The sequence below is a fragment of the Lactuca sativa genome, chromosome 2 (assembly GCF_002870075.4).
Source record: "Lactuca sativa cultivar Salinas chromosome 2, Lsat_Salinas_v11, whole genome shotgun sequence".
Lineage (NCBI taxonomy): Eukaryota > Viridiplantae > Streptophyta > Magnoliopsida > Asterales > Asteraceae > Lactuca > Lactuca sativa.
Genome location: NC_056624.2, coordinates 218,374,224 through 218,446,312, shown reverse-complemented (window position 1 = coordinate 218,446,312; position 72,089 = coordinate 218,374,224). Strand labels below are relative to the sequence as shown.

General features: G+C 38.2%; 2 protein-coding genes and 1 long non-coding RNA gene across 3 annotated transcripts in view; 1 reads left to right on the top strand and 2 right to left on the bottom strand.

Annotated features, from left to right (window-relative positions):
* Positions 1-42,538: 42,538 nt before the first annotated feature.
* Positions 42,539-44,096, bottom strand: LOC122196552 (uncharacterized). Its single transcript, XR_006188579.2, has 2 exons — positions 43,101-44,096; positions 42,539-42,984 (listed from the first exon to the last, which is right to left on the bottom strand). It is a non-coding gene; the product is annotated as an uncharacterized LOC122196552 (long non-coding RNA).
* A 2,331-nt stretch (positions 44,097-46,427) lies between these two features.
* Positions 46,428-57,159, top strand: LOC111901360 (uncharacterized). The gene is made up of 7 exons (XM_023897219.1): positions 46,428-46,574; positions 46,678-46,903; positions 47,058-47,151; positions 47,229-47,356; positions 47,432-47,460; positions 56,795-56,872; positions 56,986-57,159. The coding sequence occupies exons 1-7, from the start codon at positions 46,428-46,430 to the stop codon at positions 57,157-57,159; spliced, it is 876 nt and encodes a 291-aa protein (XP_023752987.1).
* A 14,790-nt stretch (positions 57,160-71,949) lies between these two features.
* LOC111901323 (aquaporin PIP1-1) overlaps positions 71,950-72,089 on the bottom strand; it is a 1,395-nt gene continuing 1,255 nt past the window's right edge. The window contains exon 4 of the mRNA XM_023897179.3: positions 71,950-72,089. This exon is cut by the window's right edge and continues 166 nt beyond it. The gene's annotated coding sequence lies outside the window, so the exon portion shown is untranslated.

The window sequence follows — 72,089 nt, the reverse complement described above, 5'->3', positions numbered from 1 at the left end:
TGATTTTTTGGCACAAAAAAACCTCAAAGACAAGTTGTGACCAAACCTCCAATCGCATAAAGGCTCTATGCGATCACATGGAACATATTTCCGATAGCATGTTGTGCCTAAGATGTAACACCGAAAAATTTTAAATTTATTTTATTCATTTTTATTTCATAAAAATGCACATTATCCTATATAAACACTTTTTATTTAAAAATCATCAACAAGGTTTTCAGGACATTATGAAATTCCAGGATCTGTATTCATCACTCTTTTCTCTTGTGTGTGTACAATCGAGCCGCCGCCTTCCAGCGATTCTGAAGAACCTGAAACACATAACACATAACACGGTAAGCACGAAGCTTTGTGAGTTCCCCAAAATACCACAAACAACACATTCGCCACTCAAGGCTACAATATGACCCTACGGTCAGTGTGTCTCAGCGGAACCCTCCAGTTCCATATCGTTGGACCCTACGGTCCGGTCTGTATCGTTAGACCCTCCGGTCCGGTCTATATCGTTGGACCCTCCGGTCCGGTCTATAAACTCCGCATAGCATAAATCACAAAGACATGACGCATAGCATATCACATATAACATAATACTCAATGTGAGCACATAAGACCCTCCGGTCACACATAAATACCACTCAAAGTAACGTATAGTGAGAAGACTCACCTCGGGTAATTCTCGAAAAGTCTCGAACTCGAAATACCGATCTAGCCACCGCCTAATCACATAAATAAATAACTCTAAATCAACAGTGGCTCTCAAAGGCTAGACAAGTCTCGTACTATGCTTCCCAGAAGGGTAAAAGACCATTCTACCCCTCCCCTGGCCGAATAGTCCACTGGTTGACCAAACCCTAAAAGTCAACGGAAGTCAACGGTCCAACTTTGACCAGACTCGTCGAGTTAGACAAGGACTCGGCGAGTCCACACGCGTAATCAGATTCCTCACAAGGTCTCACTCGACTCACTGAGTCACCCACCCAACTCGTCGGGTCTCAACAGATCACGAAACTCGGGTAAACTTGATCCGACTCGTCGAGTCCTCCTATGGACTCGGCGAGTCTCCTCCATGACCAAACTCATCTGACCTTCTGAGGTCAGATCTGCTTCACCAACTTGTAGATCTATCCTTCTAGCACCCACAAATCACGTAAAGGTCCAAACTTTACGTCCATGCATCATGATTAGAGCCATAAATGAAGAAATAGCCATCTAAATGGAAAACTAGGCTCAAACTCTTTATGTGACTGCATAAATCTGAATATAAGGGACTCTCTGGACCTCCCATGGTCCAGATCTAAGGCTTATTCCACATTGGGACCTCAAACATTTCATAAACCTCTAAAGAGAATTGTTAAGAAACCCTAGATTCATGAAATCAACATCAAACAGGAGAAATGGTCTGATTTGTTACCTCAAAGTGAAGCTCCAGGCTTCATAACTTCAGTACATCAACCCCCTCTGATCCCTCTTGCTAGAATCTCATCTTCTCTTTAGAAATGACACACCAAAATGCTCAAGATGGCTCTTCTTTACTCTCTAAGCTCTCAAGGATGATTTAGGGTTTCTCCAGGGTAAGGATAGCCGCAATTGAAGACCCTAAGGCTCTTTAAATAGGTCCCCAACCCGGACAATTAGGGTTTTCCTCCACAGCGCCGACTCGGCGAGTCCAATGCTCGACTCGTCGAGTCCATTCATTTAAACACGTCACCTGATCGCGCCCCTACTCGACGAGTTAATCCACCAACTCGTCGAGTCCCTTCGATTAAATCAAAATATATAAATAATATAATACATACCCAAGAATCTGGATGTTACAATTCTCCCCCACTTGAATTAGATTCCATCCTCGAAATCGCTCCTTGACCCCACATAATTAGAATCCAATAACCCGTAAGATACCACCGTAGGATCTCATACCACACCAATATCACTAAAGAGGACACCTCCCGTACGAATTATCCTCATGCCACCTTCTACCAGAATCATCAACTCTGACAACTCATTGTTCCTCTGATTCTTCCTAACGAAAACCATCGATCGGCTATCGATCATCCATACCACTCGCACCACGTGCTCCTCATCCCGCTCAAAGGAGCGAAAGGATCACGCTACATAGGGAACCCATCCCCTGCACTATCATCGAAATCTCATCTGAACAAAGACTCTCAAAACCTTGCCTTCGAACTCAGGGAAATGTTTATGTTTAATCAGAATCATCTACTGACGTATAGCAATCTCAAGCCTCAACTTTCTACCAGATCTCCCTTTCCAACCCTGAGCACCAAGTTACCCACGACTTTCACTATTGAACCTCCCAAGAAGATCCATGCATGACCCACCACTTCCTTCTCACAACAAGTGTTTCAACCCATGGTGACACACAAGTCACCAATTCTCGCTATCCCCAGCGAACACTAAAATCCACACTCGAATATCAGCTCACTCCTGACACTTGACATCTAAGGCTCAAGAATTTTGTGCAACTCACTGCACTATCCCATTCAAACACTGAACCTCTGGTCTCAATTCCAGATGACAACTAACTTTTCAGAAAAGTACTCATTCTCTGAATCTGAAACCTCATATCGCCTTCCCGGCATACTACTAAAATCAAACTCATCTCAAGAGTTTGATTAATCCCCGGGTTGGACCACTCGCCCCAAGAACCACTCATTTCGAGACTGATGAGTCGCAACCCACACTTAACTCACTCATCTACAACAACCACGATTCCATCCAATATAAACACTCCCGACAAATGAGATAACCACAATCTCGTCCCTGATTTAACCATCAGGCTCCTATACCTCATATATTTGGGCTACCCAAGCCAAACAACCTTTCCGTGTTATGCTCTGATCATAGAATAGTTTATCCCAACATTCTCTTATTGACTAGAGAGTACTACCACCCTCGCAGTATCTCAACCCTTCCTTGATTAGTGCATGCTACGGCTCCCCGTGGCATCACTACAACCTCTCTCTGATCCGTGAGTACTACGGCTCCCCGTAGCATCACCCCAACCTCTCTGATCCATGAATACTACGACTTCCCGTAGCATCACCCTAACCTCTCTGATCCGTGAATACTACGGCTCCCCGTAGCATCACTACAACCTCTGCTCTATTCCACTGAACTGCGGCTCCCCGCAGTCTTACCTTACCAGCCGTTACCTCTTCATAATCTCATTTTCACGTAGATGCCACACCGCGATCATGAACTTATGCCCTATGGACCGGCCATGCGTAGGTGCATACGCCTACTCAAGCTATGCACTGCTATTTCTGACAACATCCGAACACAACTTTCCCTGCTACAAACCACATTCCCGAATAATCTCACCTGATCTCATTTAGCCATAGGGTTCTCACCGGAACCATACTCACTTGATACCCACTATCTGCCTCCGACTCACAATTCCAAAATAATTCGAACTTAATGACAGCATATTCCGATACTTCAGGACACCATCACAACATCCCATGATGCCTTATCTCAATCACTGATCTCACACTCACAGCATCATACACGGATACTGCCTCCCTTCATTAGAATCTCGAAATCGATCTTCATCTTGCAACACTTGCAACCTTGAAGTATTCCGTTTCCAAATTGAACACAGGACATCGCCATTAACCTGTAACTCGACTACAAGGACCCGGAAATTCACCCATTGCCGATCGCTACTCTTATCTTACCATCTTACTCATACCGTCTCCAAAGTTAACTAACAGACCAATTGTTGCTTTTCCTGGTGAGGAGATCACATTCTGAACATATACCTATCAACCTCTGCTGCCGCTCTCTGAACTCAAGGACTTAACTGTCTCGTCTTGTTTTACACACTGAAATTCTGACCTGAACAACCTCTCTGACCAACGGCCACCTGCCATAGAATCACTCATTCCTTCCTGATCATGCACGACAGGCATCATCTCACTTGCACCTCACCCTATCCACCAATTTAGCCCTGAACCCATGAATCTGCCACATAATCACTATAACTAGTCCTCTAACTGCCTCTGCACAATTCTCAAATCCCTTCAGCAATTACCTGGTTCTCCCCCACTTAGGGTTCGAACCATCGCCAATTGGCGCACTTTCAATCCATCCACAGACTGCTTCCATTTATAACATCACATCTATTTTCTGATTGAGCTACGCAAGGCTTGATGATCTCCCCGATTAGAAACCTAGCAATACCAAATACTCCAAATCACAGACGAAGCCCTCATAACTTCTCCTCATGACTTCCTTTAATCATTCAGGACCTCATAATGCCCCATAACTGGACATCCCAACTGCCCCGATTCACCCAAGACTCTCCGTTTCCACCGTTGGCTCTATGGTACAAGAAATACTTCACCACAGACAAACCGCTCAAACACCCTGAAAAGATCACCACCAGTACTACTCCACGACCTCCAATTTCTGGAACCAGAAACTCGATAGCTCGTTCCCCTTCTCAAGAACGGAAACCACGTAACTCTCGTCATAGAAGGTGATGGCTCATCCATCAGCCGATGGCTTGACTCGAACCCCACTTCTTCAACAACATCATCCCACTTATCCTTAAGTCGTGCAGTTTCCACTGGCACCTCAGAAATAAAACCTCTTAAAATGAATCCCATTTCTCTTTCAAGCATACTCCCTCGAACTCATTTAAATTGGCCTCATGCCACATACTCTCTCATATCTGATCTCGGTATAATCAAGCTAATGGCATAACTGGTAGGACCAGTAACACTAATCATCGCAGCCATGGTACTCGAACCATGTTGCTATCTCTCTGCCTGCTATAAATCATGGTACTTGAACCATGAAATCACTTCCCAACCTGCGTCCAAGCATGGTACTCAAACCATACAATCCCCTTTTATCTGCCACTGATCATGGTACTCCAACCATACGATCCCTCTCATCTGCTTCTGATCATGGTACTCAAACCATACGATCCCTCTCATCTGCTACTGATCATGGTACTCAAACCATACGATCCCTCTCATCTGCTACTTAGAATCCCAGGAACTTTCCATGTATCGAGTATGGGTTCTGTGCTTTCAGTAGTACGGGCCCATACTACCTGCCACATCTACCCATACTTTCCACATGAATCATCCCAGATCTCCTAAGTAGCTGCTCAACCTCCTCACTTACAAATTCCGCCCTGCTGGCCGCTCTTCCTGCGAATACTCTCCATTATACGCCTACTCATCTAACAAAGATCACTTCCCAGGCTCTTCCTAGGTTGCCACACCTTCCTGCCATCAGCTGCTGAAGAACTCCTAGTGATGTCAGCCGTCTACCTCCTGAATATCGTCATATTCACTTAGTAGCCTACTCCCATCACCGAGAATTCCACAAAGCACGAAGCAAGCAACATTCGGGCATCGAATAGTCCCTTATCGACATGTATCACCACTTTAGGTTACAACTTCGCTTGCTACACTCGTAATCAAAGACGTCACCGAGCTCAAGCAACTCCACCCCTCGCGGGTATCCGACTACCTTCTTAGAAGGCTCCTCAAATGCTCATCTAGGTATCTCTCCTAAATTACTCCTCTGCTCAAATCCTTCTCAAAATAGGATACCAGCTGGATACTTAAAATCCGCACATACACAAAAGCAATTCACAGATAACAGTAACTCCTAGGCTAAGGCATCACAAATCAGGTCACACTAGCGATAAAATATGAAATACCTAGCCTACTCTCTAGCATATATAACATTCCACATATTACTCATAACACACAATGTAAGGGTATTTTTGCGAAATCACCGTTTGGGCGTTGGCTGATTGTACACACAGCTCGTTATCTCTTTCTCTTATAAATTCTCTTACTCATTTTCTGAAAACCCATTTCTTTTGAAAACCTTTTTCTCAATCCTCAGTTTGAGTCTGGACATAACCGAAGGTGTATCCGAATCCCTTAAACCAAGGCTTTGATACCAACTTGTAACACCGAAAAATTTTAAATTTATTTTATTCATTTTTATTTCATAAAAATGCACATTATCCTATATAAACACTTTTTATTTAAAAATCATCAACAAGGTTTTCAGGACATAATGAAATTCCAGTATCTGTATTCCTCACTCTTTTCTCTTGTGTGTGTACAATCGAGCCGCCGCCTTCCAACGATTCTGAAGAACCTGAAACACATAACACATAACACGGTAAGCACGAAGCTTTGTGAGTTCCCCAAAATACCACATACAACACATACGCCACTCAAGGCTACAATATGACCCTCCGGCCGGTGTGTCTCAGCGGAACCCTCCAGTTCTGTATCGTTGGACCCTACGGTCTGGTCTGTATCGTTGGACCCTCCGGTCCGGTCTATATCGTTGGACCCTCCGGTCCGGTCTATAAACTCCGCATAGCATAAATCACAAAGACACGATGCATATCATATCACATATAACATAATACTCAATGTAAGCACATAAGACCCTCCGGTCACACATAACTACCACTCAAGGTAACGTATAGTGAGAAGACTCACCTCGGGTAATTATCGAAAAGTCTCAAACTCGAAATACCGATCTAGCCGCCGCCTAATCACATAAATAAATAACTCTAAATCAGCAGTGACTCTCAAAGGCTAGACAAGTCTTGTACTATGCTTCCCAGAAGGGTAAAAGACCATTCTACCCCTCCCCTGGCCCAATAGTCCACTGGTTGACTAAACCCTAAAAGTCAACGGAAGTCAACGGTCCAACTTTGACCAGACTCGTCGAGTCAGACAATGACTCGGCGAGTCCACACGCGTAATCAGATTCCTCACAAGGTCTCACTCGACTCACTGAGTCACTCACCCAACCCGTCGGGTCTTAACTGATAACGAAACTCGGGTAAACTCGATCCGACTCGTAGAGTCCTCCTATGGACTCGGCGAGTCTCCTCCATGACCAAACTCATCTGACCTTCTGAGGTCAGATCTGCTTCACCAACTTGTAGATCTATCCTTCTAGCACCCACAAATCACGTAAAGGTCCAAACTTTACGTCCATGCATCATGATTAGAGCCATAAATGAAGAAATAGCCATCTAAATGGAAACCTAGGATCAAACTCTCTATGTGAATGCATAAATCTGAACATAAGGGACTCTCTGGACCTCCCATGGTCCAGATCTAAGGCTTACTCCACATTGGGACCTCAAACATTCCATAAACCTCTAAAGAGAATGGTTAAGAAACCCTAGATTCGTGAAATCAACATCAAACAGGAGAAATGGTCTGATTTGTTACCTCAAAGTGAAGCTCCAGGCTTCATAACCTCGGTACATCAACCCCCTCTGGTCCCTCTTGCTAGAATCTCATCTTCTTTTTAGAAATGACACACAAAAATGCTCAAGATGGCTCTTCTTTACTCTCTAAGCTCTCAATGATGATTTAGGGTTTCTCCAGGGTAAGGATAGCCGCAATTGAAGACCCTAAGGCTCTTTAAATAGGTCCCAAATCCGGACAATTAGGGTTTTCCTCCACAGCGCCGACTCGTCGAGTCCATTCATTTAAACGCGTCACCTGATCGTGCCCCTACTCGACGAGTTAATCCACCAACTCGCCGACTCCCTTCGATTAAATCAAAATATATAAATAATATAATACATACCCAAGAATCTGGATGTTACATAAGACGTCCATAATTTCGTCTACTTTTCAGATCATTTTGAATCGCGTCAATTGGAGTTACAGTTCATAAGATATGGTCAAAATACTGATAGGGGTTCAAAGCTGCCAACAACATCCTTTAACTTTAGATTGCAAATTCTATCTTTGTGTGATCAATTCGATCGAATGTTTCTTGACCAAAGCATCTTGCTAACATTCTTCATAATCCTTCATACGTCCCAAGCTCCATTTTAAGCTCCAAACATGCATCCAACTGCTTCTAAAGCACTATTCCATTTGAACTATCTTAAATTGACATAAAAACATGATCAGTACGGGAATTCTAACAAAATACATGAGTTGAACATTATTCTAACAAAATACATGAGTTGAACATTATTTAAATAAATGACATGCAAATGTACAAAATATGATGCTAAAATGATAATAAAAACTACCCTATAAGATGCATAAAATGGTATCTAACAGAAAGTTAAGGAGCAATTCAGATCTTATGTAATCTTACTGATCGACTACAAATTGCATTTAAACTCTAATACACTTAAAACGTCCTTAAGACTAAAATATCTAGACAAGTGTATGTCACCAACCCTTTTAACTTACATTACGTCACTATTGGGGATAGTCACAGACGTATAATCACCTTTGGTTTTAACATTTTCTAACCAATTTTCATGGTGTGTAACATGATCACTAGCCCCAAAATCTGTAATCCAAGAATTATTAGTTTTAGTGATTTTACCTGTCATGTTGGCGGTGGGAGCAAGCCTTTTGCTATTTTTGGTGACTTTATTGGCCCGTAACAGTTTGAGAAAGACTTCATAATCATCTTTTGATATCCCCATCATAGTTCCATTATCGACAATTGGAGTGGCAACTATTAGGTGCATTTTATGCACCTATTTTGCACGTCTATTTTGTCATCTCATTGTATTTTAATTCATAACTCTTGAATTTAGTTAACTATTTGGGCACTTGGATATTTTATTCGGAATACACAGTACTTTACTATTCTTGGTTTATTTTATAGGCATTATGGAGGCTGGAGCACTGGAGGCGAGCAAGGAACATGGAGCTTGGAGCATTGGATCATGGAGAGAATATTGACCAGGCGTGTCACTGAAAAGAACTTGAAGAAATAGCTCAAATCGTTGCATTTCATCATTGGAAAGGACTACGTTTGAAGCATGGTCCGTGTTCCACCGAAACGGGTCATGTTTTTCCTCTTTATCTTATATTTGAGTAACATGACTTGGAGTGAAGCCACATCAAAGATGGAGTAAAGATTAAAAACTTATTAGTGCTTTTTTTTGTTTTTTTTTTTTTTTTTTTGTAAAAAGCTTGGCCTTGCTAAAAACACATGGTCCAAACACATGGCCATGCTAAAAATACATGGTCAAAACACATGGCTATGCTAAAAACGCATGGCCTTGAGTTAGGATCTTGAGTAGTTACTAAAATAGAGGAAATCAACAATTTTCATCAGAGACGGTTTGAGGGAACAAGTTCTGGTGATTTTGCTAATCATTGAAAACACTTTTGAATTCCATTTGTAACAATTAAACACTTTCATTCCTATTTTTTTGTTGGTTGATTTGTTCTTAGCCATGTCTGGCTAAGAAACCCTGATTTCTAGTTTTAGTGATTATGTTATTGTTTAAACTAAAATCCTTGAATTTGATTTGTGTTTGATTGGCCACTTATATGAATTGGCTTCTTGTGTAGTTAATTAAGTTGTGGGGCACCTAACCATTCTATAAAGTTAATGATTGTTAACAAACAATAGGTTTTCTTATTGTAGAATATAAATCACATATGTTCACACTCCGAATGTAAGTGAAGAAATGAACGTTATTGAGAAGCTTGTTCAAAACTTAATGTTGTTTTTCAATACAATCTAAGAGCGTGTTTATGTTGAATTAGTGAATCTAGGTCTAGTCAAAGATATTATTTTGGTTAGATAATTTGACAGGTGAGATATATTAGAGCGTGTTAATATCTTTAGTACCAACATAGAATATAAATCATGAATTACTTGAAGTCATAATCAAGTTACATTATAACATTAAGAACTAGAACTAGAACCATTCCAACAAACTGTTTACAAGTTTATTTTATTTTCTGCATGTTCTCATAGTATGTTGTTATTTCGTTATTAAAATTTTTCAAACAAAACCCCCTTTGTGATCAAAGTACCTTGCACAAAGAGGTATAGACTGACTGTCTCGTGTCTCTATGGTTCGACCCTGCTTGCCTTGTATTACTTTTTAGTACATTAAAGAAGTGTATTTGAAGTCTAATGTACCCATATTATTTGTTGGTTTTAATACACCTAACAAATTGGGGCCATTGCCAGGGACAGGGTGATACTAATTGTTTATGCCTAGATCCTTTCGTATAGGTACACCATTTCCATTTGACACAAAGATAGAGAATACTGCAAAGAGGTTACAGAAGCAAGCCAAGTTTCGTTAGAGGTAACCGGGTTCTATGACTTCTTCCTCATCCACTCTTACGGTTGTTAACATGTGGGAGGACATACCCCTCTAAAGTGTATCAGAAACTGAAACATAAATTCTCTCACCCACCCATAGTATCCCAGACTTCATACCCATAGAAACCTCAATTCCTACTTCGACTATGGAAGACCAAGGAGGAAATGTAGGAAATAATAATAACAACCATGGTCCACAAAACCCACCCAATCATACCCTTCTATTAGGGTGCAAAGCCATGCTTAGATGTGGATTGCTTAGGCTTACTCTCTTGTATGTGTAAATGGGTTGAGTCTTTTCCTATATATAGGAAGTGAGTGGCTCCCATTATGTAATCTTGTAATGAACCATTCGGAGAGCATTAGTTTTAGAGAGAGAATTGAGAAAATCCATTTGTACTCTTTCTAAATCAAACTAATTACAGATTGAAAAGATTTATTTACTCCATGTGTTCATGAATTGTATGATGATTAACTAGATCTTTCATCTTCCACATTGTCATAATAATCAACACCACTACAATTGGTATCAAAGCTCATAATTCACACTACAATTGGTATCAGAGCTTATAATTCTCACTACATTTGGTATCAAAAGCTTTGGTTGGATTTGAATAACGAAAGCGAAGGCTTGGAATTGAGCTTTAGATGACGATGAAACTTGATTGATTTTGGTTTCGAAGGATTGGAATTGATGGAAACTTGGGTCGATTGACGAACAGGTGGGTGACGATGATGTTTATATGCGAAGACTATTGATGATTAACGCACAGTTGTTGTTGATTTTGGAAAAATACCAATAACGAAAGGATTTGACTGAGAATAGATGGTCGATGCATTTGGAATCAATAGTTTGCGAATGCACTGAATAACGAACTCAGATGTCCGTTCATTGGGTGTTAAAAATGTTCGTTTGTTGCTTGAGGATGAATTCGACAGTCGAAGCTTGAATGATGATTGCTAAAGAAGACATGTGATTTGGAACTCGATGGTTTAAGGACAAATCATAGATGGTCTAGTAACGAAGGCTTGGTCAATAACGAGTTTCAAAGGGTAGGCTGTTGCTTCGATTAACGGATGGTCGATGGGTATGTAAAAGCAAAGTCGACTAGGTCAAGAAGAATGGTTAGATAGTCGAAGGGTTGATTACAACTTGTGTTGATGTTGGTTTGTATCGACTGGTAAGTTTGGTTGTTTGATATCAAATCTATTTTGGATTGAACAACGAAGTACCGTATGTTAATAACGAAGTACTGTATGTTGATTTCGATGATTTTGGGAAGCCCTGTATTAGCAAAGAGGTGATTAAGTGACTAAATGGTCAAGAAGTTATTCAGCGATTCGCATGACTTCGTTTTCATTATTGCTCTGACTAATTAAGAAGGCACCTCGTTGACAAGCTCTTGAACCTAAAAGCGAAGCATGAATAGTGCTTCGTTACCTGGTCAACGTAGTGAAGAAGAAGAATATGAAACTTTCGATTTTGATCCCTACACTTTTGTCGAAGTGGCAGAAATAGTCCAACTTCGACATCGGTGTAACGAATTGTGAAGAAAGCTGAAGTTTCTCTTTTAGCCCTTGTAGTTTCGAAATTTTGGCAGAAAATACCCAACTTCGAAAATAGGCTAACAAAGCTGAGAAATTGAAGAATTTACAAGTTTAGTCCCTGCAGTTTAATGTAAATTTACACTTTATGCCCAGTTTCGCAAATGGGGTAGAGTTTCACATCTTAAGCTATTTTTGGGGCAATAGGTCCCTGCAGAATTTAGAAAGTGACAGTTTTTACCTGGATTTTGGAACATCTTGCAACTCTAACCCAAAAGTCGAAAATTTTCACAAATTGGAAAATTTTCAAGGATTTTTTTGTGATTTTTTCCATTCAAGTTTTTCGGTGTTCCATTTTGGCATGCATCAAGGGGGAGTTATGTGAATATTAATCCTCAGGCGCTTCTCACCCTTAATGGGTTTTATAATCATTTTTTGATTATAAAAAGGGGAGAATGAAGAGTGGGTATTCGAAGCTTCATGTATTCATTTGCGGATTTGAAGATCAGTATCATGTCGAGGGGGAGTTTGGTCTTGATCGCGCGAGCTCGTTGGAAATTGAAGTCGGGACATCCAATCCTAACTTTGAGGGGGGAGAATGTTAGGGTGCAAAGTTTTTCTTGGATGTGGAGTGTTTAGGCTTACCCTTTTGTATGTGTAAATGGGTTGAGTCTTTTCTTATAAATAGGAAGTGAGTGACTCCCATTATGTAAGATCTTATAATGAACCATATGGAGAGCATTCGTTTTAGAGAGAGAATTTAGCAAACCCATTTGTACTCTTTATAAATCAAACTAATGAGAGCTTGAAAAGATTTATTTACTCCATGTGTTCATGATTTGTATGATGAGTCACTAGATCTTTCATATTTCGCATTATCATAATCAACATCACTACAATAGGTATCAGAGCTCATAATTCACACTACACCTTCGCCAATGGGCAAGGCAAAAGGTTACACAACAACTTCTTTGCACCACCTATCCAACAACCACAAACCTTGAACTAAAATTTGGCCTCATCCAGTTACTCCCAACATTTAGAGACCTAGAAAATGAAGATCCCTAAAAATTCCTCACTGAATTCCATGTTGTGTGTGTGTGTGTTGACATGAAACCACACAATGTAATGGAGGATCAAATCAAGCTTAGGGAATTCCCCTTTGCGGTGCAAGATAGAGCTAAAGACTGGATTTATGATCTCCCACTAGGTATGGTCAATACATGGGTAGATCTTGCATGCCTCTTATTAGATAAACTAATTCCTAGAAATGAAAGCCTCAACCCTAAGAAGATGAATAATCAGGATCAAACAACACAAGAGAGAAGCCTTTCAAACATATTGGGAAAGGTTTAAAAAGCTTTGTGTTGTATGACATTAATGAATATCAAATCCTCTAATACTTCATTTAAGGCATGAGTCCTTGGGAGATAAGACTTCTTAATGCCTCAAGTGAAGGGTCTTTAACTCTTCTAAACCCCCACCGAGGTTCATCATCTTATCAAGATCATGGCGGAAGATTTAAAGCATACGAGTCAAGATGAAGATTGGTACACAATGCACCCTAGGGTGTCAAAGAAGTGAGTACTACACACATATAAGATCAATTATGCAAGCTTACAAAGGTGGTTATGATGCTTTCCAAATACAAATGTGTGCAACCCACACCCCGCCATTGTAGTATTTGCACTTAGCTGGGCCACCCAACTGATATATGCTCTCAATTTCAAGAAGAAGAACACGAAGAAGCAAATGCTATGGGAGGTTATTCTGGGTATAATCAAAAAACTTATGATTAGTCCTGAGGCAATCAAGGGTGGAAGAATCATCAAGGCATGTGTTATCAACAAAGACAACCACCTCCATACAAAGAAAGACCATTATTTCAACCTCATAATTTTTAGCCAAGGTAGCCACAACAACCACCTCAACATGTGGGTTCATGAAGTATGTCTTTGGAAGGCATGGTCAATAGTATTGCCACTATCATTCAAAGTATTCTTTTCTTTAAAAACATTCTTACTTTCAAAGCATTCGTTCAAACATTCTTTTCAAAATCATTTAACACTTTCATTTAAAAAAAAATGATATATCAAACCTTTGCATTTCATTATCATAAAATCATTTTTCCATGTACCCCAAAGTGGAAAAATGCCAACACATACACACCTAGTTCTCCAATGAAGATTAGCTAGTTCTCATCTAGTTCCTTTGCTTAGAGCAACACTTCTCAAACACCACATATATAACATAAAGGTGAAGGTCAACAAAATGACCAAAATACCCTTCTAATATTTTTAACATTTAGATATTCCCCATAAGCTTGTTTACTTCCTATTAGCTTATAAATAAAGTTTGAGGGCAATCAATGGTTGTTTACTAGGTTTTTCACAAAAAATGATACACTTAACAAAACCTTTGACACATACCGTGTTAAAGGGACACACCCCCATGTCATGAATGACATGCCCACGTGTCATTTTGACACACCCCCTGTAAAAACTTCAGGTCACCATTTTGCGTAGAATTATGCTAAAAGCTTTGTAACTTGTTTTCTATACCTCCAATGGCTACCAAAATTCTCCACAAGGTTATTATGGACATAATAAGGACTATCAACTTCTCAAATACTCAATTAACCCTTATCCTTAAGATGATTTAATCATTAAGACCTTTATCACAATGTTAAGTTCTTAATGCTTACAAACACTAAAATGAAAGGTTTAAGAGCTCGAGTTGATCAAGATAACTCTTTAAGCAATATGAATTATTCCCAAATCATTTAATACATCATTAAGTGTTATAGATTACATAAAATCACCACCAATCTCTATGTAGGTACATGATCTACTATGGAATCCACAATTCCATTCTATGTTTTCCAATTTGCCCTTTGGGCCAAAACAATCACTAGGGATAGAAGTTCACTAGAAAACCTTCATGTTTATGTTCCAATATCATATCTGGAGTGTCAACTCATATCCATGAACGACATTCACTTATAATAAGTGAATCATCATATAGTTATCCATAAATTTCCTAAAATTCCCTTATGACCACAAATTGCATGGATTCATCCAATACTCAATCAACACTTAGTATTTTGAATCCAAATCATTCTAATAGAATCCATTCATGGTTATGAACTTCATTTGCTCAAGAATCGCTTAAGTACATAGGATTCCATTGTTGTCATTATATTGTCCCCAAATCCATTTCAATTCAAGCTTATACATGATTCTACCATCATGGATGAGTTTGATTTATCCAATTAGATTTATTGTTGTCCAAACATCATATAGGTCATAAAATCAAATCCTATTTCATCATTAATTGCAATATCCCCAATTTGGTATCTTAGGGTTCATGTAGTTTTTTACCCAAATCATGAAATCCATCAATTAGATGATTCGATTGAGATTAGTGTTGGGTTTTGTGTACTATAACACTCGTATGGTGCACATACAACCCTAAAAGCTTTGGATCTAAGTTTTCTCTAGTTATACATGCAATTAAATTTCCAAAGCATGAAGGCTACAACTAGCATACAATTTTGACATATAAATCATAAAGTTAAGTTAGAAGAGTACCTCTATATTGTAGCTTGTAGTTTTGGCCTTTCAAGAGCTTAGAACCTCAAGTGTGATGCCTCAAATGGTTCACAAACACCATGAACAAAGGAGGACTTTGAGAGAGAGAGAGGCTAGACACTCTAAAATCGGTTATGATTCTCTTAGAATACTTAGGTGTACCGATTTTTGGCTAAGGGTAACATTTATATAGTGTAGGATTCCAAGGGTCATGGATAAACGCTAATCCATACACTTAGGTTATGATCCATATCTCATGTGGGCTAACTCTTCATGGATACTTACATAAACTTAGCCCATCAAGGATCAATAGCTCAAACAATATATATGTCACTGATTTACATAACCAGTCCTCGTTAATTTAATTAGTCTCTTTTGATCACTAAATTAAATATCGATCAATAATAATTAAATATTATGATTTCTCAATTAATATATTATACTTATAATATATTAGTAAATCATAAATAGCCTCTTTCTCAAATATCCATCCTATCATATTCTTCTGGTGAAGGCAACCCAAATGGACCATGCTACTCTCGGGTCAAGTACATACCATTTTTAGTTATGGGCTTAGATACCTAATCCAACAATTAGAACCATGGAATCCAATAAAGGGAGGTTAGGAAAGAAAACCCTAACTAAAATTGCTCATTAAATTCGACATTGGGATTTATCCACTTCATAAATTCGAATTTCTAGATTGAATGGGAAAGAAATTATACCTTGCAAGCCTTGATTCCTACTCTTCTTCGCTTATTTTCTTAATTCCTTACTTGGATCGAACCTTATATGGAGAAAGGATAACACTTGAATTGGGTTATGTTTCCTTTTATCCCTTTTTATTTCAAAATATTGCAATTTGGTCCTTGGGGTAGTACGCAGGGTGTACCATTGGGTATGCTTAGTGTACTAGTTTAGAAGCTAGTATGTAGGGCGAACCATATGGTACACTTAGCGTACTATAGAGGCGTGATCGCGGATCTGATGCCTCGTATGCCAAGCGTATGAGGGGTATGCTGGGCATACGAGGGGGTTAATAAAACCTTAGTTTTAGGATGTTGCACCCTATTTAAGCTCCTTAAGTTCATAGGGTTGGTCTCTTTATCAGCCTTCATTGTCCTAAAACCCTAACCTCGAACCCTAATAGCATCTTTGGGTGTTTTTGAGCCTTGGTCTTGATTTTGGTGGTTTAAGCTCCTTGAAGTGAAAGAAGAAGAAGTTGGTGGACTCATTCTTTGGAAGGAAGCTTAGATATCCAGATTTAGCTCCATTTCTTGGTGACTTTTTTAGGTATAAAGTCCGAACCTTGATCCTTGTATGATTAGATCTCTTCATGTAATTGTTTTTATGATTTTGGTCCCTTTTGGATTAGTTTGATGAGTTAAGTCGTATGTGGGGCTTATCCTTTTAGATTTGGGTGTATTATGAGTTTCTTAAGCTTAAAGGTGCAAACTTTATGGTGTTTATGGTCACATGAATGCATTAAGTCATCTATTAAGTCCTTTTAAGGTGTAAGAGCCTCATTAAGCCATGCATGCATGTAAATTTGGCAACTTTACATGATAAACCGTCTTAGGAAGTCAAATATGAGTTTGGATTGGGGTCTTAATCGATTAAAAGCTGGAAAAAGTGAAGGTTTGCTAAAATGGGGGAGTACATTGGGCGTACAAGCAGGTACGCTTAGCATACAAGCCCTAAAGCGAGTACGATGTGCGTACGTGTTGAGTACACCCCACATACTCGACAACTTAGGCTTCATACATAAGGGCTTCTCAGTGTTGGGCTAGGTTAGGTTTGTGATGTCTTGTGCCTTGTTGGGCCATCAAGATTCTCTTGTTGGGCTGTTGGAATTTTATTGGACTCCTTGTCTATAGGCTCATGAAAGGGATTTGGGCCCAATTTGGAAAATTAGGCCATATTGGGCTTTGAGTGATTATTATGGAATTTGGGCATTGGTAATTTGCTTTAGGCTAAGTTATTGAAAGGGTTAAAATGTCTTTTACCCTAGTTTGGACACTCAGTGTAGGTTAAGATCCGATTATTGATTGGATAATTATTTTGTGGTTGGTAGCACGGGGATTTTAGCAGGCTAACAACCAGAGATTCTTTTTGCAAGATTCAACAGTGCGAGGTGAGTTTCCTCAATGTGTTTGGCGGGTCAAAGGCACCAATGTTGGCCCATAGTTTGTTATGTACGGTGCTAGATGTCTGTGTGACTCTTGCATGTGTATGTGTTTGTATTCTTACTGGGCGGGCCCGATGGTTATTTTGTATGCTAGTATATGGTTATGCGTTTATGATTTATATGTGGGTAAGGCCCATTATGCGAGTTTGGGTGGGGCCCATTATTCTTAGTGGGCAAGACCCAATGATTATATAGTATGCTATTATCTTTGTGATTTCCGCATGTGTTTGTATGTTTTTATGATTCTATGTTTTACTGGGCGGGGCCCGATGACTGACAGATATGTATACCAAGCAGGGTTCAATTCCAGGTGGGGCGCAATGACAGGGTGGGGACCATTATGTGTTATTCTATGTATGTACGGTATGTGCTATTTTAGGGAACTCACTAATCTTTGTGCTTACATTTTTCATTTTATGTTTCAGGTACTTTTATTTTTAAAAGGAAGAGTTTGGGATGATGGTAGAGCACACACCACTCGATTACGCATTCTGTGATTTACTCTGATAATGATGATGTATTGCTAAAACTTTAATTACCCTGGTTTTATAAAAATTATATGATTTACTGTTTTATTAATTTAAAAATGAAAATTTTTGGGTCTTCTTTTTGAGACATTACAAGTTGGTATCCGAGCTTTGGTTTGAGGGATTAGAACATACTCTCGGGTGTGTCTGAACTCAAACTGAGGATTTGGTAAAGTTTTTTTTCAAAAAAAAAAATTTATTTTTAAGAAAAGAGTTTAGTAAGATAATAAAGGGTATGGTGCATGCAATCAGCCGAACTCAAGTAAGTTTCTCCCAAAATACCCATACATGTTATCTAATATGATTTGAGTTATGAATCTATGAATCACATGCTAGTTAGGGCTAAGGATATGCTCATTGTTTGCGTGATAGAGTGCTAGGAAAGATGCCCTGTATGCCTATTGTATGAGCTGCTAGACTTGCATGTTAGTTTTGATTAGTCAACGACAGATTGGCCAGATATGTGTTGCCTTGTAGCCTAGGAAGCATGGGATGCTTGTTTGGGTATAATTTGTATATGTAAGGCAATCGACAACGAGAGTGGAAGTTCCTAACACGAGTTGTAGTATGTGGGATTGGATATTCTTTGATTAATATATGGATTGAAGTGCTACTGCATGAATGTTTCTTGCTTTTTGCTTTGTGGAACTCTTAGGTGATGGGAGTTAGCTACTAAGTGAATATGTAATGTCACATGTGACAAACGTTGAATAATCTCATATTGATGGATTTGAATCTATTGTGTAGCTCTTGTCTGAGTCTAATCGTTGTAGGGATGAGTCTGTTACTCGAATGGGTTATCTAAGCTTTGTTGCATGTGATTGTGTTCATGAGGTGGGTAACTGGCATTATGCTTTGTTGCATGTTACACTAAGCTTTGTTGCATGTTACTCTATTGTGTAGCTCTTGTCTGAGTTTAATCGTTGTAGGGATGAGTATGTTACTCGAATGGGTTATCTAAGCTTTGTTGCATGTGATTGTGTTCATGAGGTGGGTAACTAGCATTATGGGGAGTTTTTCAACAACTGATGGCAGGGTGAGGTCGGGAACCTAAGAAAGCCTAGGAAGTGCTTTGGTGGGTTTAGTTGCACTGTTTAACGATCATTTGGAGTATCAGTTCGAGAAGGTGACTTAGAGGATTTGGGATGATTCTTGAGGAAAGTATGGACAGGTGTGGAAGGTAGTATTGGGCCCATACTACTGAAAGCACAGGATCTATACACGAATCGCGGAAAGTTTCGAAGAATCTAGGGAGCCTTAGGGATGAGGATTCTTGGTCATGTTTTGATCTATTGCATGTTGTTTTTATGTATGGTGATGAGCTCTCGGGAAGGAGGTTTAGTTTCGAGTTTAGGCCCAGGTGTAGGTACTTGCAACAACCCGAAGTTCGTACCATTATTTGTAATCCTTTTCGTAACCCATTTCGATAATATATTCGCCGTTTTCAATTTCGTTTCCGTTTACGCAATTAAATTAAGTCATTAATTTGAGATTATTATTATGACTTAATGGGTGTCCCAACGCATTTAGAACTCATTTTAACACCCCATTCTAGTAATCGGAAAATTTTTAGAATTAACCATATCGGGTTACGGCAACTTGATCGGGTGTGACCAAAAGCCCCGTATAACGTCGTTATCGAGTAGAACTTCGCCGTGTCCAAATCTTGAACACTACTTAAAGAGGTTTAAGCTTCCATTTGAATCTTTTGTCCTCTCTCACTACTCTCTCTCTAACCTCTCTCCTCAACCAAAGATCTAAGTCCAAAAACGTTGAGTTAAGGCTTCAAATCTTTAAGGTAACTTCCTTAACTCATAGTATAGCCTCATTAACCTTCAAATTCGTGTTTAAACTTTGGAAAAGGACCATCTTCATGATTTTACGGCCCTGGAACATGCTTGGGCCATAAACTCAAATAAAGTGGGTTTTTATGCCTTAAAACCCCTCCAAACCAACTTTGGGACTTAGATATGACTATATGGCCTACCATTCTAGACTTAGAACACCTTAAACATGATTTTTGAGAAGTAAACATGAGTTTACTGCCCAAGAACATGCTTGGGCCGTAAACTCATCATTCATGGAGAGTAAACTCATTTTCAAGTGTTTAGAAGCCATGTAAACACACCATTAGCCTTGAAATAAATCCTAGAACCAACCAAAATCAATTTAGGGACCTTAAACATAATAAAAACTCTTCATTTGAGAGTTTACGGCCATAACTCCCCAAGAATAAGTTCTAGGGCCGTAAACTCATACACCTAGGTCAAATGGTGCCCAAAATTCATCCTAAGGCTTGTAAAAATTGTTTGAACCACACGTGATTAGTCTAAGGCCATTAAATCATCCATTTAAGAAGGGTATAGGAGCTTACGGCCGTAAACTCCATGTTTAGGGCTGTAAACTCCCTTTGATGGTGTTCTTGGTGATTTAATCCACTTCCATGCCTTAGATAAAATCATACAAACCCTTCCCAAGTGTTATTGAACCATTTAGCACCATAAAACCTACGCACCATAAGTTCACGGCCGTGAACTCATGTGATTATGGTCTTAGGGCCATAAACTCTTCTAAGAGTTTACTCTTGAAGAGTAAACTCCATTCCTAAGCCATACATGTCCATAAATGCCACTCGGGTCACTCCAAACACTTAATTTGAAGTGTTTTCGCTCATTGGAGTGTATTATCATATCTAATTGGTGTTTTAAAGTCTAATTAGATACATTTGTATACCATTTCATATTACATAGGAATCCCGCGTGTAATCAAGCCCCGAACCAACGTTTAGCATCTAAACAGTCGCGTTTTCTCGTCTGGTGAGTTCATACCCCTACCCTTTTTCAATGTTTTTCACTGTTTTCAGGGGGAATACAAGCAAAGTACAAGGAATACTTGTACTCAAAACTGTTTTATATGTGTTGTGTTTCATATTATATATGCTTTTAACACTGATAGTCATAGCAGATAACTGTTTGAAAATGCAAAACACGTAAACATATTATTTGTGAAACATGTTATAAAATGTTGTATTTTATATTTTCACAAATGGTTTTTCACATTATATCAGTTAAAGCATGATATTCGAACCTTGAACATAAAATTTAGTACACTGTTTTTGATGGGTTTTAGCCATAAGAACTTTCCTATGTGCGCATGCAAAACCCTAATGCTTGGATCTAGGCTTTCTACTAAACATGCTTTTGAATCCAAGACTTCTAATGACTAATTAGGCTAAATAACAACATTGAAACAGATCTAGAATCATACCTTTGAGTTCCTTGTTGATCTTGAGGTCTTGGAGCTTCTAGAGTCACAAGTGTCACTCCTCTAATGGCTTACAAACACCAATAGCAATAAGAATGATTTAGGAGAGAGGAGAGGGGAGGAATTCGACCAGAGGTTCCTTGCTTTTTGGTCAAGTGTCGAATTCCATCAGCCATAGGGTCTATTTATACTTGTAGACTCCTTAAGGGTTACAACCTAAACCCTAATTGGATAATCTTCTCTTAAGGCTATCCAAATCCATTCCTAAGATAATCATATGGACGATTTTAGCTATCCTAAACCTCTTAGAATTCGTCCATACCATATCCAAATGGATTTACAGTCTAAAGCTTAACTATCAAACAATTGACACTTTATACCCCTTTATTTAATTAATCTCTTTAAGTCACCAAATTAATTCTAATTAATTCTATGACTTATATTAATCAAATAACAATATATTATTCATTATATTATTCACATAATATATTAATAATATTTACTCTCTCTTAATAAATCATCCTATCAAGTTGCTATGGTGAAGGCAACCCAAAAGGACCATGCACAACCGGATCAAATACTTGCCTAATATAGTTGCAGCCTTAGACACTATTCCAACAGTCTCCCACTTGGATAAGTCTAGTAACTATACAAGTACAATTCGGTTTGCAATCATAGCTCTCAAAGACGCTGTCAACTCTGATCTAATCAATCTTGTCCTTTAGATAAGGGAACGTACAGTCCTCTGTTAGATATCATGCTGACAATCCTATGGAATGGTTAGTCATGCATTTAGGTTTCTCGATCTCTGATTTATTTGACATAGAACTTAATCGAACACATCAATTCAGTTCTGACCGGGCCCGGCACATAAGTCAAATCAAATCATCGAGCGGCCGAGATATCGCTTTTACCTTCTTAGATAAAATTTACAGATAAACTTCGACTTATATGCATTTACTTATTCATTAACCAACTATACACAACAATACGTTTTATAACACCAAGTTACTGATGCGTTTTCGTATTATCAATGTACAATCAATTAACAAATAATAAACCATATATCTAGGTTTTAAGACTATATGATATTATCGTCTTGCGATCACCTTTTATATCGTATTCCATAAGGTGATTCCAGCAAGCGCGGGTTTATTCCAATGCTCAAAACTAGTTCATAAGCACTCATGAACGTTGCAGCAATCCTTTGCTATGTCTAACACCATTTAGACACTCTACACACCAATTCATGACAATCTTCTTTCATATCTACTCCCAACATATGAACGATTGTGGACCATTTGAATAATTCGATTATTCCTAATAAACTCAATTATTCTGGAAGTCAAAACATGTAAAGTGAAACAATAGCTAAACAATTAACATAAGATAGTATCATTACTCATAAATAAAACTCCTTTATTTAATCATCAAATGTCAATTACATTTATCTATTACACGTTTCTAATACTATCTAATCTATGCTAATATCATCCTTCAGCCCAATACTCCTAGCATGCTGCAAGTGCTTAACCCTACTCAGCCCCTTCGTAAGCTGATCTGCTGGGTTATCTTCTGATTATATCCTCTTCACTACGAGTTGTCCTTCTTCTACACGATGTCTGATGAAGTGATATTTTCTGTCGATATGTCTTGATCTACCATGATCCCTCGGTTCCTTGGTTAAGGCAACCGCACCTTCGTTATCACAGAAAATCTCCATGGGCTCCTTTATGGCAGGTACGACTCCAAGATCACCGATGAAGTTCTTTAGCCATATTGCCTCCTTCGACGATTCGCTCGCTGCAATGTACTCTGATTTGCACGTTGAATCAGCTACGGTCTCTTGCTTGGAACTCTTCCAGGTCACTGCTCCTCCATTTAGGGTAAAGACCCAGCCCGACTGCGAACGGTAGTTGTCCCTGTCGGTCTGAAAACTGGCGTCACTATACCCTCGCACCTTCAAGTCATCACTCCCTCCGAGGACTAAGAACCATTCCTTTGTCCTCCGAAGGTACTTAAGGATATTCTTCACCGCAATCCAATGTGCTTTGCCAGGATTCCCTTGATATCTGCTAACCATGCTCAAAGCGAAGGCTACATCAGGGCGAGTACAAGTCATAGCGTACATGATTGAGCCAACTGCGGAAGCGTATGGTACTCGGCTCATTTCTGCTATCTCAGCTTTGGTACTCGGACTTTGAGTCTTACTCAACTTGGCATTACTTTGTATTGGTAATTCTCCCTTATTTGAGTTTTCCATACTAAAACGTTTCAGTACCTTCTCCAAGTAAGTGTTCTGACTAAGTCCAATTAGTCTCTTACTTCTTTCTCTCACTATCCTTATTCCCAAAATGTAAGAAGCTTCTCCGAGGTCCTTCATAGCGAAGCACTTCCCGAGCCAGGACTTAACTTCCTGCAGAGTCGGGATGTCGTTTCCTATGAGCAATATGTCATCAACATATAGGACGAGAAAGCTTACTATACTCCCACTGGCTTTGACATATACACAAGACTCGTCTTCGCTTCGTACAAATCCAAACTCTTTGACTTTCTCATCGAAGCAAAGATTCCATCTGCGAGACGCTTGCTTAAGTCCATAAATGGACTTCTCAAGCTTACACACTCTATTCGGATGCTTCGGATCCACAAACCCCTCGGGCTGAGCCATGTAAACATCCTCAGCCAACTTCCCATTAAGAAAAGCGGTCTTGACATCCATTTGCCAAATCTCATAATCATGAAATGCGGCAATAGCTAGCATCACTCTAATAGATTTAATCTTCGCAACTGGTGAGAAGGTCTCATCATAGTCAACTCCAGGAGTTTGAGTAAAGCCCTTCGCAACCAATCGCGCTTTATATGTGTGCACATTTCCATCCACGTCGTTCTTCTTCTTGAAGATCCATTTGCACCCAACGGTCTTACGTCCGGGTACATAATCAACCAAATTCCAAACTTGGTTATCATACATGGATTGGATCTCGCTATCAATTGCCTCTTTCCATTTTGCAGACTCCGGGCCTGCCATGGCTTCTTTATAGCTATTAGGTTCATCAAGGTTTACTAGTGTACCATCACTAATATACGTGTCCCCTTCGGTAGTAATATGAAAACCATAAAACTGGGGTAGAACTCTAACTCTATCGGAACGTCTAAGAGGTAAGGATTCGTCAATCGGTTCAACCGGAGTTTCCTCCTCGGGTTGAGTGCCAGCGGTAGAGGTTCCTTCATCTATCGACTCTTGAATCTCTTCAAGCTCAATTTGCCTCCCACTGTCTCCTTGGCTTATGAGTTCTCGCTCTCGGAAAACTCCTCTCCTCGCAACGAAGACAACATTGTCCTTCGGTCTATAGAAGAGGTATCCAAAGGATGTCTGCGGGTAGCCGATGAAAATACATCGCTCACTTCGAGGTTCAAGCTTGTCGTGAGTATCTCGTCTTACGAAAGCCTCGCAACCCCAAACCTTGATATGTGCCAACGAGGGAGCTTTCCCTGTCCACATCTCGTGAGGTGTTTTGGCAACCTTCTTAGTAGGGACTCGGTTAAGGATATGGGCGGCAGTCTCTAAGGCATACCCCCAAAAGGAGATTGGTAGCGAAGCATGACTCATCATGGAGCGAACCATATCCAATAAGGTTCGATTACGCCTTTCTGCCACACCATTCAACTGTGGTGTCCTAGGAGGCGTCAATTGTGAAACTATTCCACACTCCTTGAGATAATCGTGGAATTCAAGACTTAGGTACTCTCCTCCTCGATCGGATCGAAGCATCTTGATTTTCCTGCCCAATTGATTCTCCACTTCATTCTTGAACTCTTTGAACTTTTCAAAGGTGTCTGACTTTTGCTTGATTAAGTAGATATACCCATATCTACTATAGTCATCGGTAAAAGTCACATAGAAGCGGTTCCCATCCTTCGTGGTTGATCTAAACGGTCCACACACATCGGTATGTATTAGGTCCAATAGACCCTCGCCCCTTTCACATGTACTCGTGAAGGGAGACTTAGTCATCTTTCCAAGCAAACAAGACTCGCATGTGTCATCTTCCCTAAGGTCGAATGACTCCAACACTCCATCCTTTTGGAGTTGGGCTATGCGTTTCTTGTTGACATGTCCAAGACGACAATGCCACAAGGATGCTTTATCCATACTAGTGGAAGAATCAATATTCAAAACATCATTTCCTAAGTTATCAACAATCATAACGGTTTCATATATTCCATTACATGGTATAGCTTCAAAGTAAAAGACACCATTTAGATAAGCCAAAATAGAACCATTCTCATTATTAAAAGAAAATCTAAATCCCTGTCTATACAAACCATGAAATGAAATGATGTTTCTTGCCATTTCTGGCGAATAGCAACAATTGTTCAAATCTAAAACTAAACTATTCCTAAGCACTAAGGAATACACTCCAATCTTGGTCACAGGCGACGATCTTCTGTTCCCCATGATTAGATTGATCCTTCCTTGCTCCACATCCCTACTTCTTCTTAGTCCCTGCACATTAGAACAAATGTGGTAACCACAACCGGTATCAAGAACCCAAGAAATAGCATGATTAGAATGGTTAGATTTGATTGTATATATACCTGCGAAAGATGGCTTGATCTTTCCTTCTTTGATTGCTTGCAGGTAATCCGGGCAGCTTCTCTTCCAATGTCCTATCTTGTGGCAGTGGTGGCACTCTGCCTCCTTCGGGTTAGAGCAGAGCTTAGCGGGATCAACTTTGGTCCCACTAGAAGAGGCACCATCTCGGGCTTTCACCTTGCGATAGTTCTTCGATGAAGCTTTCCTCTTCCTTCCCTTCCCTTGTCCAATAGCCAATACAGGAGCAGCGGGCGGATTGGGAGTGTGTGCAACAGACTTGTCCTTGAAGTTGCTCTCAGCAACCCTCAAGAGACCTTGGAGCTTGCTTAGGGTGACCTCTTCTTTGTTCATGTGGTAGGTCATCCTAAATTGGTTGTACATCGGAGGCAAAGAGTGAAGCACCATGTCGATCGCCAAGTCCTCACCGAAGTCAACATTTAACTTGCGAAGGCGGTCGACATACCTTTGCATCTTTTGCAAGTGCACGGTAAGAGATTCTCCATGACCCATCTTCGCGGAAATCATGTTAGTGAAAATCTCGTACCTCTCTTGTCTCGCGTTTTGGTGGTACCTCTCCAATAAGTCTTGATGCATCTCGTATGGGTACATGTCCTCGTAGGACTTTTGGAATTCGGAGTTCATGGTGGCGATCATGATGCAATGTACCTTCGTTGCATCTCGCTCATGAGTTTCAAAGGCGGTGATTTCGGCGGGAGTAGAAATTTCGGGGTTGATTTTCTCGAGCTTCTCATCGAGGACATACTCCTTATCCTCATAGCGAGCAATGGTGCGAATGTATCTTATCCATTCGCTAAAGTTCGTTCCATCGAAGGTGACCTTTTGGCAAAGGCTCATCAACGTGAAAGAACTAGCAGCAGCGTTGTTTGCGTTCGACATCTACAATTAGAAAAAGGACAAAGATAGATTAGAATAAGAATCCCTAATTATCACCCAATAAGAAAATTAGGGCTAGGATCCAACAATAACATTTACATATTAGAAAAGGGATGCCGTAATCTAACATGCAAATAAATTGAAGGTAAGTGAATGACGATTCACTAATTTCCATCACAAAAACCTAAACTATTAGTCCTAAGTGTTTTTGAGAATTCCTAGGTTCGGATGAGATTCATTGAAACTATTCAATGGCATGTTTAAATCTCGATATGCCCCTCTCGTTTGTGACTGGGATGCCGAGGATCACAAAGCGGGTGTGAATTACCACGCAAATTCACATGGTGCCTTCATTGTAACAATCACCTACTCGATGTGCCGGTAAACCACACACGCTCCATCGAACTATGATAAACAATGAATCACCCTTTGCCACCTTCGCTTAGAACCAATTAGTGTGCCAGTAAACCACACACGCTCCACTAACATCTTAGCAAGGTGCAAAGTGTAATTTCATGGGATTACATCAATTCACTTTTCCTAAAGTAACTAGGATTGGGAAATTTTAAAAATATGTGTAGTTACTTTATATTTCTTATTATACTTTTAATGAGAGAATGAGGTTGCCCTATCCTACCCGTTCGGCTAACGACCCTCCACCAATCAAGCAAGCGGTGGGTGTGAGTGTACACCCATTAAGCGCCATTTTATAGGCTGCAACCTTATACCCACCTTATAGATCGGCTTCGTGAATGAGGCCTACTAACGTTAAGACTAACATTTAGTTATACATATATATATTATTCTAGTAATATCATATTTGTATAGGGTTGTATTTTAAAACTTTTAAAATCTAGGGTTTGAAATTTAAGTTGTCTAAATTAAAACTTTTAATCACAAAAGTAAATATCAAAACATGAGGGTAGGTTTGAAACATTTAAAACATGGAGGATCAAATAACAAATAATTCCAATTAACAATTAATATCCTAATTATCTATATTTGATTTATTCAAGATTTCTTTGAAAGATAATTACCAAAATAGTTAAATAATTAATTAATTATCATATAAGGAAATTAAATATTTAATTAGTTGATAAATATCCTTTTCTAGATCAAGATAATAGTCATATATATCATAAAATCGGATTTAGGTTGATCTATTATGATTAAGGTAAGTTTCCATAAGATAAACACAAAGAAATCCCGAATCTGGTCATTCCTGACGCCTGGACTCGCCGAGTGCACAAGGGGACTCGCCGAGTTAGGCCTACTCGCCGAGTCCACCTTGGGACTCGCCGAGTCAGTGACTCAGAAACCAAAAAATCGAATTTTACAGGTTTGTTTCAGTTAATCAATCAACAATTTAAAGAAAACCAAGCTAGGCTCTGATACCACTGATGGGTTTTAGCTATAAGAACTTTCCTATGTGCGCATGCAAAACCCTAATGCTTGGATCTAGGCTTTCTACTAAACATGCTTTTGAATCCAAGACTTCTAATGACTAATTAGGCTAAATAACAACATTGAAACAGATCTAGAATCATACCTTTGAGTTCCTTGTTGATCTTGAGGTCTTGGAGCTTCTAGAGTCACAAGTGTCACTCCTCTAATGGCTTACAAACACCAATAGCAATAAGAATGATTTAGGAGAGAGGAGAGGGGAGGAATTCGACCAGAGGTTCCTTGCTTTTTGGTCAAGTGTCGAATTCCATCAGCCATAGGGTCTATTTATACTTGTAGACTCCTTAAGGGTTACAACCTAAACCCTAATTGGATAATCTTCTCTTAAGGCTATCCAAATCCATTCCTAAGATAATCATATGGACGATTTTAGCTATCCTAAACCTCTTAGAATTCGTCCATACCATATCCAAATGGATTTACAGTCTAAAGCTTAACTATCAAACAATTGACACTTTATACCCCTTTATTTAATTAATCTCTTTAAGTCACCAAATTAATTCTAATTAATTCTATGACTTATATTAATCAAATAACAATATATTATTCATTATATTATTCACATAATATATTAATAATATTTACTCTCTCTTAATAAATCATCCTATCAAGTTGCTATGGTGAAGGCAACCCAAAAGGACCATGCACAACCGGATCAAATACTTGCCTAATATAGTTGCAGCCTTAGACACTATTCCAACAGTTTTGTCCTTGGCAACACTCCACAGAGATACGCGAGTGGAGGATTATTGTATTATTACTAGTAAATTTGTTAATCCTTAATAATTGGAGACACGTCCTCGGTGAACACTCCACAGAGATACGCGAGTGGAGGACCGCATCTGTAACTAGAATATCTTAGATAGGGAGCGTGACTTGAGTGTATAAATCTATATGGGGCTGACTACCCCGCACCTGGCTGCTAGCTACAGCCGAACCGAAATGGTTCAAGGGTGACAAAAGTCATAAGGTGATGTGGACTACTTATTGCCATATCTAGTCTATTGTATGGTTATGGAACTCACAATTAGGATAACAGAGATTTACTTAATAGTAATAATGAATAAAGTAATTAATTTACTTTGTAAATATTAGTTTTATATATGTGTTAAAACTAATACATCTTTCGCAGTTGATAACCAACATTCAGGAAAATGTGGGATTTTCCTGCGGAACATTTGTACATAACCAGAAAAGTGTAACAAACCAGATAACTAAACTTTACATTTCACAAGGGTAAACATGTTTTCAGTGTACATCTTTACATTACATTTTGGGATTCAATAACCAACTTTTAAGAAAATATGAGATTTTTTTGGTGTGTAACATTTTCAGAAACGGAAAGGAACTTGTACATTTTTCACAAAACAAAACCGCTTATGAATTCACCAGCGTTATGCTGATTTTCAAACCGCTTGTATTCTCAGGTCCGCATTAGACAGGTACCCGATTATTCCTTTTGGCGAAGACGGAGTGCGCAGAAGACACGTCTTATTTTGTTCGTATATATACTATGTATCACTTGTACAACTTACTTTGTAAAAAAATGTAAACTTTTATATATGTAACGTAATGGTTGTTTGCTTTACTTACTATGTGCATTGGATTTGATACTCAACGTGGAGTCAACCCCGGAAATGTTTCCGCCTTCGGTTTTCGGGGTGTGACAGATTGGTATCAGAGCCCTTGTTTATAGTGAATAAAGTATACTAAACCTTACATGGTATAAAACTATAAACATAACAGGGGCCTAAGTGCTCTGAACTAAAAGTATCCTTCAAAATATAAGTATTTTCAAAAATATACAAGTATACCAAACCGTAGAGATCCGTAACTACAAGTAAAACAAAACATAAGTAAATGGGTGTTGTATACTGCGGTTAAACCTGGGCAGTTATGTAGTCGTGTCTAGGATTAATATAGTCTGGCCAACTATATTCATTCGAGACACGGCCAACATGTACTTGGGAGTGACTGTGGTATGCGGCATGCCAAAAACTTACCCTAATACCACAAACATTGAGCCAGTGTCGTAGCAAATCATGAAATACTATGGGAGTATTTCTCGAGCCAATCCTTTGTAGAAATCCTCATTCACGCATAGTTCCTTGATCATTCCGTTAGCGATAGTTTACCTGCTTTGATAACTCTTTCCTGCTTTATCGTTTATTGGGAATATATATCTGTCATATCTCTAGATTCGATTCAGAGGACTTATCATCCTCTCTTTCTTGATCTTATTAGATCAAGATGCCTCCAAGAAAGAGACCCAGCTCAAAGACCAACAACCCTCTGCCACCACCTCCTCCTGAAATTGACCCCATGGTATTTCAGGCTGCTGTTACCGCCGCGGTGGCAGCTGCTATGTCTCAATTGTACGCGGGTGGTTCCAGTGGTTCGGAAGGTGTTACTCAAACTCAGAACCAAGAAAGCAGTCAGGGACACCGAAAGGAGAGTTCCTATAAAGATTTCATGAATGCAAAACCTACATCCTTCGATGGCACTGGAGGTGTCATTTCCCTTTCCCAATGGTTCGAGAAAATCGAATCCATCTTTGAAATCTATGCCTGTTTGGAATCCGACAAAGTGAAATTCGCAGCCTGTAGCTTCATCGATAAAGCCCTGACTTGGTGGAACAGCCGAGTCAAATCCTTGACCCTACCTGTAGCCAATGCCATGGGTTGGGAAGCCATGAAAGAACTCCTCCTAGCTGAGTACTACCCTCGAGGCGAAATGCAGAAATTAGAGCACGAGCTCTGGAAATTAAAGATGAAAGGTTCCGATATTGCTGCATACACTTCTAGATTCGATGATCTTGCACTCCTCTGCCCAGGATTGGTTACCCCGGAAAGTAAGAAGATAGAGAGGTTCATTTGGGGGCTGACCCAGCCAACCAAGGGAAATGTCTTAGCTGCACGGCCGGATACGTATGACAGCGCCAAGAGTTTAGCCCAGACCCTGATTGATCACAGTGATGATGTTGAGGAAACTACCACCACTCCTGAACCTACTAAAAGGAGTGGTGAGAAAAGGAAATTTTGGAAGAATAAGAAGGGTTAATCTTCCCAAGGATCCTCAAAGAAACAGCAGACCGTAGTAGTCCATGCTGCTACTACCCCCGTTGCTGCTGCTTCTGTTGTGGGATCTGCCGCTCAAACACCTACTAGCAGGTATGCTGGTAACTTTCCCCTGTGTGACAAGTGCAAATACCACCACAACCTTAGCCCCTGTCATGAGCTATCATGTACCAATTATGGTAAAAAGGGGGCACACGATCCGATTCTGCAAAGCACCAGCCCAATCAGCAAATCAATCTTCTGGAGCAGGTGTTGGTCAAACCTGCTATAATTGTAGAGAAGTTGGGCACTTCAAAAGGAATTTCCCTAAAAAGACTACAGCCGATAACACTGGAAGAGTCCTAGCCATGGGACGGGAGGAGGCAGTCGCCGATCCCACCGTTGTTTCGAGTACGTTCTTTCTCGACAACTCATATGCTAGTATTCTTTTCGATTCGGGTGCTAAAAGAAGTTTTGTTAGTCATGCGTTCAAACATAATCTTAAACCTAATCCTCAATCATTAACTGAAATGTTTACCATCGAAATGGCTAACGGTGAGAAGGAATGCGCTTGCGACGTGTTCATAGGTTGTACCCTTACCCTGAACAATCATTCATTTCCCAACGATCTTATGCCGGTTTCCATAAAGAGCTTTGATGTCATCATTGGCATGGATTGGTTGAGTCCCAATCATGCTGATATCCTCTATTTCGAAAAAGCCATTCGTCTCAACCTTCCTTCGGGCCAGACTCTCATAATCTATGGCGATAAACTCAGCTCCAATCTTCATATCATCTCCTGCATCAAAGCTCAGAAACTCTTGCGTACGGAGTGTCAAGCATTCCTAGCCCATGTAATCAATGAGAAACAGGAAGTTAAAGACCTCGCGAGCATCCCCGAAGTCTGTAACTTTCCTGATGTGTTTCCCGAAGAGCTTCCAGGAATCCCTCCCGAACGTCAGGTCAAATTTCGCATTGACCTAATTCCTGCAGCTAACCCCGTAGCGAAATCTCCGTATCGCTTAGCTCCAGCAGAAATGCAGGAGTTATCCAGCCAACTCAATGAGTTGCTCAGTAAAGGATTCATTAGACCGAGTTCCTCACCCTGGGGAGCTCCGGTATTGTTCGTTAAGAAGAAAGATGGATCCTTTCGGATGTGTATCGACTACCGTGAGCTAAACAAGTTAACCGTCAAAAACCGATTTCCCCTTCTGCGAATAGATGACCTCTTCGATCAACTCCAGGGAGCCAGTTATTTCTCCAAGATAGACCTTCGGTCAGGGTACCATTAGCTACGAGTTAATGAGAGTGATGTTTCCAAAACAGCTTTCAGGACTCGGTATGGACACTTCGAGTTCGTAGTGATGCCCTTCGGTCTAACCAACGCACCAGCAGTGTTCATGGACCTGATGAATCGGGTGTGTCGTCCTTATCTGGACAAGTTCATCATTGTGTTCATTGATGACATACTTGTCTACTCTAGAAGCGAAGAAGACCACAAACAACACTTGAGGCTAGTGTTGGAAACCCTTAGATCCGAGAAGTTGTACGCGAAATTTTCAAAGTATGAATTATGGATTCGGAAGGTAACTTTCCTCAGTCACGTGGTAAGCGAGGAGGTTATTCATGTGGATCCTTCCAAGATTAAAGCGATAGAGAATTGCTCGGCACCGAAGACATCTACAGAAATCTGTCAATTCTTGGGATCTCGCCAGCTATTATCGGAGATTCATCCATAACTTTTCCAGAATCGCCAAACCCTTAACCACTCTGAAACAGAAAGGTGTACCCTTTTGTTGGAGTGAAAAGCAAGAAATAGCATTCCATACATTAAAGAAAGCCTTGTGCAGCGTGCCTGTTCTGTCCCTACCCGAAGGGACAGAGGACTTTGTTGTCTTCTGCGATGCGTCTAATCAAGGCTTAGGCTGTGTGCTTATGCAAAGAGGAAAAGTAATTGCTTATGCCTCTAGACAGATGAAAGCACACGAGGTCAACTATACCACGCACGACTTGGAGTTAGGAGTCGTAATCTTTGCACTGAAGATTTGGAGACATTATCTTTACGGAACCAAGTGTACGATCTTCACAGACAATAAGAGCCTGCAGCATATCTTTGATCATAAAGACTTGAACATGAGGCAACGGCGATGGGTAGAACTACTCAGCGATTATGAGTGTGAAATCCATTACCATCCTGGCAAGACCAATGTGGTAGCAGATGCCCTTAGCCGAAAAGAGAGTTCAAGCAGAAAAGTGAAGACTCTGACAATGACTATCCATTCCCACTTATCCATGCAAATCCGAGAAGCCCAGTTAGAAGCCCTCAAACCCGAGAACGTGTCAATCGAAGCCTTGAGGGGAATGGATAAGAAACTTGAGATCAAAGGTGACGGAATCTACTGTTTCATGGACCGAATCTGGATCCCAAAGTCCGGAGGATTCAAAGAGATTGTCATGGAGGAAGCACATAAGACCAAATACTCTGTTCACCCAGGTTCGGATAAGATGTACTTGGATCTTAAGAAGCAATACTGGTGGCCAAACATGAAAGCTGAGATAACTACATTCATGGGCAAGTGTCTGACTTGCGCCAAGGTGAAAGTCGAGTACCAGAAACCCTCGGGCCTACTCCAGCAGCCCGAGATACCCGAATAGAAATGAGAGATGATTACCATGGATTTCATCACCAATTTACCCAAGTGTCCGAGTGGGTACGACACCATTTGGGTAATTGTCGATCGTTTAACAAAGTCCACTCACTTCATTCCTATCAAAGAATCATTCAAGATGGAAAGACTCACGCGAATTTATATCTAAGATGTAGTCCGACTGCACGGTGTACCTGCGTCCATTATCTCTGATCGAGATAGCAGGTTTACCTCCAGATTCTGGCAGTTTCTTCAGAAGGCTATTGGAACCAAACTAGACATGAGCACGGCTTATCATCCTCAAACTGATGGACAGAGTGAGAGAACTATCCAAACCCTGGAGGACATGCTTAGAGCGTGTGTCATTGATTTCGGAAAGTCATGGGACACAAATCTGCCCTTGATTGAGTTCTCATATAACAACAGTTACCACACCAGCATCAAGGCTGCCCCGTTTGAAGCCCTCTACGGTCGTAAGTGCAGATCCCCTTTGTGCTGGGCCGAGGTAGGGGACACGCAGCTAGCCAAGAGTCGAGTCCCTCACAGTGCTCTCACTGGTCCTGAAATCATCCGCGAAACCACCGAGAAGATCATCAAAATCCGAGAACGATTGAAAGCTTCACGAGATCGCCAAAAGAGTTACGCAGATAATCGTCGAAAACCTCTGGAGTTCCAGGTTGGAGACCATGTCCTGTTGAAGGTCTCGCCCTGGAAAGGCATGGTACGCTTTGTAAAGCGTGGGAAACTTAATCCAAGGTACATTGGACCCTTCGAGATCCTCGCCAGGATCGGTCCGGTAGCCTATAAACTTCGATTACCTCACGAACTCAGTAACATCCATCCTGTCTTCCATGTTTCAAATCTCAAGAAGTGCTTATCCGATGAAACCCTAGTGATTCCTTTAGACGAGATCGAGATCAATTAAAACCTCAACTTCGTGGAAGAACCAATCGAAATCATGGATTGAGAGGTCAGACGTACAAAGCAAAGTCGCATCCCGATAGTGAAGGTTCACTGGAATGTCAAGCGGGGACCGGAATTCACTTGGGAGCGTGAAGAATCGATGAAACAGAAGTATCCACATCTCTTTCCAGATCCATGATTTGTATCTTAATTCTGAATTTCGGGACGAAATTTCCTCTAACGGGGGGATAATGTAACAACCCGAAGTTCATACCATTATTTTTAATCCTTTTCGTAACCCATTTCGATAATCTATTCGTCATTTTCAATTTCGTTTCTGTTTACGCAATTAAATTAAGTCATTAATTTGAGATTATTATTATGACTTAATGGGTGTCCCAACGCATTTAGAACTCATTTTAACACCCCATTCTAGTAATCGGAAAATTTTTAGAATTAACCATATCTGGTTACGGCAACTTGATCGGGTGTGACCAAAAGCCCCGTATAACGTCGTTATCGAGTAGAATTTCACTGTGTCCAAATCTTGAACACTACATAAAGAGGTTTAAGCTTCCATTTGAAGCTTTTTCCCTCTCTCACTACTCTCTCTCTAACCTCTCTCCTCAACCAAAGATCTAAGTCCAAAAACATTGATTTAAGGCTTCAAATCTTTAAGGTAACTTCCTTAACTCATAGTATAGCCTCATTAACCTTCAAATTCGTGTTTAAACTTTGGAAAAGGACCATCTTCATGAGTTTACGGCCCTGGAACATGCTTGGTCCGTAAACTCAAATAAAGTGGGTTTTTATGCCTTAAAACCCCTCCAAACCAACTTTGGGACTTAGATACGACTATATGGCCTACCATTCTGGACTTAGAACACATTAAACATGATTTTTGAGGAGTAAACATGATTTTACTGCCCAAGAACATGCTTGGGCCGTAAACTCATCATCCATGGAGAGTAAACTCATTTTCAAGTGTTTAGAAGTCATGTAAACACACCATTAGCCTTGGAATAAATCCTAGAACCAACCAAAATCAATTTGGGGACCTTAAACATAATAAAAACTCTTCATTTGAGAGTTTACGGCCATAACTCCCCAAGAATAAGTTCCAGGGCCGTAAACTCATACACCTAGGTCAAATGGTGCCCAAAATTCATCCTAAGGCTTGTAAAAATTGTTTGAATTACAAGTGATTAGTCTAAGGCCATTAAATCATCCATTTAAGAAGGGTATAGGAGCTTATGGTCGTAAACTCCATGTTTAGGGCTGTAAACTCCCTTTAATCCACTTCCACACCTTAGATAAAATCATACAAACCCTTCCCAAGTGTTATTGAACCATTTAGCACCATAAAACCTACCCACCATGAGTTCACGGCCGTGAACTCATGTGATTATGGTCTTAGGGTCGTAAACTCTTCTAAGAATTTACTCTTGAAGAGTAAACTCCATTCCTAAGCCATACATGTCCATAAATGCCACCCGGGTCACTCCAAACACTTAATTTGAAGTGTTTTCGCTCATTGGAGTGTATTATCATATCTAATTAGTGTTTTAAAGTCTAATTAGATACATTTGTATACCATTTCATATTACATAGGAACCTCACGTGTAATCAAGCCCCAAACCAACGTTTAGCATCTAAACAGTCGCGTTTTCTCGTCTGGTGAGTTCATACCCCTACCCTTTTTCAATGTTTTTCACTGTTTTCAGGGGGAATACAAGCAAAGTACAAGGAATACTTGTACTCAAAACTGTTTTATATGTGTTGTGTTTCATATTATATATGCTTTTAACACTAATAGTCATAACAGATAACCGTTTGAACATGCAAAACACGTAAACATATTATTTGTGAAACATGTTATAAAATGTTGTATTTTATATTTTCACAAATGGTTTTTCACATTATATCAGTTAAAAGCATGACATTTCAACCTTGAACATAAAATTTAGTACACTGTTTTGTCCTCGGAAACACTCCATGGAGATACGCGAGTGGAGGATTATTGTATTATTACTAGTAAATTTGTTAATCCTATATAATTGGAGACACGTCCTCGGTGAACACTCCACAAAGATACACGAGTGGAGGACAGAATCTGTAACCAGAATCTCTTAGATAGGGAGCGTGACTTGAGTGTATAGTTCTATACGGGGCTGACTACACCGCACTTGGCTGCTAGCTACAGCTGAACCGAAATGGTTCAAGGGTGACAAAAGTCATAAGGTGATGTGGACTACTTATTGCCATATCTAGTCTATTGTATGGTTATGGAACTCACAATTAGGATAACAGAGATTTACTTAATAGTAATAATGAATAAAGTAATTAATTTACTTTGTAAATATTAGTTTTATATATGTGTTAAAACTAATACATCTTTCACAGTTGATAACCAACATTTAGGAAAATGTGGGATTTTCCTGGGGAACATTTGTACATAAACAGAAAAGTGTAACAAACCAGATAACTAAACTTTACATTTCACAAGGGTAAACATGTTTTCAGTGTACATCTTTACATTACATTTTGGGATTCAATAACCAACTTTTAAGAAAATATGGGATTTTCTTGGTGTGTAACATTTTCAGAAACGGAAAGGAACTTGTACATTTTTCACAAAACAAAACCGTTTATGACCTCACCAGCGTTATGCTGATTTTCAAACCGCTTGTATTCTCATGTCCGCATTAGACAGGTACCTGATGATTCCTTTTGGCGAAGACGGAGTGTGCAGAAGACAAGTCTTATTTTGTTCATATATATAATATGTATCACTTGTACAACTTACTTTATAAACAAATGTAAACTTTTATATATGTAATGTAATGGTTGTTTGCTTTACTTACTATGTGCATTGGATTTGATACTCAACATGGAGTCAACCTCGGAAATGTTTCCGCCTTCGGTTTTCGGGGTGTGACAGTACTAAGCCGATCGATGAGCGCATGCGGGAGTTCATCTCATCGGAGATTACCTGCGATATTTTAGAATGCACACCTGTGATCTTTGGTCCAGTCAAGGAAGGGATTTTGGAGCTTTTGGATAGTCGTTTCAGGCCTTTTCAGGCCAAGATTGTAGCAGGGCAGTTGGGAGCTCATTTGGAACCCAAAGCTTGTGGATCCCTAAAATCCTTCAGGAAGGAGGATCCTATTGTTAGTTCTTGTCATTTGGGATCGGAGGTGGGTATGCAACATGTTTTCAGGAGGTGCGATCCCATGATTGGATTGCCACGTATGTTTTGCGAGCCTTCCGTGAGGAGTTACCTGATATCATTGGGTGTGTCACTGATATATTGGTCGATGGGTTTAGGGTTTGGGACCTTGGATATTTAGACGAATAATGAGATGGTCGGGGCAACCCAGGAGCAGGAGATCGATTTAGAGCACTTGGGGAAGAGGGAGCCAAAGCATATGCAGGCAGTTAGGGGTCCAACGAAGAGACCCAAGATTCAGTTCAACGATTGAGAGGCCAACAAGGTTGGGGTCAGTGCAGCACGTGCATGAAATAGTAGGATGGGGTTTGTTGTTCTAGGAGAATGAGCTACTACAAGTGTGGAAGCGTTGGCCATGTCAGTCAGGATTGTCCTCAAGGGGTAAGCCCGTTATGTTTTCGCTGCAATCAAGCGGGCCACAAGAAGGCCGATTGTCCGATGTTAAGGGGTGGAGCAGTGAGTGCACCTGCTCCGGTTACTTTATGGATCTATGATGGTCATGAGGGTAGGGCAGGAGCCTTGGCTGTGAGTAGCCGAGGACTGTAGTATCACTTAGGAGAGGCCAAGGTTCCATCAAATGCTATTGCGGGTATGTTATCTTGCCTTCTTCTTGATTATTATCAGAATTTATATTACTCTGGAATTTTGTATTGGTTGGGTAAGCATCTTCTATGGTTTGGTTCTCTGTTATTGTCTAGGTTATATCATCAAGAATTGTTATATGCCAATTTGCATGCCAAGAGTCATTAGTGAGTTGTATCTTGCTAAGCGGGTTTCAGTTTGTCCGGTTAATGTTCCGATTCGTTGATGGGATCAATTCATAGGTATCGTTTGGGAGGTCTATGGTCGGATTGGTTTGTCAGTTCTCCAATGAAGTTAGAGTTTAATGGTATTAACATTTCTTCTAGTATGATCGGCAGTTGTCCATGGAAGAACCTTTGGGTTCAATCACTACCGTTGCTAGGTAAGGAGCGGTAGCAAGAAGATGGTGGAAGTTGCATGAGTTGTTTGGTCATTGGAAGTGTTGGGGGAATTTTATTATCGTATGGGTGGTAGATGGTTAGAATTCAGAGATTCTTTGAGGATGGGAAGTTGGGTGAAGATTCGCCAGCTCAGTACAAGGGTTATGATTTTAATCACCAGGATAAAGGACTTAAGGATTTGGTGTGTTATCCTAGGAGGTGATTGGGATTATCAGACTTGCTAAGATTTTGAGGAGTATTCTTCTAGATTTCAAGAGTTGTTCGGTCATCGAGATCAGCTAGTATTGGTAAGCACAGGTCATAGTCAGTTCATGTATATGAAGATAACATGGGTTGGGAATCCATCAAGTTTCGTGGGATATGAGAGCTTCGAAGAATCCAAGTGAGGGAGAATCGATCAGACTTTTCGGAAATTGATTCGGGTGTGGAACTAGGGAAAGTTTCACATTCTGATCAGGAGGAGAGACGACCCGAGTGGCCGTTTGGATTCAAGTTGTGTAACTTGGAGTTCAGGAAACTTTCAACAGCTAGACGGCGTCTTCTGTGTGACGTATAGCATGTTTATGGATGGGTCCAGGTTGAGGGTGTGTTAGAGCCTCGTTGACTATTTTTGTTAAGGAAGGTTGTTAGGTGCAATTTGTGCACATTTTTGCACACCTTTTAGTCCCATTTCATGCATCTATTTAGCATAATTGTTCTTTCCCTATTCTTGCATTTCATCATATTCATGTTAGTCTCTAGAAAAACCTTATTTGCACACTTTCATGTCTTTTTCAAGTAAAAAGGAGCTTGGAATGCGCTTTGGGAGGTGCCAGGAAGCATTGGTAAAGATTTCGGGATGATCGGGCGAAGAACGAAAAAGTTGAAAAAAATCAAGTTGGGAGTCGGAGTCAGAAGGGTACGCGGGCCGTGTTGGATTTACACTGCAAAATCAACACGGGCCGTGTTGACAAAAAATGAAAGTTGTTGACCAAGTTGAACACGGGTCGTGTCCCTTTTTGCCTTATGTTGAACACGGGCCGTGTTCGGCCCAAGAAAACTAACTTTTGGCGGTTTTTCTATTTTTCATATTACGGAAAATTGGGCCATTTTGGGGAAGACACAACATATCAGAGCACATTGGGAGAGGGGATTTCAAAGGTTTTTGCAAGGATTTGATCATTTATCATTTGGAAACAATATTTCTCTTATTTGTAAGTTGTAATTGCACATTATTTCCATCTTTTATTCTTGTGATCTTGTTCTAGCCATGTTTGGCTACAACCCTAGTTTCTCCAATTTCATGTTTTGACTTCTTGGTAGTGACTTCAATCATATGACATGATGTTTGTTTTTGACTTCTATCTAATGAATTTGATTTTGCTTCAATCGAATGTTTGATTCTAATTGTGATTCTTATTGGCCATTTGAATTAGGGTTAGGTCATTCAAGTTATCTCTTTTACAAAATCCGTAATTGTTTTGTGAAATTGAACAAGTAACAAGCATTAAATTGATCTCTATTGAATGAATTTAGTGTAAATCTTATTCATACACTTTTACACTCCCGAGCTTATGAGGAGTATTGGGTGTTGTTAGGAATATTCACATAAAGCTTCATGCAATCTTATAATCTAATTCTAAGAGCTTGTTTAGATTAGGTTAATAAGGTTAGGGTTAATCAAAGAGCTTGTTTTGGTTAATTAATGTGGTGAATGGGAAGTGTTAGAGCTTATTAGCACTTTCAAGTACCAACTTAGATAGAATTGAACGAATATTGTGTCATCTTTAAGTCACATTGCTAAGTTGTCATACATGAAGTTGGAGTCCTTACAAAATCTGAATCTAATTCACTCATTTAGCTGATTGCGTGTGTTTTTAATTTTTTTGTTTACTCATTGCACTCTAAACCCCCCCCCCCCCCCCCTTTTTTTACTGTTGGTGACCATAGTGCCTTGTGCAAAGAGGTATAGACTAATTATCCTGTGTCTCTGTGGATCGACCCTGCTTGCCTTGTACTACCTTTTAGTGCAATATAGTGGGATTCTTTTGGAGTATATCGTACCCCTTTATTTGTTGGGTTTGACACGCCTAACAAAGGTGTTGGGGTTCGAAGCATGACCCAAACACTTGATTGGAATTCAGTCGTATGCGGGTTCGACTAAGGATCATTGGGGTTAAGATGGTTCAAATGTGGTAAGACCATGGGTGGTGACCATGGCTTGTTAGAAGCGTTATTAGACTGTGATGGGATCGTAACATTCAACAATTTGAGGTAAGGTAGAATCGCTTATTCGATCGTCAGTTCGATTTTGATTATATACGACATATATGCCTAAAGCGAATATAGAAGGACCAGGTAGGGATCATGTACCACGAAAATACATTACTATTTATCGAAGCCCTGTGTACTATGAGTACAATCACTATTTTGGATTGAAATTTCCTTTAACGAGGAGGTAATGTGACATCTCGAAATTTAGTGCAAAAATTATAGTCGACCATTTCACCGTGAATATTGTGATAATTTGACTCATTGAGTTTTACTGCATCTAATGTAAAATAAATGAGTTATTTTAAGTATTATAAGATACCAGATCGTATCTTACTTCCAAATATATAATTTGGCAAACCAATCAAACAGCTCAAACTACAACCATAGGAATGCGTCTGAAAAACTAAAATTTTATATTAAGCACTTTTAAGCAATACAAACAGTATAGTCTCGTAGTATATGTTTACCTAATTTCAGAATCTATAAAGATTGTCAAAAATGGAATTCGTATGCAATGGATACGGACATTTTAAGAATACAAAACCAGTATAATACTGATTTCTTAAAAACCGTCAAAATCGTTTTTACCCGTTGAGGGACTTGCACACCTCAAATGAGATTTCCAAAAGCATTTTTAGACTCAGGATATAGCCTAATATTTAATTTAATATTCGAAATATTTTTAATAAAAATATTCATAAAAGTTGAAAAATCAGACGTTTTCAGATTTATTAATCGTGAATCCTTTAGCTATTACTTCGACATGATTTTAATATTGGTTATGTATGCTGGAAAAATATAAGTATCCAAGCAGGATAAAGTGAATTTTTACAATGGAAATAATCTTATAATTTTTAAATTCTTGTGTAACTAGATACATTCGTGTGAATTTTTACAATGGAAATAATCTTATAATTTTTAAATTCTTGTGTAACTAGATACATTCGTGTAGAGAGCATAATATATAACTAATTACATGAGTTGTCACTATCACTTTTATAAAATGTATATAATCTATAAAATAAGTAAATATACATTATATGTATATGAAATTGTTACCAATAGACCCAAACGTATACATATGTATATATAACAATCATGTATGAAGTAAACCGATACTTGGAATGGTTAGTGTCTTGGCAACTCCATTGTCAATTTGTATGAATATCCTCCATATGTATATATCAAATTAATAAAAGGTGTATGTATACATGTTATGTGTAAATTTTTTTTTTCTATGAGATAACTAAATACACATCAGAATAGAAATGAATTCATGGGAAATATAATAAAAGAAACATTGGTACACAAATACATCTATTTAATCTACCAAATACAAATAAATAAATAAAGCCAAATTACTAATAAATAAATAAATAAATAAAGCAAAATTACTTATAAGTAATACTTTGAAACAATTAGACACTCAAAAGGAAAAGAAAATGCGTTTCCCTTTCAAATTTGAAGCTGCAGCCAAACTCAAAAACAATTGTCCTTTCATCTTCTTCCTGTCAAGCAACAAGAACACACGTTTATGTTTTCTTTCCCTTACAGCACTCCACCTACTAATCACTCAAACAAAACATGTACAATGTTAAAAATTCTAACACGCAAACACCTATATATTTCTGGTTCCTGCCTACTTCTTCGTATTCACCAAGATACATGAACACAAAAGGAAAAAATTTTCTTTCTCTTCTTCAAAATTTCTGCCAAATGAAACAATAAAAAAAAATCTGAATCTAGTTCATTTTCCCTATCAAACATCCCAGTTCATTAAATCAATTTTGTCAAGAACAATAAAAAAAAAAGTAGAAACCCTTACCTGTTATTGATAGTTGATGCCTTCGTCTTTCCTTTCTGATCAAGCGAAGAGATCGACCCAAATCAGAGATGAAGACCTGTCGGCGTCGGTTGCTCTCTTTTTCCTCGCTGACTAAGCACGATGCTTTCGCCCTTTTCTACCTTCTTTCGGACATCTCGCCTCTCCGATGAACCAAGCTCCGGAGATGTAACCTCCTTGACTTCTGTCGGCTACAAGACGCACGAGCCAGGGAGAAATCGTCGGACCTAAATCCTCGCTGCTTCCCCTCTTTCTTTTCCTTCGGCTTCGTCAACCCCGAAGATGCCCTTTTTTCCTTCGCACCCTATCGACGGAGAAGCAAGAACGCAGCCCCGCTGCTTCTTCGCACCTGCGTGGCTTCGCTCAAGTCGAACCCCCGAGACAGCCACCACTTTGCAATCGATCGACGAATCGTTGTGTCATCTGTGAGCCCCTCGTGAACCTTTCAGTCGCCATCGCCATCACCATCCTCATCGCTTGCTTTCGTTCGTAGCGTTCTTCTCCTTACCCGATCAAAAAAAAAGGTTTAAAAGCCCTAATTTTCCTTAGTTTAGTCTTCTAAACAAAAACAGTCCCTCCATGACATTTCCTTTTATAAAAGCCCTAAAATCGTTTTGTATTTATAAAATGAGCAAAATACACCCTCACTTAAATGAGTACATTCCACAAACTTTGGTGTGTTTTATTTAAAACATCCCCTCCCATGGAGATTTCTTAACAATACCAATCCAAGACTCAAAGATTAAACCATTCCAGTCACTCCCTTGAATTGCTTTAACTAAATCTGTCCAATTTTGGTTAATTATATTACCAAACAACCCCCAATAGTTTATATTTGTTACGAAACGGTCCCGAGAGTATTTTAAAGTTCAACAATGGTGTATTTACGGTTTCACATGACAAGTACTCAAAAGAATTTGAATTCAAACAACTCGAACGCACGCTTCAAGGGTGAATGTTACGGCCCCACTTTTACATATTTTCGGGGGGGGGGGGGGGGGGGGGGGGGGGGGGGGGGAGGGATACATGTACTATTTGTATTATATTATATATACATGTGCCTAAATGCTTTTTTTTATACAAACAACATTATCAATTTTATGCGATATAAATCATACGAAAATATTATTTACTACTCTACTTCATACAGTACGCGAAATCTGGTTTGAAGGAACGCGTATGATTGTTGGATTTCAGCACGACTTAAATTCTAAAATGATCCTACCCTCCGGTGTTTCATGTCTGACCCTCGTCTGTACATGGTATTACGTGTACTAAGTAATATTTATCTTACAAAATACACAACAATTATCATTATTTTATGTAAACACATTTCTAGCTTGTGAAATATTTGTTTAAATACTTATATGTTATAAGTAAACAAAATCGTTTTAAACATAAATATTTACGTACGTTATGTTGTTAAACTAATACAACTAATAAAAATAACATATACATTCCGAATGCAAATGTATAATGACTGTATAGACAATTATCAGCTTGGTAGTTTCAATATACCTCATACGTACACAAAAATATATAGGTGTATATATATAATTATACAAGTTTTAGAACTTGTATCTTAGGCTCATACATGTGCTTATGTACATTACCCTAAGTTTTATCAACTATTTAAACAAGTATCACACACTTCTACATGTACGCTTATCAAATATACTTGTTGGTTATCCGTTTATCCGTATCTGCCGTTGTTAAGTACAACCTTGGCAGATAACTTTATCCATATATTTGTATGTCTGCTTATCTGTGTCCTCGTAGTATATGTTTCCCTGATTTTAGAATCTATAAAGATTAAAAAAAACGGAATTCGTATGCAAAGGATACGACCATTTTAAGAATTCAAAACCAGTATAATATTGATTTCTTAAAAACTGTCAAAACCGTTTCTATCCGTTGAGGGACGTGCACACCTCAAGTGAGATTTCCAAAAGCATTTTTGGACTCAGGCTATAGCCTAATATTTAATTTAATATTCAAAATACTTTTAATAAAAATATTTATAAAAGTTGAAAAAGCAGACGTTTTCAGATTTATTAATCGTCAAACCTTAAACTATTACTTCAATATGATTTTAATATTGGTTATGTAAGTATCCAAGCCGGATAAAGTGAATTTTAACAATGGAAATAATCTTATAATTTTTAAATTCTTGTGTAAGTAGATACATACGTGTACAGAGTTTAATTTATAATTAATTACATGAGTTGTCACTATAGCTTTTATAAAATATATATAGTCTATAAAATAACTAAATATACCTTATATGTATATGGAATTGTTACTAAAAGACCCAAACGTATCTAACTTCTAATAAAACAATACATAAAATGCCACGTGTCACCTCCTTAGCCCCTCCGTCTTTGCTTTTCCCACTTATTTTCTATAACTGAATTTCCACATTTGCCCTTCATAGTATATTTCAAATTAGAATTAGAATAAGAAGATTTCATTAATCGGTATTTTAAATCAGGAAACTGGATATTTCAAGTTTGAATTTTTAATTATACCATATAATTTTGCAAGAAATCAGCAAATCATATTTCAATCCCAATAAATCAGCAATCAAATATCAATCGAATATATATACACTTTTACATACATGTTTACCTTCGTGTGACAACTACGCATATATCAGTATTTATTCATCGGGTAAGGAGACTACATTGTTTACTCTATGTTTTCTCTCTTTTTAGTTTTTGACTGCATTATCATCCAGGTGAGTTATTTGATTAATAACATATTTGATTAATAACATACATGTTTACCTCTCTCTGTTTATAACATGTTAACCCTGTTTGATATTATTCATGTGTTCACCGATATGCTCATATTCAATACTAGGTGTTAACCCCGTGTATTACACGGGTTGATTATAAAAAATATTAAATATTAAAGTGTAACATTAAATATTTTTGAAAATAAAAATAAAGAAGGAAAAACATATTCATTGTAATTTATTGTCACATTTATTACAATAAATACTTTACATATATAAGTATAAGTATTATATGATTTTTTAATTTTAAAATTTGAAAAAATCCATAAAATGACATGTGGATATTATTTATTCTAAAAATACTACAAAATGACAAGTCTCAAAATTAATAAGAGATTGACAAGTGGTAAAATTTATCTTCATTTATCATGGAGGATGCATACAACCTATGAATAAAAACTACCCATTAACATTATCCATACAACCTATGAATAAGAAACAACCCATAATCAGTATGTATTTTATAAACTATTAATCGTATTTCTTTTGTTTTTTTCAATTTTCAAGGTACAATGGAAGATATTACTCTAATAAAGGATATTGACTCAATCAAGGAAGATTTCACAATTAAGGTTCTCATCATATGTCTTTGGACTCAAATGTCAAAATTTGATGCAAATGACACGTACTCGATTGAAACTATTATGATGCATGAGGAGGTATAACATGAATATATTCAATTGTTGTTTTTATAAAATATTATTGATTATTGATATTTGTAACCAATAAAATTTTAATTTTTGTTAATTAATTATTTTTTAGGGAAGGAAAATTCATGCATCTTGTCTGAAGAAATGGTTTTCTAGATTTGTGCGTTATTTAAAAGAGGATACTTCATTATACATCAGGAAACTTAATGTTGCACCAAATACTTTAAGCTTTAATTTTGGTGATCCGGACAGCAAACTTACTTTAAATCCCTATACAACTGTGAAAGAGTGTGAAAACTTTTATGGTTCTCCACATGGCTTTCCTTTTGTTGACTTCAGTACTATTCTTTCTAACAACATCCTAGAGTGAAACTATATTGGTTTGTTTTTTTAATATTAATTTATTATCTTATATAGCATCGTACTTTCTTTCTTTTTATTATAATTTCATAATTTTTATTAACTTAAGTATATGTTTTGTTGCTTTTGTAGATATTATTGGACACGTTTTTGAATATGGGCGTATTGACACCTCGGAACAGGATAGATCAAAACACAAGATGCTCATGCATCTTCAAGATATAGAGTATCCACCATTATTAGAAAGATATAATATAATATATTTTCTTTTAAATTATCTACATTATATTTTTATTTTTTCAGGGATACTAAGCTTAAGGTAACTTTGTGGAGTCATAATGCTTACTATATGCATGATTTTCTTGTCAACAATAACACCTTTGCTCCAATTGTTGTTATTGTTCAATTTGCCAAAGTGAAGTTTATTAATGGTTTGTAATTATATTTAACAACCATTTTAAACAATTAAATATTTTGTAATTAAATGATAAATTATATTTTTGCAGGTCGTCCTTTTACATCTACTTACTTCGATGTTAGTATGTTTTTTTGTAAACAACGATACAACAGCCCGAATTCCCCATGTATTATTCATTCTTATATTTTTGGTGATTTGTGAGGAGACTCGGCGAGTTGGCTATGGGCACAGGTTCGCGTCTGGACTCGGCGAGTCCACGCTGTTTAATGAAATCCTAATTCCCCGGGTTTGGAGCCTATTTAAGGGCACTTATAGTCTCCCATTGCGGCTACCAGTCCCTTGAGAGAACCCTAAGAGAGCTAAAATCATTTTGGGAGAGAGGAAGTCACTTTTGGGCCTTTGTATTCCTTGTTTAGCAAGAAGAAGGTGGCAAGAGCAAGGAGGAGGTGAGATTCCAGCAGATCCAGAGTCCACTGGCTTCATTTTGAGGTAATAGTTCGAACCTCCTTCAGTTTTAGGGTTGATCTTTAGAGTTAGGGTTTTCTAACCCCTTTGGAGAGTGATTATGTGAAGCAAATGGTCCCTCTTCGATTTTGTGCCTTGGATCTGGACTCAAAGAGGTCCAGAGACCCTAACCCTTGGAGCTTTTTGGGTTATTATGGAGTTATTGGACCTAGGTTGTCATTTTTGGGACCAAATCTCCTTTTGATGCCTTGTGGGGGTTATACAAGCATCAAGTTTCGAACTTTACGTGACATTCATGCTTGGGAAGGCCAGATTTATGGGTTGGGGAAGCAGATCTGACCTCAGAAGGTCAATAGAGTTTGTGCATGGCATGAACTCGCCGAGTTGTTTTTGAGACTCGGCGAGTAAGGTTGGGGTTTCACGTAAATTGTTCAGCGAGTAGACTCGCCGGGTTGGGGATGACCCAGTGAGTCAGGGAGAGTCAATAGGGGGTTGAGTCAAGCCGGAACTCACCGAGTTGTTCTTGAGACTCGGCGAGTTGAGTCGTGGTGGCCCCGCGATTCATGCCAGGTGGAACTCGTCGAGTTAGGGAAGTACTCGACGTGTAAAGAGAGGATCTGAGGGAGTCAGTGAACACGTATAGACTTGCCGAGTCGCTCTAGTGCACTCGCCGAGTCCGATCAAAGTTGACCGTTGACCATTGACCAGAGTTGAACAATGTTGACTTGATAGGGTTAGTCAACCTTAGTTGTGAAAGTGTTAATTAGAAATATATTGTGTTATAAGAGGTTTATAGCTCGGGGGATCGAGCGCGAGTGATTTCTGGGATTTGCGAGTTATCGAGATACGCGAGGTGAGTCTTCTCACTATAGTTTACCTTGAGTAGGTAATCGGAGTTATGTGACAGAGTATTTGTATGCTATATGTATGTTATGTGTTGTACTGCATTATTTCTATGTGATTTATGCTGTGCATGTTTATAGAGTTGGAACCGGAAGGTTCACAGAGATAGAACCAGAGGGTTCACAGAGTAGGGTCCACGGACCCACAGAGTTATAGCCTCGAGTGGCTAATATGTGTTATGTGTGATATTTTGGGAAACTCACTAAGCTTTGTGTTTACAGCGTTTGGTGTTATTTGTTTCAGGTACTAGTGATGACTGTGGGAAGGCACTGGCTTGATCAGTACACACACACGGGATTTTTATGTTATGAGATCGTGGGATTTTTATAGGACATGGATTGAGTTTCAAACATTGATGTTTTTATGAATATTAAATGAATTATGTTTTTACAAAATGCGAAAAAATGTTTTGAAATTTACGGTGTTACAAGTTGGTATCAGAGCCTTGGTTTGAGGGATTCGAGTACACCTTCGGGCGTATTTGAACTCAAAATAAGGATTTGAAAAGTATTTTCAAAAAGAGTAAAAGATTTTTGGAAAAACGCAGAGCAAAGTTGTGTGTACAATCAGTCCGCGCCCGAACGGTGATTTCCCAAAATACCCTCATGTTATGTGATATTGATATTGATATGATGTATTCTCATGCTAGAGTAGGCTAGGTACTCCTATTAGGACTAGAGTGGCCTGATTTGTGATACCTTAGCCTAGGGAGAGGTGAGCTGCTATGAGATGCTTGAGAGTGAGTAGGTAGCAGCGAGGGGCTTATGAGAGATCTGTTAGAGAGTGGATTATGCATAATAGAGTACTTGGAACTTGGGATCCGAAGAGGAGGACTTGGGGTGTATTCTGATACGGTGCGGACAGTAGTATTGGGCCCGTACTACTGAAAGCACAGGGGCGGTGTACAGCCCAAGTAAGAATCTTTGGAATGCCAAGGATCAAGGAGGAATGAGTTGTCGAGTGTGAGTATGCTCGAATGGATTCTAATTTATCGTATGTTGTATTTCAGAGGTAGATCATGGTGAGGACACGTCTTATGCCTGAGAGCAGTGGGGCCAGTGATGAGGAGATCCGCCGGATCATCCATGAGGAGGTGGCTGCGGCCATTAGGGCAGAGATACCAGAGATGTTCGGGTCTATTAAGACCACGTTGATTGAGACTTTCGACGAGCGTTATGCTGCTCTTTCTGAGGCTGCTGTTGTAGCGGCCACCGCAGCTATTGCTGCCGCAAGGCCGCAGGGTGGTGATGCGTTGCTGTTCCGAGAGTCCAGCAATACAAAACCGTCGGAGTTTAATGGGACCCAGGACCCAGTGGCGGCTATGAGATGGATTTCTGACATAGAAGGGTGTTTCTTCACTTGCTCATCTCCTGAGCATTTGAGAGTTCGGTTCGCGCTGAACCAGCTTCGCTTGGGAGCGAAGGACTAGTGGAAGTTTGTGACGGCGCACTTTATGCCTGTTGAGCTTGTGGCAGTGACCTGGGAGAGGTTCACTGCCATGTTCCGAGATGAGTACGTTCCCCAGGTGGAGAGGGAGCATTTGGCCCAGGAGTTTCTGACCCTCAAGCAGGGTACTGAGTCTGTTACGGTGATTACCAGGATGTTCCACGAGAGGACGATGTTCTGCCCTGAGCACGTGTCCACTGAGTAGGCACGTATGAGCCGATATTTGAGTATTTTGAGGCGAGACATTCGGGAGTTCGTGGCGAACTCCTCGTATCGGACATTTGCCGAGCTTCAGGCAAATGCCCGAAAGAGGGAGATTGAGCTAGAGACTCAGGCCAGGGAGGAGGCGGAGTCTCAGGGGAGGGATCGACGACCGGCACAGTCCCAGCCGGCAGCCAAGCGGGCCAAGCCCGCTGATCCCAAATCGGGGAGCCAGAAGGGCCGCACTTGTGGAAAGTACGGCAAGGGTCATGATGGAGTATGTAGAGCTGGATCTTGCTACAAGTGTGGCAAGGAGGGGCATATGGCCAAGGACTGCCCCAAGGGGTTTGCAGTGTGTTTTCACTGCAACCAGACTGGACACCGGAAGGCGGAGTGTCCGCATTTGCGGGGATCAGCTCAGGGAGCACCTCAGGGATCTGCCCCTGCCGCCATCAGAGCTACCGAGAGTCAGCCAGTGAAGGCCGAGGCGCCGAGGGCACGAGGGAGAGCCTTTCAGTTGACCGCGGAGGAGGTCCGCGCAGCGCCCGATGTCATGGCTGGTATGTATTCTTTCGTGTATTTATTTTGATGTTGAGATATTATGCTTATATTATGTTATGCGTAGGTACTTTTCTTGTGAATTATGTACCTGCCTTGGTGTTATTTGACTCGGGTGCGAGTCGGTCTTTTGTATCTTTGGCTTTTAGTCAGCATATTAGTGTTAGTCGTGAGGCGTTGAGTCGGCCTCTGAGAGTTTCCATAGCTGAAGAGAGGGTGATATATGCCACGGAGGTTCTCCGGGGGTGCGTGTTTGAGATTTTCGGTGTTGAGTTCCTTATTGATTTGGTTCCTATTACGATGGGTGATGTCTGTGTCATTGTGGGCATGGACTGGTTGAGCAGATTCGGTGCGGTTATCGACTGCGAGCGACAGCTGGTGACCATACGAGACCCTAGTGGGGGAGTTCTTACGGTGTACGACGAGGGTACACGTTCTGGGTCAGCATTTTGTTCGGCCGCTAGGGTGAGGCAGTGTCTTCAGCAGGGCTGTAAGGGTTTTGTGGCGTATGTGATGGATACACGAGTGGATTCAGAGAGGCCGAGGTCAGTTGAGGAGGTTCCGATAGTGCATGAGTTCCCGGATGTATTTCCACAGGAGTTGTCGGGTGTGCCTCCTGTGAGGCAAGTGGAGTTCAGTATCGATTTGGTTCCGGGGGCCGTGCCTATCGCTAAGGTGCCTTATCGCCTTGCACCTCCAAAGATGCAAGAGTTATCCTCGCAGCTTCAGGAGCTGCTGGGAAAGGGGTTTATTCGGCCGAGCAGCTCGCCGTGGGGAGCGCCTATCCTGTTTGTCAAGAAGAAGGATGGTTCACACCGGATGTGCATTGATTACCGGGAGTTGAACAAGCTGACGGTCAAGAACCGTTACCCATTGCTGAGGATCGACGATTTGTTCGATCAGTTACAGGGAGCATCTTGGTTCTCCAAGATCGATTTGAGGTCTGGATATCATCAGGTGAGGGTGCGAGATGAGGACATCCAGAAGACAACGTTCAGGACGCGTTATGGGCATTATGAGTTTGTGGTGATGCATTTCAGGCTCACCAATGCCCCGACAGCTGGTGACCATACATTGGGTCATTTTTCTCATTGCTATAATGTCATTTGCTAATATATTTTGTTTATGGTACAACTGATTTTATACAACATTTCTTTTGGAGTTTCTTTCCAAGTTATTCATTAATGACTAATCATTAATCTAGGGATTTATACAATAAATAACAATGTACTGTTATTTATTTATGAATAGAAAAAATAAAAGTATCCTCATCTTAGAAATCAAATATAAACATTCAGTAAAAATTGCCCAAATTGCCTAAATTGCCTAAATTGCCCCTACTTCTATAAATCATAATTAGTTAAATAACAGTGTATCTGTATCACAATTTATGTAATTAAAATAACTATATGTTTTCTTTTTTAATATTATAAAATTCCTAATATGCTTCTCCCACATATAATATACTCTTATTTACTAATAACTCACCCAAATTTCCCTTAAAGTTTGATTCTGAATTTGTACATAACATTTCTAAAAGATTTATTCAATATCCTAATTTAGTTTTAAGGTTCTTCTACTTTATCAATTGAGGTGTCCAATTTAATAACTTATATGTAATTTTATTCGTTGTTAATTATAGTAATGTAATTTCTTTTAAAATAACTTTATTTTTACACTTTTATCATTTTTTTTCAATTTGAAATGTAAATATTATAAAATTACTAAATTACAACTCCACTATCAACATATTCTTTAATCAATCAATTGTAGAATTTACATTGTATATGCATTTACCTAACGTAATTACTAATAACTCAATTAAACAAATGTTAATATTTTCTATTTCTATCAATGAAAATAAGATAAATGCAATGTACCTGTATTACAATGTGTTTATTTAGAATAAGTATATGTTTTATTTTTAAATAGCAATGTACTTTCTGCCTCAAGAACTATATATTTACGCTTATATCATCTATTGTGCAACTTTAAACTTAAATATTATACAATTTTCTAAATTGCACCTCCAACTATGAAGACATTATTTAATTTATGGGTAAATAACTTAGTTAAATATTATAACATTGCGGGGTCATAATGTTTAATTAGAATAAGTATATGTTTTATTTCTAAAAATTATAAATTTCCTAAAATGCCCCTTCCAATATTAAGATACTCTTTAATCAATTAGTTCCTGCATTTGAGTAATTATGCAGTCTATTTTGTTCTTGATTTTTTGTAATTTCATCTTGTGGACAATTAATCGCGTTTTACTAATTATTTGTATTTTATTTTATCAATGTTATATAACTATACAAAAAATATAGTTTTTATATTATCTTACTTAAATAGAAAAAAATATTTAAATGAAATCATATTATAAAATTTAACAAATTTACAAGATATGATAAAAACTCAATATAATAATACTTAATCATTATACATGTCGTCATTCAACTTGAACCTCCCATGTAGCCTGAACGTAATCGGGACTCAATGTTTACTGTGTTCGTCGATGTCTCTTCATCTCCGATTAATCATCCATTTTAACCCTCACCGTTTATGTAAATTCTCATTCTTGTATTTGAACTTACCATCAAAAGATAACTACAAATTGCTCATACTTTGTGAAAAAAAAATCATGTGAAAAATGGCAAAATCAGTCCCTCCCTTGAATTAAAACCTTTTAGTCCCTCCTTTGAACTATTTTAACAAAGTCACTCCTATTTTTGTTAATTAAATTACCAAACAACACCCAATAGTTTATATTTGTTACGAAACGGTCCTGAGAGTTTTTCAAAGTTCAAGAATGGCGTATTTGCGAAACAACTCGAACTCACGCTTCAAGGGTGAGTGTTACGGCCCCACTTTGACTACGTTATGTTGTTAAAATAATAAAGCTAATAAAAATAACATATACACTGTGATTACAAATATGTTATGACTATATAGACATTTATCAACTTGGTAGTTTCAATATACCTCATACGTACACAAAAATATATAGGTTTATATATTTATACAAGTTTTAGAACTTGTATCATTGGCTCATACATGTGCTTGTGTACACTACCCTAAGTTTTATTAACTATTTAAACAAGTATCATACATTTTTATGTGTACGCTTATCAAATATACTTGTCCTTTATCTGTTTATCCGTATTTGCGGTTGTTAAGTACAACCTTGGCAGATAGCTTTATCTGTATATTTGTATGTCTGTTTATCCGTATCTGCGATTGTTAAGTACAACTTTAACAAATGACTTTATCCGTATATCTGTATGTCTGTTTATCCATTATCCGTACAACCATGGGCTTGGTAGCTTTCAAAACTATTTTAAGTATGAAATTACTTATGGAACATAACGTTTTGGCTTTCACAGATTCATTACAAACACAATTTTATGTATGGATTTACTTATACAAACTATACATTTTGGTTTTTAAAGACTAATTGCAAACACTGTTTTAACTGTTGTTATACATACAAAGAAAATACTTTTTCAACTTTTTAAAAGTATTACTACGGTTAGTAGAAAACTCGTAACGCTCACCAACCTTTGTGTTAACCCTAAATCTTACATGTATTCTTAGGAAATCATTAGACAAGCATTTAGACACAAGATTGGTCATGGAATACAAACGATCTAGGTATCTAGTTTTTGTTATCTGCTTACCTGTCTAAGGCAACAACTGTACTATTATTATTTGTAAGAACCCTATATTCAAAATTAATGATGGAACACAAATGTTGTTTGTTTATCGTTGTGGTTGTGCTATATATTCAGTTTATCTTTGATCCATGAACTTAGTCGCATTCCCGGCATGTTCCGCCTTGGCCGGGGGTGTGCCACTGCAAGTGACTTAACATATTCACCGAATAGCAAGCGACCCGACAAACGAGTCCCAAATCACAAATACCACCACGACTCATCCTGTTTCCCCCTAGCCGCTTTCCAAAAGCAGCTGAGACCTCCCTAGTCCTAACTTACCTGCCGAAAAACTGATTCACCAGCTTTCCACTCGGTTGCTGAGACAACTAGTCATACACAGTAGCACCACGTGACTTCTGAATGTAGGCGTCATCCGACAATAATTGTCCTAGATATCTCGCCACTTTTGCTACAACACCCTTTTTGGATCCAACCGATCATAACTGACCGTCAATCCTGACGCCACCCAAATCCAATGCTAAAAGTGAATGCTACATGACCAACTATAGTCTTATATCACAATCGGCCACATACGACCCACCACTTATTTAATCTTATGGATGTTGTGGCCTTCCCATAGTCTTACAAACTGACATAATCTGGTCTAATCCATCTAAAGAAACCTAAAAGCCAAATCATATATTTGTCATGCCCTCACCGCTACTCAAGGACCGGTGAATGCTATGGGCCACCCTGCAGTCTTACAACGCTCCAACACTATCTACCAACCTAGTGAATGTTATGGGCCACCCCACAGTCTTACAAAACATCTCCTAATCCATCCATACTCATCTGGAGTCGAACACACATCTCACTTTACTCCAATCAAGTGTTCGGGTCATGCCTCGAACCCCACAACCTTAATTAGGCAAGAACAGACAGGGAGGCTCTAACACAACCCTCCACCTGGATCCATCTATATGCCTGATATCCATCACCAAGAAGAGGACAACCGGCTGTTGGAAGTTTCTTGAATCCCAACTTACACTATCTTCAATCCAGACGACCACTTGAGTCGTCCTCCCTACCGACTAGGATCTGACACTCATCCTAGTTTCATGCCTAATTCAGCTTCCGAAAATCTGAACGATTCTCCCCCACTTGGATTTGTCGAAGCTCTCCTAACCCATGAAGTTTTGATGGATTAATAAACCATCTTACATCCTTATAATTTGAACCGCCTACTGCCTGCGCTTACCAATACTAGTGTTCCATCACTAGCCAATCCCAATGACCACACAACTCTTGAAATACAAATGAACACTCCCCAAAATCTCAGCAAGTACGACAGCCCCAAATGCTTCCTATGATACGACACCCAAATCCTTAAGTCCTTTTATGTTGGTAACAAAGACCATAACCCTTGCAATAAATAAATTACCTTGGTGCTCCCAGTGGGCAACCAAGCTCATGTAACCACCACCACCATCTTCTTTCTACTGCTCCTTCCCTAGCAACAGTAGTGCTTGAACCCAATAATTCTTCCATAGAAACCGCCAATCCCTCCAGATCAAATGCTAAAACAACTGAACTCTGAATTCACAGGAGAATTAACCCGCTAATCCTGACCATAGACCTTCCAACCGATACCCCTTAATTGAACCATCAAAGAACCGGAACAAACTGAAACCCGCTCAGAAAGATACAACCCACTAATGACTCTTGTCATGCAAAATGTCATATAACAATTCTTTATGATATAAACTAAACAATAACATAGACTAAACCAAAGATCATGCTTACCCAAACCAATAAAAAAAACTCCACATCAACATAATTACTTATGACAATCAAGAAGAAAGCAAAAGAGAACATACCTACAATATCACCTACTGAAACACTGGTCTCTCCTAACTGACACTGCAATGCTCGACTCCTCTGTGTTGGGACTCTTGCCCTACCCTTGAAAGGAATACCATAATTTGCTCAATGTGCTAACCCAATACCAAAAAAAGTGAATACGTGTTGTAACTTTTGATTATGTTAAGTTGTATTAGGGAATGACTAAAAGTCTTGTTTATAATGTTATATATCTTTATGGGGCTAATGTCAAGTTAGTTCAAGGCATGATAGGTACAATGTCGATTGTGTAACACAATAAGGTTAATTGGATTGAATCCTATTTTTTTGTTTTGTTTATTGCATTCTTTTCAAAAATTTAGTATTTAGATTTTTTACTTTCTTCTTTTTTCTTTCTCTCCGGTCTACACTTATTTTTGCTCTTTCTTGAGACAAGAAAGGTATAAGATTGGGAAGGTTTGTTAAGTGCATTTTATACACCTATTTTATCCGTCTATTTCTTTCATTTCATTGCATTTATTTCAATAATCTTTCTTGTGTCGAACGTTTTCAGGAGAAATGGCCTAATCTCGAGAAAATCACACCAGGCTCCAATGCCCTCGTGTGCAATGTACTTGAAGCCTTGTCCTTCTTCCACAAAGAGAGTAATGGTAGTCTTACATGGTTGATGAAGAAAAAACATCATTTTCGAGTTCCTTCTAGGGACCTCAGTTCCCTCCAGCTCTAGCACGAAATTACTCAGACTCGGTGGTGTCTACCAAATAATATTTCTGTAAATTCCCTTCCATGCGCTCCCGAGCCTATCTCAAGTGCTCTAGAGTGGATGGTTGTCGACCATGAAGACAATGCTCATGCTAATCTCTATGTTCCTCCTGCGCGCTCTACTCCTCCCACTTCAAGAGAATCCACTGTTGTTGCCCCGATGGAGACCATACATTACATCTACACCCTTCGGGAGACTTAGTACCATGACACATACATGAGACGTTTTGATCTCCTTGATCAAGCTGTTGCAGACATTCACGCTGATTTGTCTGCAACCAACGCCTTCGTTCAACAATTAACATAAACAGTACAAAATAAGCATTATGAGGTTATACAGTTCCTTCAATGTTGGACTCCCTACGGTTAGTAGGTTGCCTTACCCTCTCCGAGCATCGAGCACAAAGCTTAATCTTAAGCTTGGGGAATGGTCTTTGTATATTAGGTTCTAGTTTCCTCATGAATTTCATCAAAAACATTTCAAAAAAAAATCATAAAGGATTTTGCTTTTCTTATTTTCATTTTTAAAGTGCATTCATTTCATACCATCTAAAGAAAATTACAAAAATATTTTTATTTTTTATTTTATTTCTTAGCATTTTGCATTGTTAATCACCAAACATTACAAAAAGATTTTGTTTGCAACTTATTCTTAGCTTGCATTGCATCCAAAAATTTATAAAAGAATTCCATAAATATTTTCTTTCTATTCTAATTTTTAAGCTTTTGCATCTCATTTTTGCATTGTATCCAAAAACTTTTAGAAAAAAATTCATCAAGTTAATAAGTGGACAATTCCACAGTATCAAGTCAATAAGTGGATAATTCCATAGTATCGAGTCAATAAGTGGACAATTCCACAACAACTTGAGTTGCATAAATAAATACAATTAGGAAAACTTGGCTACCAAAATATTCCCCTTGACTTGGACTTGAACTTGTGACATTGGGACTAATTGTTAACTACTTTGACTGGTTTAAGTGGTATGCAACATATAACCAATCTGGGTAAATCCCAAGGAATTTTTAGAAAAAGATTATTGTTGGTCAAAAAAATAGATGGATTTGGTCATTGTCATGTTTTGCAAAATGAATATAATTGAACATATTTTTCATTACATATATTTTCATGAAAATAAGACCATAATTTGTTCAATGTGCTAACCCAATACCCAAAAAAGTGAATACGTGTTGTAACTTTTGATTCTGTTAAGTTGTATTAGGGAATGACTAAAAGTCTTGTTTATAATGTTATATATCTTTGTGGGGTTAATGTCAAGTTAGTTCAAGGCACGACAGGTATAATCTCGATTGTGTAACACAATAAGGTTAATTGGATTGGACCCTTTTTTTGTTTTGTTTATTGCATTCTTTTAAAAAAAAAATTAGGATTTAGATTGTTTACTTTCTTCTTTTTTTCTCTCTCCGGTCTACACTTATTTTTGCTCTTTCTTGAGACAAAAAAAGGTCTACGATTGGGGAGTTTTGTTAAGTGCATTTTATGCACATATTTTGAATGTCTATTTCTGTCATCTCATTGCATTTTACTTTAAAACTCTTGCATTTAGTTAACTATTTGGGTACTTGCATATTTTATTCGAAATGCCTGGTACTTCATTACTTTTGGTTTATTTTATAGACATTATGGATCTTGGAGCATTTGAGGTGAGAAAGGAGCTTGGAGCATGGAGAGAAAATGAATCGGGAGTGTCACGGAAAAGACCATGAAGACATAAATCGAATCGTTGCATTTCATCATAGCAAAGGACCACGTTTAAAGCATGGTCCGTGTCACACCAACACGGGTCATGTTTTTCCTTTTCATCATATATTTGATCAACATGACTCGGAGTGAAGCTAGACCGAAGACATAGCAAAGTTTGAAGACTTATTGAAGTTTTTTTTTTTTGCATGGCCATGCTAAAAACACATGGTTAAAACATATGGCCATGCTAAAAGCACATGGTCAAAACATATGGCCATGCTAAAAACGCATGACCTTGAATTAAGCACTCGCATAGGTACTAAAATAGAGGAAATCACCATTTTCATCGGATACGGTTTGGGGAGCAAGTTCTGGTGATTTTGGAGGACTTTTGAAGGCTACTAATCATTTCGAACACTTTTGATTTCTAGTTCTTGTTAAAAACATGTTGATTGCTTGACTTTAAGCATATGACTTGATACTTGATTTATGAGTCTATTCTAGTGATTATGTTCGTGTTTAAACTAGAATCCTTGAATTTGATTTGTGTTTGATTGACCATTTATATGAATTGAATTATAGTGTAGTTAATTAACTTTTAGGTAACTTAATAGCTCTATAAAGTTAATGATTCGTAACAAACAATATTTTTTCTTATTGTAGAATATATATCACCCGTTTTCACACTTCCGAGCATAAGAGAAGAAATGAACATTTTTGGGAAGCTTTGTGAAATCCCCATTTTCACAGCCAGAAAAGACCGATTTGTTTATTCTTTGTTTAAAAATCAGAGTATCTTTTAAAGAAATATGTTGCAAAATTTGTTCCCATAAAAACATGATAAATACGTTATCAAAGCATTTCGAAGAAATGTATTTTATTCATTTTCGAAACATTGGGATGTCATCGTCAATACCAAAACATAAGCATAAACAGAACTTACATTCATTTACACTAGTGATCTACACCCCTTTAATCTCTCAGTGTAATGTAACTTTGTATCGGCACCTATGATTCAAATAAGCTTGAGTGGGTCAGGTTGGGAAAACCTGGTGAGTACATAGGGTTTTCAACCCACAATAATATAATTATTATGTTTAAACATCAAACAATCAACCCAATTACCCATCCCCATTATCTTCTTTACTCTTAAGGATCTACCCTAAGAATTAGTTATTCCTCGTTCATTCATTCCTAATGATCATCCTAAGGAATCGACACGAAATCCATCGTTACAGGGTTTACTCAACAGGCACTAAGCCGTCAGGGTTTAGGCACTAAGTCTCATAGTCGCCATGGTTTATACAACAGGAACTAAGTCACATAGTCGCCAGGGTTTAGGCACTAAGTCTCATAGTCCCCAGGGTTTATACAACAAGGTATATCTGGTGAACACGCAATTCAAAACATCCGGTGAGCACGTAGTTCAAAACATCTGGTGAGCACGTAGTTCAAAACATATGGTGAACACTTAGTTCAAAACATATGGTGAACAATTAGTTAAAAAATACCTAGAGAATACGTAGTTCAAAAACACCTACAAGTTACGAGCCTGCTAGTGTTCCACTGGACTGTCTAGAATAGTCCGTGGTCATCATCTATACTGTGCTAGATAGCTAGATCATCTTAAACATTGAGGCCTCTCATCATTTTATCACACATCAACTATTCCACATACCCATGTTTTACCGAACATTTTCGTAGATATAAAATACATATACAGTTTAAATCATTTAAAACATGTATAAAATCGTTCATCCCGCATAGATAGCAAGTATACAGATAATATGCACACACACAACACGTGATTTATATAAAATACTTCATATCTATGTGTAAGATGAAAGTAACTATGCAATCAATTGTTAACGTTATGATTCCAAACTCGGGTAGCACTTCGCTGTTAACGATTCTATTTTCCTTCGACGAAACATAGCATTATTATCGCTAAGGCTTAGTCTAATATTCACTAAGACTAATTAATAGTCTAGATATTATTACTATTATATAAGTGTTAAACTATACTCTTCACCCACTATGTACAGACAAGGGACAAACATAAAACACCGGAGGGCAGGACCATTTTGGCATATAGCACTTATGAAATCCAACAACCCTATGCGACCCTTTAAACCAGATTCCCCGTACCGCGAAATGTTAAAAAGATATTATAAAAACACTTATATAACTCATAATAATAGCGCAATTAATTATTATAAGGTCCTAATAACATCACTATATTTAAATAAAAGCTATATTAGAAATAGTGTAGGCATAGCTCACTTACAACAGGTTTTGATTAAAAATCGGGCTTCGCTGGAGCAGCGTTTCCGAGCCGAAAGCTTTTCTTCTCAGAGCTGTCAGGCGCTCTGGGGATTCCTTCTCGTGCTAGGGAGGTTCCATAGACTTGGTAGGGGTTTAGGGAGTCTACAGAGAAGTTAGAGAGAGAAAGAAACGCTTATGGTGTGAAGAAAATATGAAGAGTTCATCTCTTACTTATAGGGGTTTTCTCGTAGAGTAGACCCTAAGTTTCGTCCTTATTTTCCGCGTACGAGCTCCATTTTCTATGTTCTTTATATCCACGCAATGGTATCTACGAGTACTACAACTTTCATTTAGACCTCGTCGGCTAGTTCTCATTCTATCTCCGATTTACAAAACTGTATTGAATTTATCGCGCTCGAAGATTAGGGACTAAGTTTTGTCCATATATTTCGCATACGAGCTTTATTATCGACGTTCTTTATATCGATGCGTTGGTATTTAAGAGTACTACAACTTTCATTTAGATCCCATCATCTAATTCTCACTCTATCTTAGATTTACGAAACTGTATCGAATTTGCCGCGCTCGAAGAGTAGGGACTAAGCTTTGTCCATATCTTTCGCATACGAGCTTCGTTTTCGACTGTTTTTTTATCGTTTAACTCCTATTAACTATATCTTCATTTCTCGTTTAGATTATTTTGGCTAAACATCGATGGATTTAAAATTCAAATTTCGGGTTGTGCACTGCTATGCTAAATCATAGAAAAATCATAACTTCCTCATACGAAGTCAAATTTGGACTTTTTATGCACATTCTCAGTTTAACATATACTACGACTTTAATTTAGATCGCTAAGGCTAAAAAGTATTTTATCGTAAATTCATTTTTTACAATTCTCGATATCGTGCTGGTGTAGCCGTAAAACTCTGACGGGTCATAACTTCTTTGTTATAACTCAGATTTCAGCGTTCTTTATATGTACGGAACCCTTGTGACATTACTATAACTTGGCCAAGATTATTTATTGTAAACTAGTGAGTGAGTCTGTGGTAAACCACAAATCACTTTTTTGTTGGTTTAATGGTTTTTGGACGGCGTTTCCTCAAAAGTGAAAAAAATCTAATCATTGTGAGTAAAACAATTCACAGATTATAACAATTTCATTGGGAATATACAAATCTTCCCTTTCTCCACAACACATTAGAATCACCTCATGATTCCATTAGTCCAAAACTCCAAGACATGACTATAGTTTTAACCTGTGCATCCATTCTATTTACATCCACCATCCTTGTTTCTCATTTCTTCACATGATCTTCTCAAACTTGTTTAAATCACACATTTACATCCAAAACACATTCCATATCTGAATGCTCACATCATAACTTTTTGCAGCAGTAATTAGGCGCGCATGATGTCATCATACACAACAACAATCACAAAGTACAACCTGTAAGTGTAGCCAAGAAAATTATATGTTCTTTGTAAATCAACTTTCAATAATGCTACCCAATATCAAATCAAGTATGAGTTTGGATTCTAAAAGTATCGCTAGATTCATGTTTAAAAGTGGCAGTATAATGAAAATTATAAATTATTAGTCTATTCAATAACATCTCGAAGGGAAACAAAATCAATATTAATGAGGAAAACTGCAATAACCAATTGATTCACAAATATTGTATATCAAATAAATTTGAAATTAAGAGAGAAAAATATTCGGAGAATTGTATGAAAATTGGCTTTGGTTGAGGCAAACGGCAAACCTGATTGGTGCAGTAAATAATAAGTTTTGTTAAAATTTATCTAATAGTTAATTATATTTTTATAATTATTAAATTCATGAATTGAATGTTTTTCACTAAATAGAACCACCAAATGCCGACATGATGAATCCATATCCTTTTATACAGTTGTGACTTTCTCATTGTTAGTATCGTCTATAATGATAGACAGTTTCATATATTACCGAGTTATACTTTTATAAATATGTTAATGGCCACGGATCTATATAAGTAGTTTTTAAAATATTAATAGCATAAATAAATTACGTTATTATTCTTGTTTAGTTTAACCATTAAACCACAACATCGATAAAGTACCTCACCCGAAGACTTTGACAATGAACCAAACAGATTTGAGTAACTCACGCCACGCCTAACTACTATTCTAATTACCTAAATACCCTTGACTGATAGAAGGTTATTTTCGTCAATATCAGTTATATACGTCAGTTATGACTCATGATTCATGATTCGTGACGTGTATACTTTTTGTTCATGATTGTTAATATGTTACTGATAGTTTTTCAGAATAATAGTGGAAATACAAACAAACTAGATGCCAGTGAGATAGTAAAAAAAAGGGTATGTTGCTTTTTATGTTTAAAGTATGAGCAGATCAAAAAAGAAAGCCCCACCATTAAGATGTAAGACATAATCATAGAGCACGTAAAAAGTAATGGAACTTCTACATTCCATTCCAGTTTAGTTTACTACAATGTATCTTCTTCATAGGATCCTATCATTCCATTCCACTTTAGATTTTCAAACCTGAGCTTCATAGGATCTCATTCTCTACAGGAAGAAGGTTCAAACTCAAATCCTTGATTGGATTCTTAAAATCATATATTTTCAATTTTGATATCTTAAAATTTGAGTTTTTAGCATTCATTGCTACAAAATCATAGTTCAAACCAACGTTTTTGATGAGCTTTTGTTAAAATCTTTAAATGTATTACCAACCATGCTCCAACACAATGAAAACTTAAAATCATAAGCAAAAATCACAGATATAACATTGTGCCCTCCAATTGCTTGCCTTCCTGACAACACAACTCCTTTCTTCAATAGTGTTTTAAATATGTCAACATAATAAACACCTAAAAGTTAAGAGAAATATGTTTCAGGTAGATCATAGGAGGAAATGAAGAACTCTAAAGAAAAACCATGAAATGGTTAAAAATGGCATGATTTAATTTAGAAAATCTGATAATCTATGATATGCAGTGGTTCTAAAGATTCTTGAAACCGAAAAGCTAACAATAACTTATTCTAATGAAACCGACCCCTTGAAACAAACCTTTTTTTTATCTAGCTCAAACTCTATTTAATAACTTCTTTAACTTTTTACATCTTCTGAAAAGAAGGTTACAAAGGTAAATCTTCCATATTTCCCTACATTTTCCAAGAAAAGACCAAATGATAATCTTTCATATCACTCTTATACTACGCCATCTTCTGATTTGTACTCGTAAAAATGAAATTTTAAAAACCTAAAATCATATTTATAAACTAACCACAAACAAAAGCACAAATCTAATAAACAAACAATTAATCGATTTTGATATATAATACGGTAGTACTAACCTTAATAGTATCGTTCAAAAGCTCACTCCAAAAAATAACCTCAGCCAATGTTGTACCTGGGATTCTAAAACAAAAACCCAATGTTTCATTCTTTGATTTCTTTGTTTGACTAAATCTCATAAACCAATAGATGATCTGTTTCAGTAAGAAACCAATAGATGATATAACATAAAACCTATAAAAATTCACTAAAAACTTTTAACAAACACCTGGTGGGCCTAGATTTCAAGATCTAATAAAATATGCAATACATGTATTGCCCCATCAACAAAGTCCAATTCTAAGCTTTGTGAACTTCAAATGAAGTCATTTACAGAATGAGATACAAACAATCGAAAAAAAACAACTCTAAATAAGAATAAATAGGTTGGAATAAGTTAAAAAGGTGAAATTTAAAAGAGAATACTCTTACATCAATCATCTCCTGGACAGAAGCCTCCTTGAGAGTTTTCATCCACGGGAACTAAGACACGTTCATAACTCCGATGCCATCTCTCCACGATTCCAAGAATTCCACCAGTAGAGACGCCACCTGCTCTTTTCGAAGGCCTGAAAGCAATTGAAACAAGGACAAATCAAAACCAATTGAAAAAAATAACACAAATACACCCATCAATATACTTACGATAGCGCATCGGTCATCTGATAGATTCCACACCAGCGGCGACGGGTCGAAAAAGAATTATGTAGAAAGAGAAACCGGAGGAAGCAACGGATTCATTGATGATAGAATCACCATGTTCAATAAGGCATAAATTAGAAAACTTATTCAATAGATGCTCTAGACAGCAACACCTCTTTTCCCTCATCCATCCTCTATGTCTGTATCTCCGGTGGAGAAATAGTGAAGCACGGGATTAAGAAATCGGAGGAGGGATTGAGAGAAGTTGGGGAAGTTGTAGAGAAATATTCTGGAAAATAGAAAGAAATTAATTGTCTGGAGGAAGATTAAGGATGAAACTTGTCGATCTCTACAACTTTTGTGGCAAAATTCTGAAATGACAAAAGTTTACTGTTCTTAACTGCGATGGAAATTAATATATGTAGATAACAATCTTATATCAAAAATATCATTTTTGACACTCGTTGTCTTTAAATTGACTGCCCGAATCTGCGGACGTTACAATTATCTCCTCGTTAGGATGATTACGTCCCGGAATCATTAACAAAACAAGGCTTGTATAATGACTCCATACATTATATCTTCATCCTAGGTAATAATAGTAACTTCTATATTCCTTCGAATCAATATCTATCTCTTAGATTTATTGACTGCAAACAATACTTGATCGTGCACCCACTCTCTATCTCACGTTAGTCTTCCAATCATGACCTTCAAATCACAATCTCGATTCCTTATTGGATACTCCTTCTTCTTAAAAAAACTTAATATAAGTTCTTTGATTACGACCATGGACTATTGGGTCATGTTCTAATGACCTCTCATCGTATGATGCGACGCTTAGACTCAGGTCTTTTAGAGTCAAATTCTAGAACATAATATACCTTCCTTCATGTTCTAATGTGATATAATCACATTCTAGCATGTAGCACTTCTAGGTACAAGCTTCTAACCTTAACAACGGTTGCGATACTTCTATTGATCGCTTCGATTATCTTTCACTTCAATCTTCTGACTTAAGTCAGATGCTATATCGATCTTGGTTCTTTGAACCACATAACATACTTATCTTAGTCGGACTCGATTTGATATGACCATTAGGGTTAGATTAACGATCATCTTCTTCGTCATTACCGAAACGATGGTAACAACAGACATGAATAAAACGGAATCAATTACTAGTGCTTTGGTAACCTTATGATTTTCCCTGATCCAAGTGTGAGTCCTGTGCTTCCGGTAGTATAGGCCTCTACTACCTTTCACACCTACTCATACTCGTCCCAAGTATTATCTCGCAGTTTTCCAAGTTATTATCACAAAAACAATTTTAATACATACAAATGTGTCCAAATAATCATAAAATTTTCCCTAGACTCTACTAGGACTTCTTCCATGTATATCTTCAATCATCCATTCTGCTTCAACTCGGTTGTCATACAATGGGATAACTTCATGGATTATACCAAAAAATCTTTCTTTTTGCTAAGCGTAAGTGTACTTCTCCTGTACTAGATGTATTATTTATTAGGCGCATTCTAAAGACAAGATATCACTCTTACGATATCTTCCGATAGGTATCATTCACTATCGTAAGCCTTCTCATTACCTCCATTTACTCAATTCACTACGAGTCTTCACCATGATGTTCTACACACCAAAGAAGGCGTTCAGTGTATCGAGACGAGAATATAGATAGAGGAAGATTTAGACGTGTATTCCTCCTTATTACTCTGAAAAGTTACATGTCAGTTCTAACATCGTAATTAAACTTTTAGAAACCTGAGCACCTAAAATTTCTAGATCCGGTCGACAACAGACCATAGATCCGATCAAACGATAACATCATAAAGTATATAAGGCAGCATAAATCACTTAGCACATAAAAGCAATTTAGTCATCTTCCCTAAATAAGCTAGTGCTTGTGTCAATTCAGGTGTACTACCTAAAATATAATAGACACACTCCTCACGATTATCGCTTAGCATTCTAAGTTTAAGTCTAAAATAAATCCTTATTCCTAGTTTGCTTAAACTAATGCTCTGATACCAACTGGGACATCTCCATTTTCACAGCCATAAAAAATCGATTTCTTTATGCTTTGTTTGAAAATCAGAGTATCTTTTAAAGAAATATGTTGCGAAATTTGGTGCCATAAAAACATGATAAATACGTTATCAAAGCATTTCGAAGAAATGTATTTTATTCATTTTCGAAACATTGGGATGTCAACGTCAATACCAAAACATAATCATAAACAGAACTTACATTCATTTACACTAGTGATCTACACCCCTTTAATCTCTCAGTGTAATGTAACTTTGTATCGGCACCTGTGATTCAAATAAGCTTGAGTGGGTCAGGTTGGGAAAACCTGGTGAGTACATAAGGTTTTCAACCCACAATAATATAATTATTATGTTTAAACATCAAACAATCAACCCAATTACCCATCCCCATTATCTTCTTTACTCTTAAGGATCTACCCTAAGAATTAGTTATTCCACGTTCATTCATTCCTAATGATCATCCTAAGGAATCGACACGAAATCCATCATTGTAGGGTTTACTCAACAGTCGCTAAGTCGCTAGGGTTTAGGCACTAAGTCTAATAGTTGCCACAATTTATACAATAGGCACTAAGTCGCATAGTCGCCAGGGTTTCGGAAGTAAGTCTCATAGTCGCCAGGGTTTATACAACAGGGTACATCTGGTGAACACGCAGTTCAAAACATCTGGTGAACACGTAGTTCAAAACATCTGGTGAGCACGTAGTTCAAAACATATGGTGAACACTTAGTTCAAAAATGGTGAATAATTAGTTCAAAAATACCTAGTGAATACGTAGTTCAAAAACACCTACAAGTTACGAGCCTGCTAGTGTTCCACTAGACTGTCTAGAAGAGTCCGTGGTCGTCATCTATACTCTGCTAGATGGCTAGATCATCTTAAACATTGAGGCCTCTCATCATTTTATCACACATCAACTAATCCATCTATCCATGTTTTACCCAACATTTTCGTAGATATAAAATATATATACAGTTTAAATCATTTAAAACATGTATAAAATCGTTCATCTCGCATAGATAGCAAGTATACAGATAATATGCACACACACAACACGTAATTTATATAAAATATTTCATATCTATGTGTAAGATGAAAGTAACTATGCACTCACTTGTTAAAGTGATGATTCCAAACTCGGGCAACACTTCTCTTTTAACGATTCTATTTTCCTTCGACGAAACCTAGCATTATTATCGCTAAGGTTTAGTCTAATATTCACTAAGACTAATTAATAGTTTAGCTATTATTACTATTATATAAGCGTTAAACTATACTCTTCACCCACTATGTACAGACAGGGGCCAGACATAAAACACCGGAGGGCAGGACCATTTTGGCATATAACACTTCTGAAATCCAACAACCCTATGCGACCCTTTAAACCAGATTCCCCGTACCGCGAAATGTTAAAAAGATATTATAACAACACTTATATAACTCATAATAACAGACCAAATAATTATTATAAGGTCCTAATAACATCACTATATTTAAATAAAAGCTATATTAGAAATAGTGTAGGCGTAGCTCACCTACAACGGGTTTTTATTAAAAACTGGGCTTCGCTGGAGCAACGTTCCGAGCCGAAAGCTTTTCTTCTCGGAGCCATCGGGCGCTCCGGGGTTTCCTTCTCGTGCTAGGAACGTTCCTTAGACTTGGTAGGGGTTTAGGGAGTCTACAGAGAAGTTAGAGAGAGAAAGAAAGGCTTATGGTGTGAGGAAAATATGAAGAGTTCATCTCTTATTTATAGGGGTTTTGTCGTAGAGTAGGTTCTAAGTTTCGTCCGTAATTTCCACATACGACCTGCATTTTCTATGTTCTTTATATCTACGCGTTGTTATTTACGAGTACTACAACTTTCATTTAGACCTCGTCGGCTAGTTCTCATTCTATCTCCGATTTGCAAAACTATATCGAATTTATCGTGCTCGAAGAGTAGGGACTAAGTTTTGTCCATATCTTTCACATACGAGCTCTATTATTGACGTTATTTATATCCATGCATTGGTATTTAAGATTACAACTTTCATTTTGATCCCGTCAGCTAATTCTCACTCTATCTCAGATTTACGAAACTTTATCGAATTCGCCGCGCTCGAAGAGTAGGGACTAAGCTTCGTCCATATCGTTCACGTACGAGCTCCGTTTTCGACTGTATTTTTATCGTTTAAATCCTATTAACGATATATTCATTTCTAGTTTAGATTATTTTGGCTAACAATCGACCGATCTAAAATTCAAATTTCGGGTTGTGCACTGCTGTGCTAAATCTTAGAAAAATCATAACTTCCTCATACGAAGTCAGATTTGGACGTTTTTTTATGCACACTCTCAGTTTAACATATACTACGACTTTAATTTAGATCGCTAAGGCTAAAAAGTATTTTATCATAAATTCACTTTTTACGATTCCCGATATCGTGCCGGTTTAGCCGTAAAACTTCGACGGGTTATAACTCGGATTTCAGTGTTCTTTATATGTACAGAACCCTTGTAACATATACTATACCTTGGTCAAGATTATTTATTCTAAATAATATTATATCAAAAATATCATGTTTGAGGCTCAATGTCTTTAAATTGACTAGCCCGAATCTGCAGGCGTTACAAGCTTGTATAAAACTTAATGTAGTTTTTCAATACAATCTAAGAGCGTGTTTTGGTTGAATTTTGTTAAATTAGGTCTAGTCAAAGAGTATATTTTTGTTAGATAATTTGACAAGCGATAGGTATTACAGTGTATTAATATCTTTCTGTACCAACTTACAATAACAATCATGACATGACGTCATAATCAAGTTAAATGACAACATTAAGAACTAGAACTAGAACCATTCCAACAAACTGTTTACAAGTTTATTTCATTTTCTGCATGGTCTCATAGTAGATTGTTATTTTCATTATTAGACTTTTGCAAACAACCCCCCCCCCCCCCCCCCCCCTTTTATTTTATCAAAGTACTTTGCGCAAAGAGGTATAGACTGACTGTATCGTGTCTTTGTGGTTTGAATCTGCTTGCCTTGTACTACTTTTTAGTGTATTAAAACAATGTATTTGGAGTCTATTGTACCCATATTATTTGTTGGGTTTGACACACCTAACAAATTGACGTCATTGTTGGATACATGGTGTTACTAATTGTTTATGCCTAGATCTTTAAGTACAGGTACATCATTGCTAATTGACATGGAGATAGAGAAGACTTCAATGAGGTTATAAAAGCAAGCCAAGTTTCGTAAGAGGCAACCGAGTTTCAGGACTTCTTCATCATCCACTCCTCTGATCATTAACATTTGAGAGGACATACCCCTCTCAAGTGTATCAGAAAATGAAACTGAAACCTTCTCACTCTCATTACAACCATCATCATCCAGAAACACCACTCCACCCTCTTCACCTACGCATAGTATCACAGACTTCATACCCACATAAACCTTAATTCCTACTTCCACCATGGAAGACCAAGGAGGAAACGTAGGTAATAATAATAACAACCGTGGTCCACAAAACCTACCCGAGCAAACCCTTTGCCAATGGGCTAGGCAATAGGTTACTCAACAACCTCTTTGCATCACCTATCCAACAGCCACAAACTTTGAACTATAATTCGGCTTCATCCACTTACTCCTAACCTATAGAGTCCGAGAAAATGAAGATCCCCACAAATTCCTCACTGAATTCCATGTTGTGTGTGTTGGCATGAAACCACACAATGTAGCAAAGGATCAAATCAAGCTTAGGGCATTCCTCTTTGCGATGCAAGATTGAGCTAAAGACCGACTTTATGATCTCCCACCGAGGACGATCAATACATGGGTAGACCTTGCACGCCTCTTCTTAGATAAATATTTCCCAAAAATGAAAGCCTCAGTCCTAAGAAGAAAAATAATTGGGATCAAACAACACAAAAGATAAGCCTTTCATAAATACCGGGAAAGGTTCAAAAAGATTTGTGTCTTGACAACATTATACTCGTCATTCAACCTCATTAGGAAGTCATGCAACCTTTCCTTGTTGACATCATACTTGCAACCATTACAAACACAAGAGGGTGTAGGACTTATAGACTGTATTTCATCCCACAAACTCCTAAGCTTCGTGTAGTATATAGATACAGACATATCTCTTTGTCGTATGGTAGTCATAGTTCTTCTCAATTCCTATGATTTGGGGGCGTTTTCTTTTCCAAAACGCTCTTCAAGATCCACCCAAATGTCGTGTGCAATAGCCGCATAATTTACACTGCTCTTGATATCTTTCTCCATTGAACTCACAAGTCATCCTTGTACCATTGCATTGCATCTCCTCCAATTCATCAAAATCTTTTGGCATCGACATTGTGCCATCAACGAAACCAAACTTGTTTTTGGCAAACAATTAATGCATTTGTCAGTCATTGTAATTACTAGTCACTGTAATTTCTGTCATGGAGTAAGTTTTTTCCAACAAAATTCTGGCGAGGATGATCAACCGGGGTGAGGAAAACCAGACCCGATACATGATATCAATGTGTGTCTTTGATGAAGATGCGTCAACAGGTCCTGTTGTGGCTTAGGTAATATCAGACCCGTTCTTATACTATGTGAAATATGGCAGAGAAGAATAAAAAAAGCTACGTTTCTCATTGATGAGAAGAAAACGGTTATAGTTGTTTTATATACCAAACAAAAGATAAAGATCAATTTAAAATAGAGATAAGCATATATCTAAACAATTCGTATATGAAGATAAGTATTTCAACAGCTTAGAGAATAAATTTACAGAAAAGTACAAGATAAGCCCACAAATACTTTGATGTGGAACCCCAAAGAGACTCATCCACCTCAATTCTCAAATGGATTCTTATGGAATTATTAGAAAAA

Coding starts and splice junctions, on each gene's coding strand:
- LOC111901360 (XM_023897219.1), top strand. CDS start 46,428: ATGGAAGATATTACTCTAATAAAGGATATTGACTCAATCAAGGAAGAT. Junction 47,461..56,794: donor TTACATCTACTTACTTCGAT/GTTAGTATGTTT, acceptor TCAAAAATTTAG/TATTTAGATTTTTTACTTTC. Junction 56,873..56,985: donor TCTTTCTTGAGACAAGAAAG/GTATAAGATTGG, acceptor GAACGTTTTCAG/GAGAAATGGCCTAATCTCGA.